A 72089-nucleotide genomic window follows, 5' to 3' on the forward strand; every position below is an offset into this window, starting at 1 on the left:
TTTATCTTTTATACATTCTTATATTATTTTATGAAACTACTACATAGATTAAACTTTCTTTAGCTATAACCGTATGTATGCTCTGAGTTATATCATCTTAGCTTCTGGCTGCTTCTTCCACAAATTCATAATTTGTATGCAAGACTATATAAATGAAATAATAACCAGCTTCGTTACAATTTATTTATACATAAAACGAGAACAAACATATGTTGGCTACATGAATAACATATGTTGCATTTTATACTCACCTCAATAATACTAAAAGAGTTTCACATTCTCTATATATAGTAGCATATAAAACAGTTCAATGTTCAATGCATATATACCTTAATAACTAATAATGATGATTATTACAAATTTCCTATTCTAATAAAAAAAGAAGAACGCAACTAATAAGACTACAAATATTATTGTGAAGAAGAAGAAGGTGTGATCTTGATGACAAGGCCAGGGAAGACATCATCAGCGTCATGGATATGAGGGTTGTTGTCAACGATATAAGGATCACCGCACTTGTCACTTATGGTGTGAAGTGTCTCCCCTTCTCCGACCACATAGATCTCCTCGCAGGGTCGTCGGAGAGTAATAGTAGTGCTGCTATTGTGTTGATGAGTGAAGATGGTTAGCATGATGAGGAGAGTGGAAGAAAGAAGGAGAAGAGCACAGTACCATGAAGCTTCTTCAGCTGTGGCGTTTCCCTTTCTGGAGTTCGAAGACATTGTCTTGGTCACTTTTTCACAAAAGAGAGCAAGCTAAGATCGATGCTTGGAACTTGTAACTTGGAAGTTATTAATATTATATAAATGAAGATATAAGGATGAAATACGAGAAAGAGAGAAAATAGGGGGCACGATGTTTGTGAGGGTCAGTTTTGACGGTTATTCAGGACAATACAAGGGGTTGTGGAACAGAGCAACAACACATGGAAATATATATATATATATATATATATATATATATATATATATATATATATATATATATATATATATATATATATATATGAATTAATTTTGATGCAAGTCTAGTTTTTTGTTTTTTTCCAATATTTTCTAATAGTCTGATACATCAAAAACTGATTTATTGTAGATTAAAACTCCACTTAAAAATTTATCATTGGCCAATAAATTGATATATATATATATATATACAAGACGGGATAAAATATTTTACACTATGACTCTATTTGTCTATCAAAATTAAACTCTTTTTTAATGCATAATTTTATGGAATAAAATGTTCTTTTTATTTTTCTTTTTTATGAATAATTTTAGGCATTCCTAGCTCGCTAATAATTAATTAGTTTAAAAATAATTTTATTCTTGAGAGTAATTTTGTTTAAATATATTTTTTTAGTGTGTATCTTGACATTAATTATCGGTCCGATTGTTCTAATTATTTGACATAACTTAAAAGTGTTAAAGATTTAATATATGCTTGAATTTGAAATGTTTGATGTTGTCAAATTTTCTTCTTTAATTATCTTTACTACTTGACCAGTTGACTAGAGAGTCATTAGTCCCTGTTCTAACTTGTCAATTAAAAAAATTTTAAACTCATTTTGTTTATATTCACCATATTAACTTTAAATTTTAGTGTGACTCTGCACATTCTAATATCTAATTTTTTTGGTTTTTTATTTTATCTCTAGATTGGATTATAGTATGTCAATAAATATTTTAGTTTTAAATGCATAAAGTTAAGAATTGAAACAAGAATCTTTATAATTATGAAAATGTATCATGCTATTAAAATTGAAACAAGAATCTTTGATTGAATGCTAGAAGTACCAGAATAAATTAAAATCGTGTGAATTTGAGAAGACTTTACATGCAGTAATACATAAATTAAAACTTAAGAATAGAAACTCCTCACTTGTGTAAAAAAAAAAAAAAGTGTGGCATTCCCAAGAATCATGACAAAAAGTGGTTCAATTACATTAGGATACACAAATCAAATAAGAGTTTCACAAGATAAGAAAAGTGAATGTAAGTGCATCTGTTTGTACAAACTTTCAAATAGTAGTACAAGGTGGAATTAGAAGCATGATTCTTTTGCTGATGTTGAAAATCAAATGCAGTGGTAGTACTCCCCTTGTTGCCTTTTAAATCCAGATTACTCTGTAAATGAATAAAATAAATGCATTTCAATAACATAAACGTGCACACTCTATAATTATAATCATTTTAGAATGTGCCTGATTAATAATACCTTTGGATCAAGCAGCTAACTTTCTTTCACTATTCTTGGTCATGCAATTTACTTCTTCAGGAGTCAATGTGATTTTCCTTTAATCTTTTGCATCATCTTGCTTTTCAGTGCGTCTATATTCTGCGTTGTGATGGAGTTATGACGATGAGGGTTCAACTGCAACTTGAACTCCAATTCAGGTTTTTGAATGACATCCACGACAGTTGAGGCATATATTGGCAAAATCCCACACCCTTTGATAAAAACCTGTTTTTTCCTTTCTTCTACTCTCTTCTCATATTCAGGTCTATCAACACTGAATCTGAATGACATCTTTTGGTTGCTAGTGCTGTCATCATCATCACACATTTCAATTTCCCTAAACATGTCTTCATCAGGAAATTGATAAGTCCAAATAATAACGTGATCTTCAGAGTTCCGTCGACTTTCAGGAACAAAGTTTGGCCTTGTAATTTGAAATGTGTGCTTTACATCATCTCCGAAGTGGCGGTATTCACACTTGATATTGACCTCAATCCATTTACCTAAAAAAGGAGGAGGTAAGTTTTGAGAAACAACACAAGAGAAGATGAAACCCAACAATTGGTAGTAAGGTTGATCAAGTTCAATTGTTATGGACGCTTCTGTTGTCTGACATCCAAACCACTCTGGAACTTTGTACCCTGGATAACAAATACGACCATCCATTCTACGATAATCATAATAATTTATCATCTCATATTGACCTGTTAAACAAAACAAAACATTTCTGAATATTGCAATATCATTCAGCGACTCCTCTTCCAATTTCACGCAATTTTCAAATGAGATCCGACTCCTGTTCAAACTAAATACTGCCATCAAACTGAATATTCTTTCCAGTGATGTGCACTCATTAGCAAGAAGCACTTCAATAGATGGTGGAAGCTCCGGTATAGATCGAAGACTACAACAACCACTTATGTCAAGAGTCAATAAGCTTGATAGTGTTTTGATGTGGCGTGGAAGCTCAATTAGCTCTGTGCAATCCCAAAGACAAAGATGCACAAGATATATAGAGCAACAGAATTCATATGGTAAACTCTTAATTCTCAACAAAGAGAAATGCGAAGCCGTCAGTTTCTCTGATGACACCGAAAATTCCTCCAGGCTTGAGCACATTTGAACCCCGAGTGTTTTAAGAGATTTCAAATATATGTTGCTTTTGACACTCTTCAATCTTTTTGCAACCATCAAGAAACAATCCCTCAAGTGTTTGGATGGATAAAATAGATGGATGAAGTTGACATAGATTTTCACAACACAAAAGGTTTGACCTTTTAAGCTTTGTTGCTTTACTCAAGTCTGGGAGCTCTACCAACTTTATACATCCACTAAGGTCAAGCTCTGTCAAATTCACAAGATTCTGTAACAATTTAGAGATACATTCATCACATTATGCAAAAATCCTTGATTTTCAATCAAAAGTAAACGGATAAAAAAGAAGTTCATATTGGTATTAGTACCTGTGGTCCATCCCAGAGTTTAGAAGTTTGACTGTTAGTCATCCTAAGCTCAACAAGTTTCTCTGCACAAGACCTTAATGGTAGAGAATTCAGAGGACAACTATTCCACTACAGATAGCTGCGTTTTGCAGGAAACGGGTCCAGGGTTGTGGGAATGTAGACTTTGGACTGTCTTTGATCCGAAGGAGCATAAAGCTTAAGAAATCTTAGACGAGGCATATTTTTAAAGGTGTCCGCATTTAAGTGTAGATCTCCAATTTGGGACAAGTCTATCATAATGCCTTCTACTAAACTTTTTTCCTGAAAAACCAAAAACGAGTATTAACAAAATGCTATTGTAATGGTTTAAGACAAGCAAAAACAATATAGGTGTGCCGTTTTCTTACCTCACTATTTTTCAATAAGTTGCAGAAATCTTCAGGTTTATTTATTCGAGTGAGTTTTCCAGGATCTTTATTTGATTCTTGGCGAACGACTTCCCAACCCATTTGTTGTATCAAGTCATACATTTCTATTCTATCGCTGAAAATAGTTATAAGAGATTTACGCTGAAGAGTGCTTATACCAATGTCGCCAAAGAAACCACAACAGTCTAAAAACCTTATAACATTATCCTTGTATTCTCCTCTTAAAAAGAATGCAATGTCAAGGAATATGTTCTTGTCTGAATCATCTAATCCATCATAACTCAATTTTAAGACATTGTAGATGTCCACATTGGAATGAACCCTGAGTTTTTTCAATGCACTTTCCCATTCTTTTATGCTCCTTGAGTGTAGAAAGGATCCCAATACTTTCAATGCTAATGGAATGCCTTCTGCATAATTAACTGCCATTTCTGAAAGCTCTTCATATCCATGTTTAGGACAGCTTTTGTGAAAGGCTTTTAAGCAAAAAAGCTCAAGGGAACTCTCAAAGCTCAATCCCCAAACCTTGTATCTTTTATCCACTCCTTTAGCAATTAGAATTTGCTCGTCTCTTGTTGTTACAATGACCCTACTACCTGCTCCCAAACAGATTGGTTCTCTTGTTAGATAATCTAACTTGTCTAATGCATCCACATCATCAAGCACTATGAGCACCTTTTTCCGACTCAACCTTCTCTTAACATTCATAGATCTTGCATGGGCTGATCCTTTCACAAGGAGATGTTCTCCCTCAAGTAGTTCAGAAATAAGTTTCTCATATAAGCTGTGTTCACCAGACTTTTGAGATTTTTCTCTTACATTTTCTAGAAAGCAGCAACCTTCATATCGAGAGGCATATCTGTCGAATATTGCTCTAGCAATTGTTGTTTTACCTATGCCTCCCATTCCCCAAATTCCCACAATTCGAACTTCATCAGACTTCATTGCCATTAAAGGTTGAAGAAATTCAAAATGTTCATCAATTCCGACAAGGTCTTGGGGTGCATTTGAAAAAAGATGCGATAATTTTTCCGAAATATTCTTGACAATATCTTTGATGAGTTCTGATTCATTTCTATCGTATATGGAAAAGAAAAAGAAAGTATATCATAATACAAGTAAAATTAGACAAGAATAAGAAGAAGAGGAAGAAGAAAAAACAATAATAATGGAGACGAGAAATAAAAAGAAAATGAGCATGTTTAAGCGGGTGATATGTGGCTAATTTTTTTTATATTGATTAAATATATGTGTAATATATTATTATTGGAAGATTAGGTATTTTTCTTTGATATGGTGTTTTTTTTTGTATTATTCAAATCGGAGGGTCCGAGTTGCTTAAAGAAAAAAATAAACTATAAATCGGAGGATCCGATTTGTATTTTTCATTTTTTTATTTTTAAAAATAAAAATCGGACGGTCCGATTTCGAAAACATAAATTAGACCGTCCGATTAGTGTTGTTTTCTTCTCTTTTTTTTAAATCAAAACGGACATCCGATTAGATTTTTTATTTTTTTTTATTTTTTCCTAAACTCAAAAAGGACCATCCGATTTCCACTAAAACACTACTGACACCACATATATGAAAAGCATTCCTCTTCTCCACAGTGTTGTATCATTCAATCCTTTTCTCCATATCAAAAATAAAAAACGGTGATATATAGTGAGTTTATATTTTAATACTAATTATATCAAACAATTTAGATATTTAGTCAAATATATTAAATTAATTTTTAACTTTTTTTTTTATGAAAGTGATTTTTTTCCCATGTGTAGCTAATTTTTTTAATATCTAAACCAACTAAATATTGTTATTTATTGCTGTTTCTTATTCAACAGCGTATGAAAATCATCCAAATCTTTATTAGTTTGCTTTTCTCAGTTGAAACGGATATGACCAACTTAAGGTGAATGCATAACTCTGTTTATTTGTACGATTTAGTATGAAACTAGATCTATATCCGCGCATATCACGAAATTTAGATAGATATATAAATTAATATAAAATTTAACAATTATGTAATTACAAATTTATAAAGCATGAAAAATTATGAAAATATTTAATTCAAATTTGTTTATGTAATTTTATTCAATTTAGAATTTCAATATAATAATAATTATGATATTAAAATATTTTGATTCTTATACTAATATTTTTAATTTTTTATGTATGTGTGAGATAATATCTTTTTTTTTAATCAAAACCAAATTTCTAGTACAACTAAACAAAGTTAACGTTAAAAGGTAATCTATTTAATTCTTTTTAAAACTAATCCTAAATTTAACCATTTTAAAATTAAAAGAAGTATTCTAGTATTAGTAAATTGATACTTCTAATTTTTAATACAATTAAATAATTTTAACTCAGAAAGGATATTTTAATCTTTTAAAATTAATTATTTTTTTTCAAAGATAGATATTTTATTGATTAATTAAATAAATGGATGGTCTAGAATAGTATTTTTTATTTTAAATATTAGAGAGGAATATATTTTTTGCTGGATTATAAAAGTGAGGAATATATTACGAAATTGTGAAAGATAGTTAAAAAATTCTAAAAATTAAATTTTGATATCAAAATTTGATGGTTAAATTTGTGTTAATGAATTTTTTTATTTTTTTAATAATTAAATATCAGTTTTGTGTTTATAAATTTTTTATTATTTTAAAATCATAAATCTAAATTTTTAATTTGTGTACTTACAAAATTTACATTTTAGCCATCATAAAATTTGACCTTCAAATTTCTTTTAAAATTTTAATATGTTCAAATCTGATGATCTAATTTGATAATTCAATTAACAAAAATGAATTTCTATATTAAAAAAAAAAGCACCAAACTTACCCATAATTATGGATAACACAACAGCATGGTCATCCATTTCTAAAAAAAATTAGCCGAATAGGACAACACAAGAATGGATGTGGATTTCTCCAAAATAACGAACAATAACTAAAAAAAGAAGAAAGTGAGACTATTGGGGATATTTCAGATACTTGTGCACTACTATATAGTTTTAATTAATATAGTGATAGTTTTATTAAATTTATAATTAAGTTTATATATATATATATATATTTTAATTAAGATTTTATAATTATATCAGATTTTGTAATTAAATTTTTATTGTAACAAAAAGAGTTTTTAATTTGAATATGAAACCAAAGGAAGTGTTAGACTCGAGTATGAGGAGGAGGGGTGCTTCACCTCGTTGTGGGATTAGAGGAAGCAGAACTCGAACTCTGCGAGTTGTGTTCCTTCAGATGTAAAGAAAAAATTACCCAGAACAAACAAAACGGAGGGTCCGAATTCCATATTTCAAATTTCAAATTCTATAAGCTGCAAATCGGACCATACGATTTGTAAAGCAGAATTTTATGACCAAAGAACTCGCATGGTCCGAGTTGTGTACTCTGAGTTTTTTCAATTTTTTTAACACAAATCGGACCCTCCGATTTATGTACTCTGAATTTTTTTCAACTTTTTCAACACAAATCGGAGAGTCCGATTTGTGTACTCCCACAATTTTAAAAAACACCAAAAATTACCATGTTAAAATATATCACTTATTTTACTTCCATATCAAAATTTTGTTGCCTAACAAAAATGCTGAAATTAATATAATATTTCGATAAACAAAACGAATATAAAAAATATAGAGACCTAATTGAAAATTCGATGAAAATTACAGGTTTCGACAAAATAATTAAACCATTTATAAAGTCTTCTAAAATTAATTCTAAAAAGGTATTTTGGTTTTTTAAAATTTATAATACAATTAAACAAATTAAATTTTAAAAAGGTAATTAAATCTTTTCAAAATTAACTATAAAGTTATTTTATTTTAAGGCTTTCTAAAATCAAATTCAATTTTCTAATACAATTAAACAACTTTAATTCTAGAAGGTATTATTTTAGTCTTTTTATTATTAAAGTCAAGTTCCTAATTTCTAATAAAACCAAATAATCTTTATTCATCCTATAGTATTTTAGTATTTTCCAAATTAATCCTAAACGAGTATTTAGTCTTTTAAAAAATTAATTATAAAAATATTTTAGTCTTTTAAAATTAATTCTCGAAAGGTATTTTAATTTCTTAAAATGAACTCTTTCCGTGTTTTATCATTTTAAAATTAAATTTAAATGTCTAATTTTTCATACAATCAAACAATATTAATTAGTCATATATAAGGATATTTTAGTGGTTATAAAGCTTAATCCTAAAAAGTTATTTAATTTTTTTAAAAATTAATTATAGGAATATTTTAATATTTTAAATACTCAAATTTATAATTTTAAATATATTTAAATAAAATTAATTCTAAAAAGGTATTTTAGTCTTTTAAAAATGAACTATAAGTGTATTTTAGTCTTTTTAATATAAAATTAAAATTTATATTTTCTAATAAAGTTAAATAATTATTAATCATATAAAGATATTTTAGACTTTTTAAAAACTTTAAAATAATATTTCACTATTTTTAGATTTTTGAAAATAAACTATAAAAATATTTTAGTCTTTTCAAAATTAATGCTAAATGTGCATTTTAATCTTTTATAATAAACTCTGTGAATATTTTAATATTTTTAAAATCCTATTCAAATTTAATTCTAATATCATTTAATAATCTTTAACTTAAAAAGGGTATTTTAGTTTTTTATTAATACTAAAAGGTTGTTTTTGTTATAATGTTAAAAACGATACTCTAAATCTTTTGTAACATTACTCAAAATAATATTTTAGTCTTTTATAAATAATTTAAAGAATATTTTAGGATAAAATAAACTGTGATATATTTTTAAATTTAATTAATATTTTAAATAAAAGTATACAAATATAAATATTGAGGTTTAAAATATAATTTATTAATTATTGATTAATGATATAACATTAAATTAAATTCAAATAAAATAAACTGGAAAGAATAATTTTTATTCTTAATTAAGAGGGATACGATAAAACTCACCTGTGTATAATATACCTTCCTAGCTAGTTGCTATGATTGCTAATTGCTAGATAGTACTAGTAGTATATCTCTTTCTCTTTTAAATTTTAGCCAACACTACTTAAAGAAAGAATATTATTTGTATTTTTGTATACACTTTTTTATACATTTTTTAACTTTAATATTAGAAGTGATTCATATGAAATAAAAAATTAAAAAATCAAAGTTTTTTTGTTAGAAAAATTATTTAATTTCCTAACTTATTTGTGGGCAATACATATATTAATTATAATCATAAATTATGTTATTTCAAATTAAATGACTTATATAATGATGATTTCATTTATTGTTATAAATGCTAATTGAATAAGTCATTATTACTTTTGATTTGGAATTAAATGAGAATAAAACCGGATTTATCTTTTGTTCCTCAGATAATTATCTTTTGGATTTTAGATATATTATCTTTTGGGCTTTAGATATTATATTATTATTTTATTTGGGTTTTAGGGTTTAATGAGTGCCCATGCTCAAATATAAATAGACCTTCAGGGTTTCGGTCCCCAATATACTAAAGCCGCTTTTGTTGCTCCTTCCCAATCAAAAGAGTTACAGTTCAGCCACTTAGGAATACAAAAGACTTTGGTTGAGGAGGATCGAAAGAACCACAAGACCCAAATTCTTCCATTAGTTTCTGACTCTTATGAGTGAAGGTACGCTTCCGCATTATATTATTTTTGGTGATTCAATACGGATGATCTGGATTATTGAAATTGATTTATTCCAACATTTTTTACCTAAAAAATACACCAAAATTATATAGAAAATGGTATAGATATAATCTATTTAAAGTAAACGAATTTGATGTAAGAGCAATGATTAACTCACTGTAGGGGTAATAAATATAAAATTAAATAATAAATAGTAAAAGAGGCTACATAACAAAAATATATATTTTTATGGATGAAAAATTTTACCGATATTTGGATGGATAATGAATTCCAGATAAATTTGCCGTCTTCTTCAAAATAGATTTCCAATTCTGCATAATTTCCTCTTCATATCTCTCTTTGTAGACATCAAAAGCTTCTGCAAAAGTTCCTTTTTGATGCCTTATATGAGAAGGATCAACATTATAAAAAACAGGTATCACAATCCTTTCATATTGTTCCATGCATTCAATAATCTTCACAAGCTCCTCCATACACCATCTTGAAGAAGCATAGTGTTCCGAAAAGATAACCAATGACATGTATGATTGCTCAATTGCTCGAAGGAGGGTGGATGAAATCTGATCTCCAGGATGAAGTTTTTCATCGTCAACAAAGAAATCAATTTGATTACGCTTCAAGTCTGTTGTCAAATGACTAAGAAAAGAAGTGCGAATGTCTATTCCTCGAAAACTGACGAAGACATCATGTTTGATTAGTGGAACATTGAAAGCAGATGAACTAGAGAAAGGAGAATATGTCATCGAATGTTTTGTGTGTGTGTTTCTTAGTGTCGTGTAATTCTTAGCTAAAGATTAAGGTTTTATAAAGAAAGAGCCAAGTGAAGTACTAAAAAATTAAATAATAATAACGAGGTGGCTAGGTTCTTCCTGGCTATTTCTTGGTTGATTCCTCTCCCTTTGTTAAAACTTCAAACTTAAAATCATAATAGAGATAGCTTTGCTTTACTTTTCTTGCCTTCTTGGTTGATTCCTCTCCATCTATGATCCTCATTTTAAGACATACAAGAATAAGAAGTACTAAAAAATTAAATACTTATTTTATATTTTGAGTTTTTTATTTGTACTTTTTTTTTTAAAGTAAGGAAGAAAATTTTTTTCTTTTACAATATTTGAAAAGCACATAACGAATGTATTCCTGAGTTATCTATTTGAACATTTTTTTTAAAAAATATTAATTTACTAATGTATTCCTATATTTTTGCTGAAAGATAAGTTTTTCTATTAAAAGAATTCATACCTCTTAAATGTAATATTATACAAATAATAATACTTTTAATGTGAGATTTTTCTATTATACTCATCTTTAAAAGTAAAAAAAAATGTAATTGGTTATTGCTTGTTAAAACTAAAACATTAATTTTTTTTAAATTGCTTTGGTGTGTGCACGCAGTAATATGTGTATACAAAATTTGTTATATGTATTTCATATTATTATTATTAAAAGAATTTATTTTAAATTAAAGTGTTAATAATATAACATGTTTTTTTATTAATAACTTATGTAATTATTCTATTTTATATAAATAATACAGAACAATACTTTTCAAACATAGCATATAATGTCAAATAGTTTTTTATTCCGTATGACCATAATTGTAATTTTGATAAAAGGTGCTTACATATTTTTTATTAAAGTAATTAAATTACTTCTTATTCTAATAAGATGCACTTTTATAAGTAAATCCAAACATAAAATATTTTTATTTTGCCAATGAATTATAATTCAAATGGCATAGTCTTTCCATACTCAATTAAGAGGTCGCGAGTTCAAGTCCCCTATCTTTGGTAAAAATAAAATAAAATATTTTTATTTTTGGTTTTAAAAATCTCTCAATTGTACAAACAATAAAAAAATAAAAAGTTGGATAATTGGTCCTCTAAGGTTGAATCGACACGGACAGTTATGTATTAGTGTGGTGGAGAGTGACTTGCAAGTCATTAAACTAAAAACAAAAAGATTTTTTAAGAGATTAAAGGCGAGTTTGAATTAGTTTTTTAAAAAAAATATTTATTATTTTTATCTTTTGAAAAGAAAACTTTTACATACAAAAATTATTTTATATTTAAATAAATTTTTTAAAAATAAATTTTAAATATTAAAAATGTATTTTGTTTCTATTTTTTTAAAAATAAGATATTGTTAATTTAAAAAAAATTAAATAATTTACTTTTTTTAATAAAAATATTTTTTTAAAAACGTATCTAAATAAATTTTAATAAATAAAAGTATTTTATTAAAAAAATATAATTTTTTTACTCAAAAAAATCAATCTAAACTAACATTAATTTATTAAAATATTTTAAAAGCAAATAATAATTACATAATTACATAAACATTATCAATGGAGAACCAACTTGTAAGCGAATAAAATAATCCCCCAAAATATGTGCGTGGGGTTCATTTATGTAAAATATATGGTGTGAAAGCACAGAGTCTGTATGTTGTTTTTACGTGTTTAGTGGTGATCTTTTGTATTTCATTTTGCTTAATGTTATTGTTCTCAACTTTTCTTCATTGACGTGATGCAACATGATCAAAATATACCAATCATTCTATCCGTGGTGGAGCTTGAAAAAATTTTTTGGAGGGGTCAAAAATTTTAATAAAAAATTATATAATAATATTTATATTAAAATAAAATTTGTAAATATAATTATTTTATTTTTAAATTTATTATTAATATGTAAAATTACATATGATTAAGATTAACAAAAGAATAATTCTGATTTTGATTAGTAAAAAATTTTGTTTTAGTTAATAAGCCAAATTGATTTTAAATAAAAAATCAATTTTAAAAAAGAATTAGTTTTTACATGAAAAAAAAAATTAGTTTTTGCACATATAAACCTATTTTTATTTAGAAAACTAATTTTTTTTATCTTAAAACTGATTTTTCTTTTCAAAAACTAATTTTTTATTTAAATTATATAAAATCAATTATAATTTATAAATTATTTTTTAATATTTTAAAAAATTAATTTTATCTTTGATAATATTTATCTCTCAAAAATCTTAAGATTAATTATTTTTGTTATTATTTTTATTATAAATCAAATAATATAATATAATAAAACAAAACCTTAAATTTCTAATAAAATAAAAATATTAAAATTTATTAATATAAACAGTGTTGATACTATAATTTTATTAAATTTGTAAAGTTAATTTAAAAATAAAATAATGACTTTTTATTAATAACTGATATTACTACTAATTATATTATAATTTTTATTATTCTAAATATAAAATAATACATGAAAATATATGAGAAGTTAAATATAATTTAGTGTTAATTCTATAATAATATTTAATTTATAACGTTGATTTAAAGATATATTACTTCTTATTGATTTAAAGTATATCAATTTAACCATACAAGTTAACTTTATTTTCTTTAAAATAAAACTACTAATATTTTTTACAAGAATTTTGGGGGCCATGACCCCATTGCCTCACAAAGCTCTGCCACTACATTTTATCTGTATATTAAAAATCACTCACTAATTAATTAATTAATATATATAAAAATATGTATTTATTATTTTAATTTTTTATTATATTATTATAAATATATTTGATTATTCTATTATTATATATTTAATTATTCTAATGATTTATTATTTGATTTAAAATATATATAAATTAATAAGTCAACCCCAAACTAATAAAGTCATGTTAGCTTCTTCCACAATCTGCTTCCTCTTTCATATCTATCGGTTCTATTATTATTTTATTCTTCATTTTCTCTCGGTTATTGTATTTTTCGCAAATGGTTCCAAGAATGTGAGACAGAAATTTCTTTTAGTCTTATGACAGAAATTTCATAAAACCAACACGCTTTTGGTCTTATGGCAATTACCAAGTGGTTACCACCAAGAAGCTTTTGTCATTTGTTATAAATTTCAGGTTTATTACCTCTTATCTCTATCAATGTTCTGAAAATCGGGATCGAATCGTGAACTGGACGCTAAAGCGGTTCGAACAATTAAAAAAACCGTAAAATTAAAAAACCGGCGTTGAACCGACGAATCGGTCGGTTACCGGTCGGTCGAACCGAACCGGGACCTGGCCGGTTTTTTAGCTGTGCAGCAAAACGCTGCCGTTTTGCGTTTTGTTAACCTCAGGGACGCGAACCCTAGCGCAGCCGCGTCCCTCATTCCTCCCCTCCTTCCCCAACGTTCCCTCTCCCTCTCTCCAACCTCCATTGCCACCCTCCTGAACTCTGCAACCGCCGCTTCCACCACCGTCCGGCGCCGACCTTGTCGCCGCAACCCACCTTCTTTTCTCCTCCCTTTCTCCCTTCGCCTCCTCTCTCTTCACTCCCCCCTCAACACCCCTGCCTCCACCGAACCACCGCTGCGACCCCCATTGTCGCCGGCGGCCTACACACATCACCACCAACCCCAGTCTGTTTCCCCCAGTCGCGACCCTTCCTCTCCACCTTGCGCCCCGCTTCCCGCTCGCTCGGCACCACTGCCCCCTGCCTGCGCCACCCTCTGCTCCACCGCGAGGCTCGTCGCCGCCACCGCTACTAGGCGATGTCACTGTCTTCCTCCCTTTCCATTTTCCAACACCAATCTCTTTTGCCCTATTCCAGGTTCCCCTGCCTCCAGTGCTTTGTTTCCTTTCTTTTCAGTTAATTATGTTTGTTGTTCTTAGTCAGTTAGTCGATTAATTTTGGTTGCTAGGATAGTTAGCTTGCATGCTGTTAGGTAGCTAGGTTGTGGTTACAAGATTCTAGGCCTGATAAGTGTTCGGTTCCTGTTTACTTTTTGCTTGCTAGTTATTTGGTTGTTGTGTGGTGATGTCCTGTGTTATTTTTGTTCCTGCTATGCTGCTTTCTCCATGCTGCCTTGCTGCACTTTACTTGTGAAATTGTACTTGCTGCTGCCTGAACTTATGCTTTCATGCCTCATATGTAATTTTTGCTGCTTATTGCTACCCAGAACGTCCGATTTATTGCCAGAATGCTGCCCAAATTTTTAGAAATTGTCTTGGTTTTAAACTTGCTACCTAGAGTTGAACTTGACTCTTTTTGGAATTGCGTTTCACTTGACTTTTACCGAGCTCAATTCTTTGGTTACTTGGGTCAGCATTGCCGTGTTTCTTATGTTTCTCGTGATATGCTTTGCACCTTCCATATGGCTCACTCTTTCACAATGATTGGTGGATTTCATTTGTCTAAACCTTTTCATTCCACTTGGTTCTTAACTTGCTTTTGTTACACTAAGTGCATTTTAACTTTTTGCAACACCACTTATTGCCCATTCAATGATCATGACATTGTCGATGATTTGTTTTCCTAATATATGCTCTTATGCACAATTTCTTATTTCATCATCAATGACTGCATTTTCTTCTTGTTTTCTGCATATGTCACTCCTTGCTTATCATTAGATTTTGTATAGCTAATATACTAGGCTTATCATATATTGTATTTAATTTGTTAGGAAGGAAAGAAAAAAAAAGAAAGCAAAAGTCGCAATATAATCCAATCGATATTGAAACTATTGATAAGGTTAATTTTTGGGTGACGGAAAAGGTTGTTATATAGTACTTTTAATTTGAATGATATTTTAAAGTTTAGATTAGACTATAATTATATTTTCATGTGTTTATTTATATTTTATTTATTATTTTATTATAAAACAGTTTTTTCGGTTTAACCACGGTCGAACCGATTGAACCTATAAACTAATAAACCAGTATCTAGAACGATTCGATGACCGATTCGGTTTTTAAAACCTTGATCTCTATATTATTTACTCAATTTTATATTATATCACTATAACCTTAAAAATTAGAATTGAGTTCATATTTTGAATTCAAATTTATAATAAAGTCCTTTAAATAACTTTATTAGTAATTATTACCAAAAAATGGTTAGGTATGTTATTAGGTAAAAATTTATATATAATTATTTTTTATAAAATTAATAAATAATTTAATATGTTTGAGTAAATTATCAACCATTTATATGGCAATCTCTCAAAGAAGATCATGTGAGTAACTTGTTTATATATGGGCTCCACTCATTCAATTAATACACGCCGTGTCTCTATCTCCCTTTGTGTATTACAATTTCTATGTTCTTTCCCTCTTTATATTCCAGTTTAGAAGTTTTAAGTCACCATACCGTGTGGTTGGTTGATTTTGGCTTTTTTTTTTTTCTAATTAAGTTAGCATATATAGCGTGAGCTTCTTTTTCTCTAATAAACATACTTGTCTATTAAAATAAGTTTGTCTACCACAATTGAATGAACTCCAACTAAAACATGCTTTTATTTTAATAAAGAGTACAAAATTCTTTGAAACATAGTAATCGATAGCTGAGATGAAAGGAGAACATATGTCTTTGAAAGCAAGCAAAATGCATGACATGAATGTTAGTTATTTTAATTGCGGTCTAATCAGTTAGTAAAGCCAGTAAATGAAACAAACAACAAAATCTCAACCCAACAAGTAGAAATCACAAATCAAAGATGAACTGCTAGTCATAATGAATTGCATCCTAAACTAACTGCCAAAATTTTTGTTTTGGTCAGAATTCTTGAAAACAAATAATTTTAAACTGTTTCTGATTTCAATGATTTGATATGAAGATACATCAAAGATTACCATACACAACTGAAAATGTTAAAAATCAAATAGGAATGTTTAATTGAATATTCACTTCCCTTTAAGTTAAATTCTATAGGCACTTAAATAAATTAAAATCATTTACCAAAAATTATCTCACAATTTTGTTTTCAGTTTATCCAATCTCTTCAGTAAAATTATGTGGATTGAAATTTAGTAGGGTTTAAATTGAAATTCTTTGGTTAAATTTATGCAGAATAAATAGTTAACAAATAATATAAGTCTGCTTAAACTTTTTATAGTTGGCAATGATTAGAATGAATTCACATAATTGACGAAATTGAATTTTCTTATTATTAGCATCAATAATTTCATACTGCCTATATTTGGATTTTTTATTTTTATAAATTAAATAAATGTAATTTATGGAATTTTTTTTTTACATTATTTTATAGAATAAGTTGAGCTTTTTTTTTTAACCAAAGATAGAAAGACTCGAACCGATCTCTTAGTTGAGTATCGAAAAATTATGTTATTTAAGTTTTTTTTTAACGAGCTATAACTCAAATGATACAGTCTCTTTATACTTAGTTACTCAGAGACAGATTCAAAGCTTACAGATTTAAAGCCATTGTCTTCGTCACAATTTCACATAAGAGAGAAGTTGGAATTTGTGACTTGGAAGTTAATATTATATAAACCAAGATATAAGAAAGAGAGAGAATGGGGGGGGGGGGTTATTCAGGACAATGCAGGGGGTTGTGGAACAACAACAAAACATCAAGATATGGAAATATATATGAATTTTTTTTAATACGGAATAAAATGTGCTTTTTGTTTTCTTTTCTAAGAATAATTTTACGCATTTTTAGTTAGCTAATAATTAGTTTAAAAATAATTTCATTCTTGATAGTAATTTTGTTTAAATATAATTTTTAGTGTGTATCTTGATATTAATTATCGGTATAATTCTTTTAATTGTTTGACATGACTTAAAAGTGTTAAGATTTGATATATGCTTAAATTTTGAAAGTTTGATGTTGTCAAATTCTTTTTTTAATTATTTTTACTACTTGACTAGAGAGTTATTAGTCCATTGTTCTAACTTGTCATTTAAAAAACTTTAAACTCATATTTTGTTTACATTCACTATATTAACTTTAAATTTTAGTGTGACTCTGCACATTCTAATATCCAGTTTTTTGGATTTTTATTTTATCTCTAGATTGAATTATAGTATGTCAATAAATATTTTATTTTTAAATGCATAAATCATAACTCACTCAAAGTATAAATTAGTTTTATGATGAGTCATGCAATGATGTAGCTAAGTATTGAATAAATTAGGCCTAATTTTGAAATGGTGAGAGACAAATGAAGTTGATTCTATTTACACTGCTGGGATTGCTGCTGAGCAACAATAATAAGAGTAGTTCTATTTCTCTGTCTCTCTCTACCAACAAAGGAACCATGTCTATATTAGGTAGAGAGAGAGAAATAAAACTTGGTAATGATGCATTTCTTGAAAATTCAACGGAGGCAGGCTTGGATTATTGGGCTTAAATGATTACTCAAACCATTTACTCATGTCTACTAAAAGAATCTATATTGATGGTTTCAGTGGCTAAGAGAAGGGGGGTTGAATCTTAGCCCCCTTTTCGTTTGCTGACACTTGCTGGACTTAGAGAAAACTTTTCTGTTTCTAGCTCGTCCCTAGCCACGAGACATTTTCATTTTGTCTCGTCACTTGACACGAGACATTTTTTATTTTTCATCTGAACAGTAAAAACAGAATTGAAGTAGGAAGAGAGAGAAGATTACACCCAGATATATCCTGGTTCAGCTGCTAAGTGCAGTGCAGCCTACATCCAGTCTCCATCACAACAATGATGGAATTTCACTATAATCATCCAAATTACAAATTGTAAAGTGCTAACCCAACTTACAAGGGGATTCCCACATAATCATGAAACACAACACAGATGTACAAAGGAACTCTAAGACATCTATGGCTTTTTCTTTAAATTTTGCACTCTCTGCCTTTTTCCGCTCTATGACTTTTTCTTACAAACCTCACTGTTTGCCTTTTTCCATGAGACTCAAGACATGACAAAATTAAACAGAAAAATACTAAACAGAAAACATTGAAGGAGAAGAAGAACTGCTAGCTTAGGTAGCTCTGAGACTTCTGTGCCTTGCACTCTCAAATCTTACTCCTTGCTCCAAACAGTGGCTGTTCTCTCTTTTTAAAGAAGAGGGAAGCCTCCACACTTGAAGCCAACACCCAAACCAACTTCTTCCTCCTTCAAGAAACAGAACCGGTTCGGCCACATAGAGAGAGAAGAGATAACCATGCAAAACCCAACATGCAATTACCTCTAGTCCTTTCTTGATCATCACTCTTCATCAATCCGAGCGCTCCATCCTTGGCTTCCTCTCCAAGATGGATTTCTGGCCCTTAATGCTTCATGATGATGATGACTTCATCTGCTTCAATCTCTGCCTCTTCCATCACTTCGCCACTCTAGCTACTTCCTGTGGTGGTTGAGCAGAATCAAAGACAAGCCATGCTTCAAGAATCTCCCTTGCTGGCCGAATCTTCTTCCTTCCTTTTGAGTATGAAGGATCCGAGATTACCTCACCAAATCTTACCTCATATGGTGATTATCTCAGCCACAACATAATTTTGGTTTTCATTTTCTTACCATCATTAACTTGATGGCCTTGATGCATGCAACTTCTTCTTTTTCTTTTTGGTAGCTTAGTGTAGCTTCCATGGTTTCCTGTGTAATAACCGAAGAAGAAAAGCAAAGATGAGAGAGAGGAGAGAGAAGTTTGAACACAAGCTAATGGGTAATAACAAAGTGAAATTAAAGTCCAATTTCCCTAACTTAGAGTGGCGTGTAGCATTATGATCACCATCATGTCAATCACACTTTCTCTCTCATGTTCCCCATGCTAGTGAATTAAATTTCAAATCCTTCCAAAGAGTGAAATGGAATCCGTTGGAAGCATTGAGGCTTTTTCTTTGCTTCATGGATTCGGATAAAGCATGGAAACATTCATTAATGTTGGGCTTGGTAGCAAATAGATTTCATTTTGGCCCAACTAGTAATATTTGCTTTTCTGATGGATTTTTGGATCAAGTATTGAACAAATAGGAAAACTTTCATTTGGGCTTGTAGTAACAATAACTCAATCTGGCCCAATAACAAGAATAATAATTCAGCCACAACAAATAAAACATTTTTTTTTCATCAATGCTGAATGTACTTATAGAACGCTTGAGCTTGCAATGATTTTTCTTTTATTTTCGGCCCATATTAAAATCCAGCAAAACAAAATTATTAATTAACATATGTTAAATGAAAATTAAATTAATAATTTTGTAATTAATTATTTTAATAATATTTGCTCATCACAAATACTAATTTGGAGTTTTCCAAACTCATCATATATAATTAATGAAAATGTATCATGCTATTAAAATTGAAACGAGAATCTTTGATTGAATGCTAAAAGTACCAGAGTAAATTAAAATCATGTGAATTTGAGAAGGCTTTACATGCAGTAATACATAAATTAAAACTTAATAATAGAAACTCCTCACTCAGTGTAAAAAAAAGTGTGGCATTCCCAAGAATCCTGACAAAAAGTGGTTCAATTAGATTAGGATACACAAATCAAATAAGAGTTTCACAAGATCACAAAAGTGAATATAAGTGCATCTGTTTCTACAAACTTTCAAATAGTAATACAAGGTGGAATTAGAGGCATGAAGCTTTTGCTAATGTTGAAAATCAAATGCAGTGGTAGTACTCCCCCTTGCTGCCTTTTACATCCAGACTACTCTACAAATGAATAAAATAAGTGCATTTCAATAACATAAACGTGCACACTCTACAATTATAATCATGTTAGAATGTGCCTGATTAATAATACCTTTGATAAAGCAGCTAACTTTCTTTCACTATTCTTAGTCATGCAACTTACTTCTTCAGAAGTCGATGTGATTTTCCTTTAATCTTCCGGATCATCTTGCTTTTCAGTGCGTCTATACTCTGCCTTGTGATGGAGTTATGACGATGAGGGTTCAACTGCAACTTGCACTCCAATTCAAGTTTTTGAATGACATCCACGACAGTTGAGGCATACATTGGCAAAACCCCACACCCTTTGATAAAAACCTGTTTTTTCCTTTCTTCTACTCTCTTCTCATATTCAGGTCTATCAACACTGAATCTGAATGACATCTTTTGGTTGCTAGTGCTGTCATCATCATCACACATTTCAATTTCCCTAAACATGTCTTCATCAGGAAATTGATAAGTCCAAATAATAACGTGATCTTCAGAGTTCCGTCGTCTTTCAGGAACAAAGTTTAGCCTTGTAATTAGAAATGTGTGCTTTACATCATCTCCGACGTGGCCGTATTCACACCTAATATTGAGAGTACCCAATTTATTAAAATAAGGAGGCGGTATGTTTTGAGAAACAACACAAGAGAAGATGAAACCCAACAACTGGTAGTAAGGTTGATCAAGTTCAATTGTTATGGACGCTTCTGTTGTCTGACATCCAAACCACTCTGGAACGTTGTACCCTGGATAACAAATACAACCATCCATGCTACGATAATGATAATAATTTATCATCTGATATTGACCTGTTAAAAAAAAGCAAAACATTTCTGAATATCGTGAGATGGGCATCTTCCGCAATATCATTCAGCGACTCCTCTTCCAATTTCACGCAATTTTCAAATGAGATCTGTCTTCTGTTCAAACTAAATACTGCCTTCAAACTGAATATTCTTTCCAGTGATGTGCACCCATTAGCAAGAAGCACTTCAATAGATGGTGGAAGCTCCGGTATAGATCGAAGACTACAACAACCTCTTACGTCAAGAGTCAGTAACCTTGATAGGGTTTTGATGTTGTGTGGAAGCTCAATTAGCTCTCTGCATTGGAAAAGACAGAGATACCGAAGATATATAGAGCAACAGAATTCATTTGGTAGACTCTTAATTCTTAACAAAGAGAAACACGAAGCCGTCAGTTTCTCTGACGACACCGAAAATTCCTCCAGGCTTGAGCACATTCGAACCCTGAGTGTTTTAAGAGACTTCAAATATATGTTGCCTTTGACACTCTTCAATTTTTTGCAACCATTAAGATACAATACCTCAAGTGTTTGGATGGATAAAATAGATGGATGAAGTTGACATAGATTTTCACAACCCTTTAGGTTTAACCTTTTAAGCTTTGTTGCTTTACTCAAGTATGGGAGCTCTACCAACTTTATACATCCACCAAGGTCAAGGTTTGTCAAACTCACAAGATCCTGTAATAATTTAGAGATACATTCATCACATTATGCAAAAATCCTTGATATCCAATCAAAAGAAAATGAATAAAAAAGAAGTTCATATTGGTATTAGTACCTGTGCTCCATCCCAGATAGGGGCGGAGCTAGGCTAACTATTTAGGGAGGCGGTATTTAATAATTTACTATAAATATTTTATATTACTATTTCTATTGATAAAATTAAAAAAAAATAAATATATAATTTCAATCAAAATAAGACAATAATATATAAAAATTACCACTTACAGTTTATATCATGAAAAGGCTATTCGACGTTTTTTTCTATTTTCAAAATCATCTAGAATTGAATTTGTGTCGAAAATAGCTGCCAATTCTTTCTCTATATAGATGACCAAATTGTCTGCAAGAAATTCATCAGTCATCTTACTTCGGAGTCTTGTCTTAACAATTTTTATTGCTGAAAAATTTCTTTCTGTTGTTGCTGTAGACACTGGTAGAGTCAAAACAAGACGTATTAATCTATCAACCATGTGATAAATTCTTGATTTTCCCGTTTCTTGCAACTTGTTGCACAATTCAGAAAGTGTACCAATGCCTTTCAAATGATTTGCTATATCATGCTGATAATGTTGCAACTGAGATTTCAAAATATTTAGCTCATTAGAAGGAAAGTAAAGGGGATAAAACTTCTCTGCTAACTTGCTAATTTATTCAATATTAAATGATTTGAAATTGTCCTTAGGATCCAAAGCACAACTCAAAGTCAAAAGCTCTATTGTTTGCTCATTAAATCTACTATTCAACTCTTGTATTTGAGAGTCAATTGTTGCCAAAAATATATCTATTCGATAATGATGCTCAACTATCACACTTGGTTGACGAGATCGACCTCTTCCAAAAACATATTGTGCACTCATATTAGGGACTTCAATTTCATGCTTTTCACAAAAATCTTTAACATTTGCAAGAAAATTGCACCATCCACCATCCCTTAATTGTTGAAGAAGTAACTTTGATGTAGAAACAATATGCATTGCATTAAGAATATCTTGAGATTGTTGTTGCAGTGCTTGGCAAAGAACATTAGTGATTCCCATAATCTCTTACATCAAGTGCAAAGTGAAAACAAATTCAAATGACAATAATATTTTACTAACACTATAAGCCTCTTCTCTAATTGAATTTCTCACCTTAGTAGCAAGAATATGTAGAATTTCTTTTTGGACATCATTTGAAGTATATTTAGCATTTTTTGGAGCATTTTTCAAAACATTCTTTTTCACTCTTTCATCGTAAGATCCCAAAAATTTCAACATTTCCAAAAAGTTACCTCTGTTGCTTGAACTTTGGCTTTCATCATGTCCTCTGTATGCACAACCTTGAAATGTCAACCATCTAATGCAATCTATAGATGCTCCTAGTCGAATTCGATTCTTTTCAATCTCTTCTGATGTTTGCTTATGAAGAAGTCTGTCGATATGTTGTGATTGTTTCATCAAATCATCACATGATTTCAGTGCCTTATGATGGAATGAGTTAGGACCTTTGCTAATGTGATTCAAAAGAGCACATTCTTTTCCACTATTTACTTTCTTCCAATTCCTGAAACCATTCTCAATAAAAGCATTTGAACCCGTATTGATTGAAGGTTCCTTAGCAAAAAGAAAGCACGGAAAACAATATATAGCATCATCTTCTATAGAATATTCTAACCAAGATGGGAACAATTTAAACCATGAAACTTGAAAGCGACGATGACTTTTATCACCAGAAAATGGATAATTATCAAGAATTGGTTGATTTGGCCCAACTTTAATATAAGCCCGACGGATTTCATCTCTTTTATTTGGAGGAAACTTCCAAATCATTGGTCGCATTCCAGGATCTCTTTCCAAACGAAAAACATCTAGTTGATTTGGAAGAAGTCGTGGACGCTTTGAGCTATTCAATGGAGAACTTGAAGTAATGAAATTTGATGACCCCTCAAGTATTGGAGTAGTAATAGTAGAAGCATCTTTGTTCTCTTGATATTTTCTTTTAAAAAATGTATCAATGGTTTTGAACTTACTCATGATTCAAATAGCCAAATAAGTTCCTATAATTAAAAATATATTTAGCAAAAAGTGTAAATTACAGTCTAAATCTTTATAAAATATAAAAATTATATTTTAATTTAAAATAAAATATTAAAATTCAGAACAATAATACTAACATCCTAGTATAAATAATATAAAATTGTAATTAAATAGTTAACTAATAAAAAAAACTAAATATACAAGCTAACATATAATAACATAAAATTAATTAACAAATAATAATAAATAAACTAATTAAGTAAATAATTAAATATATAAAAAAGAATAAAAATAGAACATTTTTTGAGAAAAAGAAATGAAAAATCACTTGTTGAACTATTATCTTTTATTTTTAATCTGCAAAAAAAAAAAAAGAGTCAAAGAGGTAAAAGATAAAAAGATTAAAAAAATAAAAAAGAAGAAGAATAGAAAAAGTTGTTACCTGGAATTTTAGAAAGTGAAGATGGGAAGGGAGAGAGGAGGAGACGCTGATAAATAAAAAAAGGGATGGAAAACTGGTTGGAGGCTTGTAGCGCTGGGAATTGGGAAATAAAATAAGGGAATAGGGAATGGGTTATTGGGCTGGGTTTTTTAAAAACTAGAAGGGGTTGAAAAAGTTATAGAATAAAAAAAGAGGGGGGCTGAGAAATAAAAAAAAAGGGAACAGACTTCTATTTTTTTTTTAAAATAAAAATTAAATTTTGGGGGGGGGGATTGCCCCCCTTTTCTTATACTTACCTGCGCCCCTGTTTAAAAATATGCCTCGTCTAAGATTTCTTAAGTTTTATGCTTCTTGGTATCGAAGACAGTGCAAAGTCTATGTTCCCACAACCCTGGACCCGTTTCCTGCAAAACTCAGCTATTTGGAGTGGAATAGTTGTCCTCTGATTTCTCTACCATCAAGGTTTTGTGTAGAGAAACTTGTTGAGTTTAGGATGACTAACAGTAAAATTTCTAAACTCTGGGATCAGGGGCGCAGGTACGTATAAGAAAAGGGGGCAATGGCCCCCCCCAAAAATTTTAATTTTTATTTAAAAAAAAAATAGAAGTCTGTTCCCTTTTTTTTATTTCTCAACCCCCTCTTTTTTTATTCTATAACTTTTTCAACCCCTTCTAGTTTTTAAAAAACCCAGCCCAATAACCTATTCCCTATTCCCTTATTTTATTTCCTAATTCCCAGTGCTACAAGCCTCTAACCAGTTTCCCATCCCTTTTTTTATTTATCAGCGTCTCCTCCTCTCTCCCTTCCCATCTTCACTTTCTAAAATTTCAGGTAACAACTTTTCCTATTCTTCTTCTTCTTTATTTTTTTAATCTTTTTATCTTTTACCTCTTTGACTCTTTTTTTTTTTGTAGATTAAAAATAAAAGATAATAGTTCAACAAGTGATTTTTCACTTCTTTTTCTCAAAAAATGTTCTATTTTTATTCTTTTTTATATATTTAATTATTTACTTAATTAGTTTATTTATTATTATTTGTTAATTAATTTTATGTTATTATATGTTAGCTTGTATATTTAGTTTTTTTTATTAGTTAACTATTTAATTACAATTTTATATTATTTATACTAGGATGTTAGTATTATTGTTCTGAATTTTAATATTTTATTTTAAATTAAAATATAATTTTTATATTTTATAAAGATTTAGACTGTAATTTACACTTTTTGCTAAATATATTTTTAATTATAGGAACTTATTTGGCTATTTGAATCATGAGTAAGTTCATCAAAACCATTGATACATTTTTTAAAAGAAAAGATCAAGAGAACGAAGATGCTTCTACTATTACTACTCCAATACTTGAGGGGTCATCAAATTTCATTACTTCAAGTTCTCCATTGAATAGCTCAAAGCGTCCACGACTTCTTCCAAATCAACTAGATGTTTTTCGTTTGGAAAGAGATCCTGGAATGCGACCAATGATTTGGAAGTTTCCTCCAAATAAAAGAGATGAAATCCGTCGGGCTTATATTAAAGTTGGGCCAAATCAACCAATTCTTGATAATTATCCATTTTCTGGTGATAAAAGTCATCGTCGCTTTCAAGCTTCATGGTTTAAATTGTTCCCATCTTGGTTAGAATATTCTATAGAAGATGATGCTATATATTGTTTTCCGTGCTTTCTTTTTGCTAAGGAACCTTCAATCAATACGGGTTCAAATGCTTTTATTGAGAATGGTTTCAGGAATTGGAAGAAAGTAAATAGTGGAAAAGAATATGCTCTTTTGAATCACATTAGCAAAGGTCCTAACTCATTCCATCATAAGGCGCTGAAATCATGTGATGATTTGATGAAACAATCACAACATATCGACAGACTTCTTCATAAGCAAACATCAGAAGAGATTGAAAAGAATCGAATTCGACTAGGAGCATCTATAGATTGCATTAGATGGTTGACATTTCAAGGTTGTGTATACAGAGGACATGATGAAAGCCAAAGTTCAAGCAACAGAGGTAACTTTTTGGAAATGTTGAAATTTTTGGGATCTTACAATGAAAGAGTGAAAAAGAATGTTTTGGAAAATGCTCCAAAAAATGCTAAATATACTTCAAATGATGTCCAAAAAGAAATTCTACATATTCTTGCTACTAAGGTGAGAAATTCAATTAGAGAAGAGATTGGAGATGCCAAATTTTGTATTATTGTTGATGAAGCTAGAGATGAATCTAAAAAGGAGCAAATGGCCATTGTTTTGAGATTTGTTACTCTAGATGGTTTTGTTAAAGAGAGATTTTTTGATCTTGTGCATGTCACTGATACTTGTGCAACAACTTTAAAGAAAGAATTAATTTCTGTCCTTTCTCATTATAATCTCCAAGATGAAAATATTAGGGGTCAAGGATATGATGGTGCTAGCAACATGTGGGGCGAGTGGAATGGTTTGCAAGCTTTGTTTCTTAAAGATTCTCCACAAGCATATTATGTACATTGTTTTGCTCATAGGTTACAATTAGCATTGATGGCAACTTCAAGAGAGGTACTTCAAATTCATGAATTTTTTACTCAATTAAACTCTATTGTCACTATTGTTAGTGCTTCTTCAAAAAGACATGATCAATTACAAGAAGTTCAAGCAATTGAAAATGCAAACTTGGTTGCTCAAAATGAATTAGAAACAGGCAAAGGTGCGAATCAAATAAGCACTTTACAAAGAGCTGGGGATACTCGATGGAGCTCTCACTTTAATTCTATTTGCAGTTTGGTAAAAATGTTTACTGCTACCAACATTGTTCTCAATAATATCATTGAAGACGGGACAACTTATGCACAAAGAGGTGAGGCTTATAGTGTTAGTAAAATATTATTGTCATTTGAATTTGTTTTCACTTTGCACTTGATGAAAGAGATTATGGGAATCACTAATGTTCTTTGCCAAGCACTGCAACAACAATCTCAAGATATTCTTAATGCAATGCATATTGTTTCTACATCAAAGTTACTTCTTCAACAATTAAGGGATGGTGGATGGTGCAATTTTCTTGCAAATGTTAAAGATTTTTGTGAAAAGCATGAAATTGAAGTCCCTAATATGAGTGCACAATATGTTTTTGGAAGAGGTCGATCTCGTCAACCAAGTGTGATAGTTGAGCATCATTATCGAATAGATATATTCTTGGCAACAATTGACTCTCAAATACAAGAGTTGAATAGTAGATTTAATGAGCAAACAATAGAGCTTTTGACTTTGAGTTGTGCTTTGGATCCTAAGGACAATTTCAAATCATTTAATATTGAAGAAATTAGCAAGTTAGCAGAGAAGTTTTATCCCCTTTACTTTCCTTCTAATGAGCTAAATATTTTGAAATCTCAGTTGTAACATTATCAGCATGATATACCAAATCATTTGAAAGGCATTGGTACACTTTCTGAATTGTGCAACAAGTTGCAAGAAACGGAAAAATCAAGAATTTATCACATGGTTGATAGATTAATACGTCTTGTTTTGACTCTACCAGTGTCTACAGCAACAACAGAAAGAACTTTTTCAGCAATGAAAATTGTTAAGACAAAACTCCGAAGTAAGATGGCTGATGAATTTCTTGCAGACAATTTGGTCATCTATATAGAGAAAGAATTAGTAGCTATTTTCGACACAAATTCAATTATAGATGATTTTGAAAATAGAAAAAAACGTCGAATAGCCTTTTCATGATATAAAACTGTAAGTGGTAATTTTTATATATTATTGTCTTACTTTGATTGAGATTATATATTTATTATTTTTTTTTAATTTTATCAATAGAAATAGTAATATAAAATATTTCTAGTAAATTATTAAATACCGCCCCCTAAATAGTTAGCCTAGCTTCGCCCCTGTTTTTAAATGTGTTCTTATTTAAGTGTAGATCTCCAATTTGGGACAAGTCTATCATAATGCCTTCTACTAAACTTTTTTCCTGAAAACCAAAGACGAGTACTAACAAAATGCTATTGTAATATAGTTTAAAACAAGCAAAAACAAAATAGTTGTACCGTTTTCATACCTCACTATTTTTCAATAAGTTGCAGAAATCTTCAGGTTTATTTATTCGAGTGAGCTTTCTAGAATCTTTATTTGATTCTTGTTGAACAACTTCCCAACCCATTTGTTGTATCAAGTCATGCATTACTATTCTATCACCGAAAATAGTTATAAGAGCTTTACGCTGAAGAGTGCTTATACCAATGTCGCCAAAGAAACCACAACAGTCTAGAAATCTTATGCATTATCCTTGTATTCTCCTCTGAAAAAGAATGCAATATCAAGGAATATGTTCTTATCTGAATCATCTAATCCATCATAACTCAATTTTAAGACATTGTAGATGTCCACATTGGGATGAACCTTGAGTTTTCTCAATGCACTTTCCCATTCTTTTATGCTCCTTGAGTGTAGAAAGGATCCCAATACTTTTAATGCTAATGGATTGCCCTTTGTGTAATTAACTGTCATTTCTGAAAGCTCTTTGTATCCATTTTCAGGATAGCTTTTGTTAAAGGCTTTTAAGCAAAATAGTTCAAGGGAACTCTTAAAACTCAATACTTGGACCTTGTATATTGCATGCACTCTTGCAGCAGTTAGTTGCTCGTCTCTAGTTGTTATAATGACCCTACTTCCTGGTGCCAAACAGATTTGTTTTATAATTAGATAATCTAATATATCTAATGTATCCACATCGTCAAGCACTATGAAGACCTTCTTCCGACTCAACCTTCTCTTAACATACATAGATCTTGCATGGGCTGATCCCTTTACAAGGAGATGTTCTCCCTCAAGTAGTTCAGAAATAAGTTTCTCATATAAGCTGTGTTCACCAGACTTTTGTAATTCTTCTCTTACATTTTGTAGAAAGCAACAACCTTCATATCGAGAGGCACATCTGTCGAATATTGCTCTAGCAATTGTTGTTTTACCTATGCCTCCCATGCCCCAAATTCCCAAAATTCGAACTTCTTCAGGGTCCATTTCCATTAGACGTTCAAGAGAGTTTAATTTTTCATCAATTCCAATAAGGCTTTCGGATGCATTTGACAAAAGATGCGACAATTTCTCCGAAATATTCTTGACAATATCTTCGATTAGTTCTGATTCATTTCTATCGTATATGGAAAAGAAAAGGAGAAAGTATACCATAATACAAGTAAAAATGGACAAGAATAAGAAGAGGAAGGGAAAAAAACAATAATAATGGAGACGAGTAATAAAAAAAAATGAGCATGTTTAAGCTGGTGATTTTGGTGAATTTATATTTTAATACTAATTATATCAAGTAATTTAGATATTTTGTCAAATATATTAAATTAATTTTTAACTTTTTTTTTTTTATAAAAGTGATTTTTTTTCCCATGTGTATCTAACTTTTTTAATATCTAAAGTAACTAATTATTATTATTTATTGCTGTTTCTTATTCTAATGTGCATTTACATGCTCTCATCCAACAGAGTATGAAAATCATGCAAATCTTTATCAGTTTGCTTTTCTCAGTTGAAACGGATATGACAAACTTAGGGTGAATGCATAACTGATAACTGTTTATTTGTACAATTTAGTAGGAAATTAGGGTGCATTTGTTTCCGAGAATAGGATAAGACAAGGGAAAGGATAAGACACTGATAGACAAAGACACAAAATTTTGTGTTTTTGTATTTTTTTTGCGATAAACTAGAACAAATTATGATTCGTTCAAAAACTTTGAGATGAAAAATATAATAATAAAAAATATAATTATAAAAAATTAACAAGAATAATGAAAGAAAAAATATAAAATAAGTTGTGTCACTTGTTAGTGTTTCTGTGTCTTTTCTGGACACAAAATACACTAATTCAGTGTCTCTGGACACATTGTCTCTGTTCATACCTCCTCTGGCAAAAACGATTTTGTGTCTCTGTGTTTCTGTTTCTGTAAACAAACGCAGTCCTAGATCTATATCCGCGCATGTCACAAAATTTAGATAGATATATAAATTAATATAAAATTTCACAATTATGTAATTACAAATTTATAAAGCTATGTGAAAAATTATGAAAATATTTAATTCAAATCTGTTTATGTAATTTTATTCAATTTAGAATTCCAAGATAATAATAATTATGATATTAAAATACTTTGATTCTTATACTAATATTTTTATGTATGTGTGAAATAATATTTTTTTTTAATCAAAACCAAATTTCTAATACAACTAAACAAAGTTAACGTTGAAAAGGTAATTTATTTAATTCCTTTTAAAACTAATCCTAAATTTAACCATTTTAAAATTAAAAAAAATATTATAGTATTAGTAAATTGATACCTCTAATTTTTAATACAATTAAATAATTTTAACTCAGAAAGGATATTTTAATCTTTTAAAATTAATTATTTTTTCTCAAAGATAGATATTTTATTGATTAATAAAATAAATGGATGGTCTAGAATAGTATTTTCTATTTTAAATATTAGAGAGGAATATATTTTATTTTAGTCTTTCTAAAATCAAATTCAATTTTCTAATACAATTAAACAACTTTAATTCTAGAAGGTATTATTTTAGTCTTTTTATTATTAAAGTCAAGTTCCTAATTTCTAATAAAACCAAATAATCTTTATTCATCCTATAGTATTTTAATATTTTCCAAATTAATCCTAAACGATTATTTAATCTTTTAAAAAATTAATTATAAAATTTTTTTAGTCCTTTAAAATTAATTCTCGAAAGGTATTTTAATTTCTTAAAATGAACTCTTTCCGTGTTTTAATCATTTTAAAAATAAATTTAAGTGTCTAATTTTTCATACAATCAAACAATATTAATTAGTCATATATAAGGATATTTTAATGTTTATAAAACTTAATCCTAAAAAGTGATTTAATTTTTTTAAATTAATTATAGGAATATTTTAATATTTTAAATACTCAAATTTATAATTTTAAATATATTTAAATAAAATTAATTCAAAAAAAATATTTTAGTCTTTTAAAAATGAACTATAAGCTAAGTGTATTTTAGTCTTTTTAATATAAAATTTAAATTTATATTTTCTAATAAAATTAAATAATTATTATTAATCACATAAAGATATTTTAGAGTTTTTAAAACTAACTTTAAAATAATATTTCACTATTTTTAGTTTTTTGAAAATAAACTATAAAAATATTTTAGTCTTTTCAAAATTAATGCTAAATGTGCATTTTAATCTTTTATAATAAACTCTGTGAATATTTTAATATTTTTAAAATCCTATTCAAATTTTAATTCTAATATCATTTAATAATCTTTAACTTATTAAAAGGGTATTTTAGTTTTTTATTAATACTAAAAGGTTGTTTTTGTTATAATGTTAAAAACGATACTCTAAATCTTTTGTAACATTACTCAAAATAATATTTTAGTCTTTTATAAATAATTAAAAGGATATTTTAGGATAAGATAAACTGTGATATATTTTTAAATTTAATTAATATTTTCAATAAAAGTATAAAAATATAAATATTGAGATTTAAAATATATAATTTATTAATTATTGATTAATGATATAATATTAAATTAAATTCAAATAAAATCAACTAGAAAGAATAATTTTTATTCTTAAAAAGAGGGATACATAAAACTCACCTATGATTGCTGCTTGCTAGATAGTAGTACATCTCTCTCTCATTTAAATTTTAGCCAACAATACTTAGACGAGTGCTAGAGGCAGCAGTTTTTGTGATTTATAGCAATCAAGTAACTATTAATGATGTGAGATTTTATCTAATAGTGTGAGATTATTCACTTTTTTTTTTGTGGTTACATACTGGCCAAAATTTAATAAAGTTGCTGGCCCTCTAGATTTTTCCTATTTTTTGGTACACTTTTTAATACATTTTTTAACTTCAATATTAGAAGTGATTCATAAGAAATAAAAATTAAAAAATTGATTTTTTTTTTACCTAAAAAAATACACCAAAATTATATATAAAATGATATAGATATGATTTCTCTATTAGTCTATTTAAAGTAAACTAATTTGATGTAAGAGCAAAGATTAACTCACTATATATAGGGGTAATAAATATAAAATTAAATAACAAACAGTAAAAGAGGCTAAATAACAAAAGCATGTATTTTTATAGATGAAAAAATTTACCGATATTTCGATGGATAATGAATTCCAGATAAATTTGCCGTCTTTTTCAAAACAGATTTCCAACTCTGCATAATTTCCTCTTCATATCTCTCTTTGTGGACATCAAAAGCTTCTGCCAAAATTCCTTTTTGATGCCTTACATGAGAAGGATCAACATTATAAAAAACAGGTATCACAATCCTTTTATATTGTTCCATGCATTCAATAATCTTCACAAGCTCTTCCATACACCATCTCGAAGAAGCATAGTGTTTGGAGAAGATGACCAATGAAATGTATGATTGCTCAATTGCTCGAAGGAGGGTGGGTGAAATCTCATCTCCCGGATGAAGCTTTTTATCGTCAACAAAGAAATCAATTTGATTACGATGCAAGTCTTTCGTCAAATGACTAAGAAAAGAAGTGCGAATGTCTATTCCTCGAAAACTGACGAAGACATCATGTTTGATTAGAGGAACATTGAAAGCAGATGAACTAGAGAAAGGAGAATATGCCATCGAATGTTTTGTGTGTTAGTGTGGTGTGATGAATTCTTAGCTAAAGACTAAGCTTATATAATGAACCAAGTGAAGTTAAGTAGTCAAACATAATGATAGCTAGGTGGCTAGGTTCTTCCTGCTTGTTTCTTCGTTGATTTAAAGGTCTCTATAATGATGAGAGTGATCCTTTCCATGGAGAAAAAATTAGATAGTGTCAATTGTTTAATCTTATTTTTTATTTTTTTTATATTTATTTTTTGTTCTACTTATAAAATTAATTAACGATGAGAGATTATATTTTATTCTTTTAAGTATTAAAAAAATTGGAGATGATCCATTCTCCTATAATGATAGCTTTGCTTTACTTAAGTGGGCTCATCCCCCTTCAATTATGCTGAGTATTATTCGGTGTCTCGATCTATGGTCCTCATTTTAAGACATACAGGAAGAAGAAATACTAAAAAATAAAATACTTATTTTATATTTTGAGTTTTTTATTTATACTTTTTTTTTAAAGTAAGGAAGAAAAATTTTTCTTTTACAATTTTTGAAAAGTACATAACAAATGTTCTGAGTTATCTATTTGAACTTTTAAAAAAAAAAAGATTAATTTACAAATGTATTCCTATATTTCTGGTGAAAGATAAGTTTTTCTATTAAAAAATTAATACCTTTTAAATGTAATACTATACAAATATTAATACTCTTAATGTGAGATTTTTTTTATTGCACACATCTTTAAAATTAAAAAAAATTATAATTGGTTATTGCTTGTTAAAACTAAAACATTAATTTTATTTTATTTTTTAAAAAAATTGCTTTGGTGTCTGCACACATTAATGTGTAATTGTGTATACAAAATTTTGTTATATATATTTCTTATTATTATTAAAAGAATTTACTTTAAATTAAAGTGTTAATAATATAACATGTTTTTTTATTAATAACTTATGTAATTATTCTATTTTATATAAATAATACAGAACAATACTTTTCAAACATAGCATATAATGTCAAATAGTTTTTTATTCTGTATGACCATAATTGTAATTTTCATAAAAGGTGCTTACATATTTTTTATTACAGATAATTTAATTTACTTCTTATTCTAATAAAATGTACTTTTATAAGTAAATTCAAACATAAAATATTTTTTATTTTTATTTTTAAAAACCTCTAAATTGTACCAAAAAAGAAGTTGGATAGTTGGTCTAAGGTTGATAGTAATGTATTTGTTGTCAATACGGACAGTAGTTATGTATGTGTGTCCGTGGAGAGTAACTTGCAAGTCATTAAACTAAAAACCAAATGATCTCTCGCGAGATTAACTTATCAAAACCTTTTAAAAGCAAATAATAATTACATACCTAATGAAATAGTTTTTTCATTCTCACTTAAAAAATTTCAAATTCGAGCATCACTCTTAATTTAAAAAAAAAAAAACATAGTTACATAAACATTTTTTTTTGGTAAAGTAATGGGGCCTAAGCCCAAAAAAAAAGAAACTAACTGATTTGACTAATGGGTCTAGAGACCCTCCAATCTTGCTCTATGAGAATCTCTAAATTTAGCTTAGGTTTATCAATAAAGCTATATCCAAATGGTTTGTTTAAACTATGTTTAGCCATCCAGTCAGCATAGGTGTTGCCTCCCCTTAGAATATGCTGAACTCTAACTTCCCAAGGTTTCACCAGCTGGTCTTGAACTTTTCTTAAAAGAGAATTATACTGACTATGAGATTCTCCTTTCATGATCTGTTGGCAAACTTCTAGGGCATCTGTTTCAACAATAATTTTTCTTATTCCCAAGTCCCAAGCTGTTTGTAAACCATAAAAGATCCCCCACATCTCCGCTTGAAAGACTTGACTATTGCCAATCTTTGCCTGGAAACCTGCAACCCACTCTCCATTCCACGTTCTGATTAAACCACCACAACCAGCCACATTTCTCGCTTTTGAAACTGCACCATCAGTGTTCAATTTTACCCACCCAATAGGAGGAGGTGTCCATATGCCTTCCTGGCTTTTGGTTCCATTTATTGTGCATTTCTGACTTCTTCTTTCGTAGGCTTTCTTGTTATTATTGAGGAAATTCCTAATCACTTCAACAGCATTCTTGGGTCTTATAAAAGGAGGAGAGAAAACCTCAAGATTTCTCCACTTCCATATCATCCAACAAGAGACAAAAAACTCATCTACCCACTCATATGGTGACTTACCAATGGAATTTTGCAAGTTTAATTCTATCCATTCATGAAAGTTGATGTTAAAAAACAGGGCTGCAGCAGTGGGGTTGATGAGCTTCACCCATATAGTCGCAGCTCTTGGACAGTCTCTTATCACATGCAAGATAGTTTCAGGTTGATGCTGACAATGATGACAATTGGGATTGGTTCCCATCATAGAGGCTCTTCTGCTGGCTGTTAGAATTCTACCATGTAACAGTTGCCATATAAAAACCTTTATTCTCTCTGGTCCTTTCCATTTCCAAATTCGCATCCATCTGTCTGTATTATCATTCACATCCGACTCAGCAAGCATTTTATAAGCTGAAGCGACTGTAAATTGCCCACTCGAAGATTGGGTCCATCACAACGAGTCCTTCAAATTACTAGAAGGGGGAGGAATAGCTCTGATTTTATCAATAATAGAAGGAGGGATGAGTGTATATAAATCAACCAATTTCCAATCTCCTTGATTGTCCACATAATTTACAACCAAATCTGCCTCTCTTCCAGTTGGAATTGGATTGATGGCAGCTCTCTCAAGACAGTCTTCATTAGGTATCCATTTATCATTCCAGAAAGATATGCTTGTTCCGTCTCCAACAACTCTTCTACAATTATTGTCCACTATATGCCACAATTTAACCAGTTCTTTCCAAGTGGGAGAATCAGAAGCTTTAAAACTGATACCTGAATCCTCTCTGCTATGGATATACTTATGATAAAAAACTTGAGCCCACAAGTTATTAGGTTCAGTCAATAATCTCCAAACCAGTTTCATTAAGAAAGCATCATTAACAAGGTTGAGTCTCCTAAGCCCCATTCCCCCTTGATTTTTGGGAAGGCAGAGAGTTTGCCAGCTAACATGGTGCATTCTTTTCTAATTTGAATTGTCACCCCATATGAATCTCCTTTGCATTTTCTCCATTTCTTGACAAATACCTTTTGGAATCCTCATATGCTGCATATCAAAATTAGCAATGGGATTTAAGATCGACTTGGAGAGGGTTATTCTACCGGCTAGCGACAAACAATGAGACTTCCACCCCTTTAACTTGCTTTGCATTCTTTCCAGAATATTCTTAAACTTGTCCTTCCCTTTCCTGTGATTGGTGATGTCTGCTCCCAAATACCTCCCCAAACAATTATTTTCTTTGTAATGGCATAAGTTAATAATAGCTTTTCTGTCTGTCCCTCTAACATTGCTGGAGAAAGTTATAGAGGTTTTCGTATCACTTACTTTCAGCCCTGAAGCAGCACAGAAGGCTTTCATAGATTCAAGAATCACTTTCATTTGTTCCTCGGTAGCTTCTCCAAAGACTAGCAAATCGTCTACAAAGAGGAGGTGGGATATGGGAGGCCCTTGTCTACCCACAGTGATTGGATTCCAAACTCCTTTCTCCACAAGATCTTCAATGAGATGAGATAATCTATCAATAGCTATGACAAAAAGATAAGGAGATATTGGGTCACCTTGTCTAATACCTCGAGAAGGTTTGAAAATTTCTGTCTTCCCCCCATTCCAAAGAACATTGTACGAGACAGTAGAAACACAACTCATTATAATCTGTAACAGTTGCCCTTCTAATCCGAAGTCTACCAGGCACTCTTTAAGGAAATCCCAACGAAGCCGATCATATGCTTTCTCAAAATCAAATTTGATCGCCATAAATCCTCTGCGCCCTTTCATCTTTTTCATGGCATGAGTTAATTCTTTAGCTATCAAGATGTTGTCATGTATTATTCTGCCAGGCACAAAGCTGGATTGGAAGGGGGAGATTCGATCCTTTAGTGCAGGCTTCATCCTATTCACGATGATCTTTGAAAGACACTTATAACTCACATTACATAATGAAATGGGTCTGAATTGGTTGATGGTCTCTGGTAACTTCACCTTGGGGATGAGGGTAATTAATGTTTGATTGACAGTTTCTACCATACTTGGCATGCTCCAGAGAATGTGGATTAGTTGTCCAATGCTCCCTTTAAATATGTTCCAATTCTCCTTGAAAAAAATGGCTGGATAGCCATCCGGACCCGGTGCCTTGAAGGAGCCTATACCAAAGAGGGCATCTTGAATTTCTTTTTCTGTTGGTTTTAAATTGAGGCTTCTTTTAATGTCCTCTTCCAACATGGGATAGTTTCTTGTGGTAATTAGAGCCGGAGAAAGAGAGCTATCATGTCTGTAAAGGCATTTAAAGAATTCCACTACATGTTGGCGGAGCTCCTCTTGATTTTCAATCCAATCACCTCTTGGGTTCATAAGCTTTAAAATTCTATTTCTTCTTCTTCTAATGATTGTTTTTGTATGGTAATATTTGGTATTTCTATCTCCCTCTACTATCCAAGTTTCTCTCGATTTCTGCAACCACATAATTTCTTCTCTGTCCAAAATTTCTTCCAGCTCGTTCGTCAGATTTCTCTCCAACTCTTCCAAAAAAGGGTTTCTTCCATAAGATGCTGCTTTTTGAATTCCTCCAATTCTCCTCATAAGTGATATTTTTTGTTTGCCAATGTGACCAAAAACCTCTTTGTTCCAAACCATCAAATTTTCAGCAAGAGCCGATAAGGATCTCCCCCACTGTTGAGCTCCACTCCAATGACTTTCTACAAACTGCTTGAAATCAGGGTGTCTACTCCACATTGCTTCAAACCTAAAAGGTTTGTTGTTTGCAAGGTTATCTTTGGGCTTCATAGATATTAAAAGGGGGTGATGATCTGACTTAACACGCGCTAGAACTTCAACTCTCGCCTCATGAAATTTAATTCTCCAGTCTGCATTAGCTAGAGCTCGATCTAGCCTCTTGAAAACTCTTTCAAGATTCTCCCATTGCGGTCCCCTCCAAGTGAACTTTGGCCCCACTGATCCTAGATCAATCAACATACATTCTTCAATCCATCTTTTGAATCTCCTGCAAGCTCCAACATCCGTCCGACCTCCCCCTTTCTTCTCTGAAGGATCTACTATATCATTAAAGTCGCCCACTACTAACCATGGACCTCTGATCCCATTCTTAACCATCTTGATATCATTCCAAAGTTCTCTCCTATTCACCTCTTGAGGACTTGCGTACACAGCAGTTAGGAACCAATCATCATCATAATCCTTCTTAACATTCATGTGAACATATTGTGTTTTGGATTTCAAGGTACTTATAACAATATTTGGATCCTTCCACATCACCCATATACCCCCACTAAAACCAACAGCTTCCTCAATATAATAAAAATCAAATCCAAAATTACTAATGATCTTCCTAGCTTTCTCACCACTGCATCTTGTTTCCAGTAGAATGACTATATCAGGCTTATTAATCCTTATAATTTCCAAAAATGTGCGACTAAATGACTCACTAGCAGCACCCCTACAGTTCCAGCACATAACTATCATTAGAAAATAAAAGAAAGGTAGGAATAACACCAACCTATTCTACCATAGGCATGTCTTCGTCTCCCTCTGGAGCAAACCCATGCTGAATCCCCAGTGATATTTCATTCTCTACATTAAGCTTAATTGGCTCTGATTGCTGGGGTGAGTTGGGCCTTGTTTCCTCATATTTTCTGATAGCCTCCAACATAACATCTGTTCCTATGGAATTCAGATCAGGAGGTGCAGGAGGTGGTCCTTGATGGTCTTCCATGTTCTCATCCTCTTGAATCATCTCAGGGACAAACTCTTCAACCATACTTGTCTGTTGAAGTGAATCCTCAATATTTTGCTTAGTGGGAGACTCTAGAAGAGGAACATCATTAGTGATTGGGACAGAAGAGGTTGTCTGTGCAGGGGTCAAGTTGTTCTGTTGGTTAATCAGGTGGAAAGTAGGTTCTGTGTTTGGATTCTGCTGTGAAAGAGTCCTGTGTTGGGTCAAGGGGTTGTGAGCTTGATTAGTCAAGTATGGACTCATACCAGGCTTAGATGTAGATGGCTCAGAGTTAGGATTCTTTTTTGTGGGCGTTTGTGGGTTCGTTTTTTGTGCTTGTTTTTGGACTTTTTGTTGACTTGGTTATGGGGCACAAAATTTATAGGCTGGGAAGATGGACTCGGGACTTTACTTGGAATTTCTTTAAAATTTGTAGGTTTCAAGCCAACGGCTACCTCAGCATGATTATTCCCTTCATCATTCTCTCTCAGAATGGTAAATCTCGTACCTTCTTTGCTTTGAGGATTCCTAGTACCATCCACATTCATACCTCCACCTTCTGCTCCACTATTCCCTTTTGTTGCTCTCTTTCCACGATTTGTCCTTTTGACTACCATCCAAGGACCATAATCACCTCCTTCCTCTTGAATTACACTTTTACCCTTATTATTGGAATTGTCGTTACTGTCCTCCTTCATTTCACCATTCTGGGCCGGTTGAGTTCTTCCTCCATCTTCCTTCTGAGCAGATTGATCACCTTCTTCATCTCCCTTCTTCTTATCATGTAAATCAATTCCATTGCCAGGCGTCTCTTGCACCTTTGATTTTGGGCAGTTGAATTTATAATGACCAACCATGCCACACCCAAAACAGATGTTGTGCAAGCCCTCATACTCGACAGTGTATCTCACTCCATTAATGGAGTACTGAGAAACTAGAGGTTCTGTTAAATCTAACTCTACACAGAGCCGAGCGAATTTACCACGACATTTATCCGCTGTGTTTGAGTCCACCTTCAAAGTTCTCCCAAGAATGTTTCCAATCTTCTTTAGCATCTCCTCTTCATAATACTCAATGGCTAAACCCGGGAGCCTCACCCACGCTACAATATAATCTATGGTAGCTTCAACCGGATTGAAATTTGGCTTCCATGGTCTCAGGGCTAGATAATGATCAAAAATCCTCCAAGGTCCTCCAGTTAAAGCAAAGTCCAAATCCTCCTGAGAGAAGAATTTTACTATAAAGTAATCATTTCCCAAATCTATTACCTCAATGGATCCCTGTTTGCTCCACATAGATTCAAGCATCCTGCTTAGAACTGGAAGGGAGATCCTCCTTCCCAAAAGCTTTACTATAAGAGTATCCCACCAAGGATGTCTAAACTTTTTTAAACCAGCTTCATTGATGACAAAATTAAACATCCCATTCACCTTCTCTACTCTGATATCTGGCTCTTGCTGTTTATCAATTTTCTGGTTTCTGAGTACTTGTGTTGGAGCGATTTCCATAACTTCATCCTCATCCTCTGAAATTTTCTCAGACTCTGAGAACTCATCATCTTCCATCTCTCCCACTGGAGTTTTTCCTCCTTTCACAGCCTCACTGAAAGTTTTGTGCCCAGTACCTGCCCGTTCGTATTCCTCCTCTGCTCCTATCATCCAATCTTCTTCTCTAGGTACCAGTGTTACTTCTCCCGTGAAAACTTGACCCTCTCCTTCCTTGCGCACTTTTTTCATGAGTCGCTGCATCTGATCTTGCTCCGTTCGGTGCGGTTGTCTCGGTACATGTGCCCGAGAATGTCCCCCACGAACAAATCCCCCTCTCATGGCGGTGAATAATTGTGCCAGCTGCTTCTTTTTCACGCGGAAGTTTCTGTGATTTTTACATAAACATTATTAATGGAGAACCAACTTGTAAGTGAATAGAATAATCGCCCAAAATATGTATGTGGGGTTCATTTATGTAAAATATATGGCATGAAAGCACAGAATCTGTGTGTTGTTTTTACGTGTTTACTGGTGATCTTTTGTATTTCGTTTTGCTTAATGTTGTTGTTCTCAACTTTTCTTCATTGCCGTGATGCAACATGATCAAAATATATCAATCATTCTATCTGTATATTAAACATCAATCATTAATTAATTAATTAATATATATAAAAATATGTATTTATTACTTTAAATTTTATTATATTATTATAAATACATTAGATTATTCTATTATTATATATTTAATTATTCTAATGATTTATTATTTAATTAAAAAATTATATAAATTAATAAACCAACCCCAAACTAATAAGTCATGTTAGCTTCTTTCGCAACTTGCTTCCTCTTTCGTATCTATATGTTCTATTATTATTTTATTCTTCATTGCTCTCAGTTATTGTATCTTTCGCAAATGGTTCCAAGAATGTGAGATAGAAATTAGAAAGTAGAAACAAAACAAAACATAAAAACAACACGCTTTTGGTCTTATGGCAATTACCAAGTGGTTATCACCAAGAAGCTTTTGTCATTTGTTATAAATTTCAGGTTTATTACCTCTTGTCTCTATATTATTTACTCAATTTTATATTATACCACTATAACCTTAAAAATTAGGATTGAGTTCATATTTTGAATTCAAATTTATAATAAAATCCTTTAAATAACTTTATTAGTAGTTATTACCAAAAAATTATTAGATATGTTATTAGGCAAAAATTCGCATGGCAATCTCTAAAAAAGGTCACGTGAGTAACTTGTTTATATATGGGCTCTACTCATTCAATTAATAGTTTAATACACGCCATGTCTCTATATCCCTTTGTGTATTACAATTTCTATGTTCTTTCTCTCTATACGAGTTTTAAGTAACCATACCGTGTGGTTGGTCGTTTTTTTTTTATTTTTTTAATTAGGTTAGCATATATAGCGTGTGCTTCTTCTTCTCTAATAAACATACTTGTATATTAAAATAAGTTTGCCTACTACAATTGAATGAACTCCAACCAGAACATGCTTTTATTTCAATAAGGAGCACAAAATTCTTTGAAACATAGTCACCGATAACTGAGGTGAAAGGGTAACATATCCCAAGCAACCAAAATGCATGACATGAATGTTAGTCTAATCAGTTAGCAAAGCCAATAAATGAAACAAGCAATAGAATCTCAATCCAACAAGTACAAATCACAAATCAAAGATGAATTGCAAGTTATGATGAATTGAATCCTGAACTAACTGCCAAAACTTTCGTTTTGGTCAGAGTTCTTGAAAACAAATAATTTTTAGAAAAAAGGACAAATAGGTCCTTGATCTTTTGTCCCAAGGACATTTTCGATCTTAACTATTGAAAAATACTTTTAAGTTTTTGACATTCACAAAACTTGGACGGATCAATCCCTCCGTTCAAATGCCTCCATCAGACCCAATAGAAAAGACTGACATGGCTCCCGTAATGCTTGTTACGCGTACGCGTGGCAAACATTTCTCTCATGCGTACGCGTGTGCGTCGCCATGAATTCAACAAATGCTTATTTCTTCATCAATTCTCCACTTTGCATACTTTTTTTTTCCATTTCTTTCAAGTCATTTTTGTCTTCAAAACTGTTGTTCAAAGATTGCTGCTCTAGGTAAAAATAGAAAACCTATTTTCTCTCTTGCGAAGCCAATTTCTCCCACTTCGAACTTCCAATCAACATCTCCACGGACCAGAATGAAGAACAAGATGATGAAAACACGCAGTTCAAATTTCAAGCCGATCCAACGATGAATAAATGAGAAACTGCCATTTGAAATTTACTGTTCTGCATAAAAACGGGAATTCTATTTTCCTCTTCTCTCTCACTTGGTGGCTACACTCACATACTCTCAAAAGACTCCAAAATCTTATTAGGGTTGTGACACTAGGGTACAAGAATACAAAAAAAAAAATTAGGCTTGGACCTCACAAAGGAGAGAAAAACCCAACACTGGCCACCTCCATACCCAAAACGAATTTGAAGTTTTCTAAGTCCTTAACCTTGAATTTGTCATCAACTAAAGTTTTAATTGATTCAATTTCATGAATGTCATTACTAGAACCAAATCATCAACATAGATCATTGATGCGCGAGCATCTTTTCTATCTTTTTCTAGTGAATTTACATTCAATTTGTTGAGTTTAATAAATAATTAATTATCTTTTAGCCACTATAGATGCTACTCTGAGTCATGTGCAATTCTGTTTATTTTAGGTAGCATTCAACTGGATTTGATGGCGTTTCCACAGAAAAAAAGAAGAAGGCGAATGACGCTGTTAACCTTGACCTCTCTGCACTCAAACTTGAATATCTCAAGCTACAGAGGTCCAATGAATGTGATCTCAGTGACGTTGGAAAGCTAACTTTCAGAGCTTTCCAACGATGTATAATAATCCATACTTCTTCTCCACCAAACTAGAAAGGATGGCGCCTAACTTGAGATTTCTCAAGTTAGACGCCAAGACAAGCCATCCACATCAATCCAATGCAGCCAAGTGTGCGCTAGGCGCAAGGATGAAACAAAAGGCACCCAAGAACGCTGGCTAGGCTGCGTCTAACTTGAGATTTTTCAAGTTAGGCGCAAGACAGTATCAACAACACGCAACAATTAGCGTGACTCCAAGTAAGGCGCAATGAAACCCCAAGTTAGGCGCAGCACATGAGAGCAAATGTACTCTTTCTCATTGCATGCCTCAAGTAAGGCGTGGCTTGATGCCAAGTTAGGCGTGCCTTCCTATGAATCAAGTGGTCCTCATTCATCAATTGAAGATGCACGAAGATTATATTTTAATTCTAATTAAACTTTATTTTATTTAAAAATAGGAAAAGATATTATTTAGTTTTAGAAATTATAATTTACATTAATTAGGATTAGATAAAAAATGGAAAAGAATCAGCCCTTTGGGCTCCTCTCTTCTCTTCGACCTCATTCCAAAATTTACAGTTTTATGAATCCTAGTTTTCTCTCTGAACCATGAGCAACTAAACCTCCATTGTTAAAGTTAGGAGCTCTGTCTATTGTATGGATTGATACTATTATATTTCTATTTTAATTCATGTACTGATTTATAATTCAAGAATTGTTTTCGTTCTTTATCTTATGAATTTGGGTGGAACAGAAGTATGACCCTTGTTCTAATTGAGTTCTTGTATAACTTGGAAAAGCTCTTTACTTGAACAACAGCTTGAAAATAATTTCTCCTAAATTTCTAATTATCTGGACTTAACGGGATACGTGACATATAATCCTCTTATATTTGGGTAATTAGGATTTCTGTGGCATATAGACTATAATTAAACTTCACCCTCTAATTGGAATTAAGTGACCAAGGAATTGGCGGCTGGTGAATTTTAGAGGAGACTAAAAAGGTCTAAGGAATTAGGGTTTAGTCACATATAGTTTGCCATGAATTAAATCTTGCATGATTAAAATAGTTAGTAAGAAAAGTCAATTCGAAAAATAGATAACTATGAAGCCTTAACTGTTTCTCCATATATATTTCACTACTTGTTTACTGCTTGCTTTCTAATATTTTGAATTACTATTAATGCTTTTAAACCTTCAAACACCATTTTCTGTTTGCCTAACTAAGTAAATCACTTAACCATTGTTGCTTGATCCATCAATCCTCGTGGGATCGACCCTCACTCACCTGAGGTATTACTTGGTACGATCCGGTGCACTTGCCAGTTAGTTTGTGGTTGTAAATTCCGCATCAACAATGATAATGGTCACACCCTGAGCTGTAGCCTTAGTGTAGAGAGAATGATCTGATTCTGATTTTGTTAACCTAGCTAAGGTAAGAGTGTTGGTTAATTTCAAGTTCCATTGCCTGCTGTTAGTCGAAAAATATTTTCGACTAGGATAAGCTAATTCAGAATATTGAAGAAATGATTGGGATAGAAGCAGATGTCGAAAAGGTGCACGTGCAGGCATTAATTGAGGGTTATTCAACACAGACTCGATTTTGGACATCTTGTTAAATCGAGCGGGTTTAGTCAAACATGTATTCGAATGAGAAATCGAATAGTTGCTCAAATAGTGAATTGTACGGTTACATAAGTGGAGAGGTTGAGAGCTTTCACCATGTGAGGAATTTATGGGTAACATTTATTAGCAAAAAAGCGGAAACGGTTACCTGGGAGTGCACGTATAAGACAGCACCATGTAATTAATCATCAGTTACAGAAGTAGATTATAAATATTAGAAAGTTTTAAGGAATAAGGGTTGGAACTTTGCTTCAGAAATTACTCACGCACACTCACATCCCAGAGACTTTCTGAGTCTGCCTCGAGTTAATTATCTGTAGGGTTCCTTCCACATGTCTTTATTTTCCATTTGAACTTCCTGTAAACTTTATCTTTCAAGCAAATTTATGTTTCAAACAATGCTTAATTTTCGAGTTCAATTTACATTTCAGTATCTTTAGTTTTATGCCCAAAGTCCTTTGATCCAGTCGAAGGCACCTTTACTGCTTTCTTTAAATTTTAACGCAACCTTTTCTGATTTCTGTCAATTTACTTATTGAAAACTTTATTTTTCACTTCTTTTATCCTTTTTCAAATTTCAATTTATTTTTCCATTTTGATACTCGCCTAATTTGAGATGCTTTGATGCACTTATAGAAAACTGGTACCTGCAAAAGAGGAGTAGGTTTCGCTCCCAGACTATTAGAATTGAACCACCATCGATTTGCTAAAAATCGACAAAACACCTGCTAACCTAGCGTAGTCCATAGAGGAATTTTTTTAATTTGCATATCAAATTGGAACCAGTTTTAGAGTGTTGCAGCCCTGGAAGAAGGGACATGTAGACTTCTTCGTTTAATTCTTTCTGCCATTTTTTCCTATCTTCCTTTTATCTTTTTTGATTTTTCTGTTTTGTTCTTTCTCTCTAGTTTTGCTCTTCTATGCTCTTTCACTCATTCAATAAAAATTGATGAGAGTTCATATCTCTTCTGCTACAAAATTATATTTGGCAGATGAGACATGAACAGAAATATTGTATTTAAAAATACTAAATTAGTATTTTTCTATCTATTATAATAGAAAAGATACAAAGACACAATTTATTTTTTATTATTTCTGTTAATTTTTTATTATATTTTTTTAAATTTTTTAAATAAAAAAATAAATTGGACTTTTATAATTTTTTCTAATTTATCAGCAAAAAAAATTAAAGACACTAATTTTTATATTTCTGTCTTTTATGTCTTGTTTTTAATGTCTTGTCTTATCCTGTTCTTAAAACTAAATGTGGCCTAAACATACTTGTATATTAAAAGTTTAAAACAAGTTTGCTTACTACAATTGAATGAACTCCAACCAGAACATGCTTTTATTTCAATAAGGAGCACAAAATTCTTTGAAACATAGTCACCGGTAACTGAGGTGAAAGGGGAACATATACATTAGAAAGCAAGCGAAATGCATCACATGAATGTTAGTTATATTAATTGCGGTCTAATCAGTTAGCAAAGCCAGTGAATGAAACAAGCAACAAAATCTCAACCCAATAAGTAGAAATCACAAATCAAAGATGAATTGCTAGTCATGATGAATTGCTTCCTGAACTAATTGCAAAATTTTTGTTTTGGTCAGAGTTCTTGAAAACAAATAATTTTAAACTATTTTCTGATTTCAATGATTTGATATGAGGATGTATCAAAGATTACCATGCACAACTAGAAATATTAAAATTGTAATAGGAATGTTTAATTGAATATTTACTTGCCTTTACATTAAATGCTATAAGCACTTAAATAAATTAAAATCATTTACCAAAAATTATCTGACAATTTTTGTTTTAAATTTATCCAATCTCTTCACAATTATATGAATTGAAATTGAGTGAGTTTAAATGGAATAATACATAAATTGAAAATTCAGAGCAGAAACTCCTCATTTATGTAAAATTATTGATGTCTCTTAATTAGAATAATCAAAATAAAAAGAAGAGAGCATATATATAGTTTGTTTACCTTAGCTTCAGAAAAAAAGGTGACAAAAAAGTGGTTCAATTACAAGTACATTATTCAGATAGCCGTTGAGATACCCAAACTAAAGAGTTTTACAAGAACACAAAAGTGAATGGAACTGCATCTGTTTGTATACAAACGTTCAAATAGTAGTACAAAGTGGGAATTAAGAGGCATGAAGTTTAATAAAGCTATGGTTAGTGATTAACCAACCACAAATTAAATAGATCAAGCTTTTCCAATATTTATATTAGAAATATCTGAAATTCTTTGGTTAAATTTGTGCAGAATACAATAGTTAGCAAATAATATAAGTCTGCTTAAACTTTTTATAGTTGGCAATGATTAGAATGAATTCACATTAACAAACCACACCACAAGGCCAGTACAAGACAAAAAGAAAGAATCACCCAAAACCAACCTACAACTCATCAGCACAATTCCACCCTTATCAGAAACTGTACCACCATAATTCTAGAAACATCTTTTTTGCCTTGCTGTACAGAAAAGATGTTGCCAATCATAGAATTACCCAAGTTTTACCATTCAATAATGAGCTGTAGTTTCAGCCCTATTGTATATATATAGCTACCATTCTCATTTGTAACACAAGAAGAATATAACATTCTTTTCACTCATTGGTCATTGTCTTTTGCTCTCTTTATTTTTCTGCACTTTTAGTGTTCTGTCTTTGATGGTATCAGAGCTCCAATAGGAGCCTGCTGCACATCCACACCATGTCTCAAAGCAACCAAGAAAAAATTGATGTTATCCAATCACCATCCAGTCCATACTATATTCACCCAAGTGAAACACCCTCTACTGTCCTCGTCTCTCCGCCACTCATCGGCGACAACTACCATCAATGGTCTCGTGCTTTCTCCATTGCACTTATCTCAAAGAACAAGATAGGTTTCCTGGATGGAACCATCCCAACTCCAGCCACCGATGACCCGCTCTTCCCTTCCTGGCGTAGATGCAACACATTGGTCTCCTCTTGGATTTTCAATTCCCTCTCAGCGCCCATTGCTCAGAGCGTCATTTATTTCGACTATGCAGAAGCAATTTGAGAAGATCTCCGCAACAGATTCTCACAAGGAGACCTGCTCCGTGTTGCTGAGCTACAAGAACAGATTTATGGCCTCAAGCAAGGATCTCTCTCCGTCACTCAATACCACACCGCCCTCCGAGCACTATGGGAAGAGCACGACACTTACTGCCCCGTCAAACCCTACATATGCCCGGCACGATCTTACCACGACCAAAACTTCATCATTCGGTTCCTTAAAGGCCTAGACGACCGCTTCACTGTCGTCCGATCCCAAATCTTGCTCATTGACCCCCTTCCACCAGAAAGCAAAGTCTTCAACATGGTAATTCAACATGAACGCCAACTCCAAGGAGGCGCTAGTGTTCTCAACAAGCCCATCTCCCTCACCAACGCCGTCATCACGCCACAGTGGCGCCTAAATCCTGGGCGCGGCCGCGGCCGCATCACCAATGATGGACGCAGTGGAGCCGAAAAAGTATGCGTCTACTGTGGGTGAACCGGCCACACCGTCGACGAGTGCTACGGCAAGCACGACTATCCACCTGGCTACCCACGCTACCCCGGCCGTCCTCGGTTCAATGATCGCAGCAACTCCACCGCCTTCTACACCAATGCCGCTACCGCCAACCCTAATTCCTCACATCAACAACTCAGCAGAACCGGATCAAGCAAAGAAGAGACCTACCCAACTTCTGGGCCTAGTTTGTCACAAGCCCAATATCAATCTCTCTTAGCTCTTCTCCACAATGTTCATGGGCAGCAGTTTGCAGACAAACCCACACCACAAGGTCAACATGGGCCATCTGAGGCCAAGTCTGGAATCACTGTTACGCATACAAACACTGCATATTGTTCTTTTCATTTCTCATCCCATTTATCACCTAACACACCTTCTATAAGCTCACACAACAGTGGCAAATGGATACTAGATTCAGGAGCCACTGACCACATCTGTTCTTCATTATCATATTTTTAAATGCACCACAAGATTAACCCGATACATGTTTATCTTCCAAATAATTCCATTATCACTGCACACTATTGTGGATCAATAAATTTCTCACCACACCTAACTTTGCACAACATTTTATATATTCCTGGTTTCACCTTCAATATTCTATCTATCTCTAAACTAATCACAACTCTCTCATGTCAATTGCTCTTTTCTGAATTTTTCTGCCAAATACAGGATGCGAAGTCCTTGAAGATGATTGGTTCGGCTAAATTGAGAGATGGATTGTACTACCTAGCCGACAAGTTGCAACCACAAAAACCTATTAGGACCAACAGTTCCACCAACTTAGCCAATGTTAATAACTTCATCACAACCCCAATCACAGATAGCAATGTATGGCATTGTAGGCTAGGCCACCTCTCGGACCAAAGATTAAGAGAACTCCACCATCAATTTCCTTTTATTAATCCACATGTCAATGAATTTTGTGATGTCTGTCATATGGCAAAACAAAAGCGATTGTCTTTTCCTTTGAGTACAAATAATGCATCCAAACCTTTTGAATTAATACATTTAGACATTTGGGAACCTTTTTCCAAAATATCAATACATGGGCACAAATATTTTTTAACTATTGTTGATAATTTTAATAGATTTACTTGGATAATCTTACTAAAATCAAAAGGAGAAGTTGGCACAAAAATTCAGAACTTCATCGCCTTAGTCAAAAATCAATTTGACACCAATGTCAAAACCATTAGATCCGACAATGGCCCTGAATTCCTTCTTAATGATTTTTATGCCAAAAAAGGCATTCACCACCAAAAGTCTTGTGTGGAAACACCACAACAAAACGGAAGGGTAGAACGCAAACACCAACACGTACTCAATGTCACTAGAGCTTTAATGTTTCAATCAAACCTCCCCCCATCCTTTTGGTCCTATGCTGTAAACCATGCGGTCTTCTTAATAAACAGAGTTCCCTCACCAATCATTCAAAACAAAACTCCATTTCAACTCCTCTTCCACAAATCACCTGATTTTCACTCACTCAAAGTTTTTGGATGCTTATACTATGCCTCCACCCTCACCAACCACCGTTCAAAATTCGATCCCCGTGCTAGAAGAGGTGTTTTCTTAGGTTTCAAAACCGGCACAAAAGGTTTCATCATACTAGACTTAGACACCCGTGAGATTTTCATCTCCAGAAATGTCCAATTCATTGAGTCATGCCTCCCTTTTCACAAACAAACTCAACCTGGCCAAAACCCCTCCAACCCTCCCAACATCCTTCCCCAATCACCCACCATCTTTGAAGAACCCAATCCACAACCACCACACTTAGCAACATCCCAACCTTCATCAAGCACAATTCAAACACCCACAACGGCTCAAACCAACAATGATGGAACTCCCCTCCCCCACACAAACACAAGTCCAATTCCTTCTTCAATCACTTCTCCAGCCCAAACCACCTCGTCCACTCTTCCCACAATCCCAACCACACTGCCCATTCCCGCTGCACCCCGCCGCTCCAACAGACTACTATTGCAATCTCTCTCTCACAATGATGCACCAACCATCTTCAAGATGCCAGCATCCAATCTCACACTCACTCTCGTATACACGAGTCTCACCCCATCACCGACGCTTCCTCTTCTCCGTCTCCACAAAACCCGAGCCATGAACATTCGCAGATGCCAAAACTCAGCCATGTTGGCGTGACGCCATGCGAGCTGAAATTTTGGCCCTAGAACAAAATCAGACTTGGGACATTGTCGACACTCCCGCTGATGTGAAGCCCATAGGTTGTCGATGGGTCTATCGCATCAAACGCCAGCCCGACGGCAGCATTGAGCGCTACAAAGCGCGACTGGTGGCAAAAGGGTATGCACAGATTGAAGGGGCGGATTACCTCGAAACCTTTTCTCCGGTGGTAAAGATCACCACCATTCGAGTCCTCCTTGCTCTCACCTCCATTAATAATTGGACACTGCACCAGTTAGACGTCCACAACGCCTACCTCCATGGTGACCTCCTTGAAACTGTGTACATGAGCTTGCCACCTGGTTTGACACCTTCCAAGCCTGGTCAGTGTTGTCGTTTAAGAAAGTCTTTGTATGACCTTAGACAATCAGGAAGACAATGGTATGAGAAGCTCAGCTCCTTTTTACTCTCGTGTGGATACTAGTAGACCCTGACGGATTACAGCCTGTTCTTCAAAGTATCTGGTAAAGCATTTACTGCCCTCCTTGTCTATGTTGATGATATAGTTGTCACTGGTAGCTCTGTTTCTGAGATTGAATCCATTAAGGCTGCCTTAGATTCTAAGTTCAAAATTAAGGATCTTGGCACACTTAAATATTTTCTTGGCATTGAAGTAGCGCATTCTGCTGCTGGCCTCTACCTTTGCCAACAAAAATACTGTTTAGACATTATCATTGATGCTGGCCTTACTGCTGCCAAACCCTCGTCTACCCCAATGGATGACTCCATTCGCCTCAGCCAAAACATCGGAGAACCCCTTGATGATATCACTGCCTACCAACGGCTCATTGGCCGCCTCATTTACCTCACCACAACTAGGCCTGACATTACTTTTGCTACTCAACAATTGAGCCAATTTGTCCATAACCCAAGCAAAATTCACTTTAATGCAGCCCTCCGCATTCTCAAATACTTAAAAGGATCGCCAGGAAAAGGCATCTTTTTTCCAAGGGACTCCCCCTCCAAATCTCTGATTTTAGTGATGCTGATTGGGGACGCTGCCCCGACACTCGCCGATCTACCACTGGATATTGCTTCTTCCTTGGAAAATCTCTCATATCCTGGAAAACCAAGAAACAGGACACATTATCTTGTTCCTCAACCGAAGCGGAGTATCGAGCTCTCTCTACAACTACCAAAGAATTACTATGGCTACTCAACTTGTTTCAGACTCTTAACATCAACTGCATCCGCCCACCCGTACTATACTATGATAATCAAAGTGCCCTCCACATCGCTGCCAACCTTGTCTTCCATGAGAGAACTAAACATCTCGAAGTGGATTGTCACTTAGTTCGCAAAAAAGTTCAAGCTGGACTTTTACACCTCCATCCAGTTTCCTCCTCCAACCAACTTGCGGATGTCTTCACTAAAGCACTGCCATCCCGCCTTTTCACTGTCAACATATCCAAGCTGGGATTGAAAGACATCTTTCAATCTCCAGCTTGCTGGGGGCTAACAAACCACACCACAAGGCCAGTACAAGACAAAAAGAAAGAATCACCTAAAACCAACCTACAACTCATCAGCACAATTTCACCTTTATCAGAAATTGTACCACCATAATTCTAGAAACATCTTTTTTGCCTTGCTGTACAGAAAAGATGTTGCCAATCATAGAATTACCTAAGTTTTACCATTCAATAATGAGCTGTAGTTTCAGCCCTATTGTATATATATAGCTACCATTCTCATTTGTAACACAAGAAGAATATAACATTCTTTTCACTCATTGCCTCATTGGTCATTGTCTTTTGCTCTCTCTATTTTTCTGCACTTTTAGTGTTCTGTCTTTGACACATAATTGATGAAATTGAATTTTCTTATTATTAGAATAAATAATATGAAATTGAATTTTCTTATTATTAGAATAAATAATTTCATACTTCCTATATTCTATTCGGAATGTAAGAAATATTGCCATATGCATAGCTTAAATGTAAAGAGTGAAATTATAGGGATCTCTTATTGAAAAAGAAAAAAAAAAAGAATCTAGATTGTAATGCTCTTAAAGATTTAGATAGTATACAATAGACTTTTATTTATAGCCTGTTGTCTGTTTCTGTCTATGAGATTTGAGTTGTTGAATCATGCAAAATAATTTCTTAATAGATAAAAATATAAAGGTAAGCAGTTGCAAAAGCAGGGGAAAAAAGATTAATAAAAAATTTACAAGGATGCAAGTTTAAGTAAACTAACAATGGTAATTAATTGAAGCAAAGAGAAAGATCGGTTTAAACAAGAACGCCCTACAATAATTAAAAATATTTGCGAAAGATTGATAAGCATTTTTTCACCCCTAATGATGGAAGTAAGGGGACATTAATTCCATAATTTTATCTTCTTCCCATGGCCACCCAGGTTCTTGCATGACCTCCAATTATCGAGTTGGAGTTTTGAATTTCCTCTAGTCTTCCAGATCATCTCACTTTTCAGTGCCTGTAGATTCATCAGCCTTGTGATGGAGTTACGATGAGCGTTCAACCTCAGATCCAATTCAAATCTTCCTTGACAATCAAAGCTTTAAAAGTTTGTCCTAAAATCTTTGAATCAACAACTACACATACTATTTGCTACAATGTTTGTCAATCGTTGTATATTCAACCATACTAGATATACATTAAAATCAATTATTAAAATTAATTATTAATATAAAATATATATTTAAAATAAATTAAACTACATATGTATGTATTGATATAAAAATACATAATATATAATTAATTTTAGTAAGTAATTTGAATATATAAATAGCATTTTTGTTATAACATTAGGTTACCCATCTTATAGTTCTAGCTATGAAACAAAACATCTTCTACCTCACTCTAATCGACAAGTTCTAGTGTTCCACAATCAAATCTTTATCTTTTATACATTCTTATATTATTTGATGAAACTACTACATAGATTAAACTTTCTTTAGCCATAACCATATGTATGCTCTGGCTGCTGCTTCCACAAATTATTCATAACTTGTATGCAACACTATATAAATGAAATAATAATATGTTGCATTTTATACTCACCTCATCAGTAATAAAAAGAGTTTCACATTATATATAGTAGCATATAAAACAGTTCAATGTTCAAATGCATATATGACGATTATTACAAATTTCCTATTCTAATAACAAAAGAACACAACTAATAAGACTACAAATATTATTGAGAAGAAGAAGTATGACGATTATTACAAATTTCCTATTCTAATAACAAAAGAACACAACTAATAAGACTACAAATATTATTGAGAAGAATCTTGATGACAAGGCCAGGAAAGACATCATCAGGGTCATGGATATGAGGGTTGTTGTGAACGATGTAAGGGTCACCGCACTTGTCACTTATGGTGTGAAGCGTCTCCCCTTCTCCGACCACATAGATCTCCTCGCAGGGTCGTCGGAGAGTAATAATAGTGCTGCTATTGTGTTCATCAGTGAAGATGGTTAGCATGATTAGGACAGTGGAAGAAACAAGGAGAAGAGCACAGTACCATGAAGCTTCTTCAGCTGTGGCGTTTCCCTTTCTGGACTTCAAAGCCATTGATGTCTTGGTCACTTTTTCACAAAAGAGAGCAAGCTAAGATCGATAGTTGGAACTTGGAAGTTATTAATATTATATAAATGAAGATGAAGATATAAGGATGAAATAGGATAAAGAGAGAAAATAGGGGGCACGATGCTTGTGAGGGTCAGTTTTGGCGGTTATTCAGGACAATACAGGGGGTTGTGGAACAGAGCAACAACACATGGAAATATATATATATATATATATATATGAATTAATTTTGATAAAAATAATGTTACATAAATTAGTAAGAATCCTACTAGGGAGTCAATAGAGTTGTTACGGCCTGGCCCAGGATCCCCGCGGGTCAACCCGGCCCGAGCTCCACCCAACCCGGTTACGCGTCCTTCAACCGACCCGGACACGCGTCTCGTACGGCTCACACGTAGCTATAGGACAGCGTCCTTGAGGATATGGGCCTGTCCCCATGAGGGGCCCACTACTGACATGTATATAAGGGGAAGACTGGCTCTTCCCCCGAGGTATGTCACATTCCTACACCACCCTCTTTCCGCCTGCACATAGTCTGACAAGAGCGTCGGAGTGTCTTTGCAGGTAGCATCCCCCTCTCCACACGAAGTGTTCGGGACCTCGCATCCATCTGATCGAAGAACCGTGACCTGACGAGCCCCTTTCCATCACTCAGAATCCTGACCCGAACCGTCCGGTAACCGACCTACCGAACATTGGCGCCGTCTGTGGGGACTCGTCCATGGACTTCGTGCTAGTCCAAACCGGGACAGGCTGCGAGGCCGCGCCCCCCGTGCCTGGGGGAGGCGCCGTTGCGACGGAAACTCGGCAGCAACAGAGGTCGCCCCCAAGGGCGACGCAAACTCACGAGAGACGCCCCTTCGGGGGGACTGGCGACAACCATGCCAGGATAATGCAAGAGCTGCGTCACAGAATGCAAGACTTGGAACGCAGGCTAGCAGACAGAGAACGCGACCAACGCACCCCGGAGCAGAGCCCCACCCGTTCCCGTTCGAGGAGCCGCTCGAGGCGCACACCCAGCCCCCAGTACGAGTCGGAGAGCACTGGAGGACGGGGGCGCGCCAGAAGAAGAAGTCGGGACCCCATCATTTACGCCCGACACGAGAGGCGGCGTGCGTCGAACAGGGGCGACGAGGATGTGCGTCGGGAGAACGACGAGTCGAGAAGAACTACCCGGGGACCCGTGATAATAGGAGCGACCCCTTTCCACCGTTCCGTACTCGAGGTCCAGCTGCCGAAACACTTTGACAAGCCAACGGACATGAAGTATGATGGAACATAAGATCCCCTGGAACACCTAACGGCCTTCGAGGCCAGGATGAACTTAGAAGGAGTGGGAGACGAGGTAAGATGTCGCGCCTTCCCGATCACCTTGGCGGGCCCAGCGATACGGTGGTTCAACAACCTCCCGCAGGGCTCGGTGACCCGATTCTCCGACATCAGCCATGCCTTCTTGGCTCAGTTCACGACCAGGATTGTCAAAGCTAAACACCCAATCAATTTGCTAGGGGTGACACAGAGACCCGGAGAGCCGACCAGGAAGTACCTGGACCACTTCAATGACGAGTGCTTGGAAATTGACGGTCTGACGGACTCGGTGGCGAGTTTGGAAATATTAGAATTACTTATTATAATATTTAAAATAATCAAAATATAATTTCATACACACACAGTATAGTATTCAAAATAACAAAAAAAATAATTTATAATGACTTTTTATTTTTATTTTTAACATGACTAAACATTTTTTTTATATATTTTTTAAATAATTATTTTACTTTTTATTATCTCGTATTTAATCGTCATATTTACTTATTATAATATTTATGGTAAAATAAATGTTTCAACCAAAATAATTACCGTATATTAACATATCAATAATATATTTTTTATCTTAAATAATTTTTAAAAAATTACTAATAATTTAAGTTGTATTTAATTAAAAAACTAAATTTTAATTTAATCATCAATTAATTAACTAATATAATAAAATTAATTATCACTATTTTTTGAGTTTATTTATTTTTTATACTAAATCAAATTTAATAAATTATTTTTTAATATAAAACACCAAAAAATTATTTATATTTTATTTTAGAATAAATATAATATAATAAGTTTTATATATATATATATATAAATAAGTGTAAGTATTAATTTTTTTTGAAAAATTTTTGTGGGGGCAAATGCCCCCTCTTCTTTATGCATGGGTCCGTCCCTGCGCACTCTTAATATACTATATAATATATATGTATTATGTATGTAATAAAGAAAATGGGTATTGAATTCGCAATTTTTTTCTTATAAAAATTTGAAATTACTACTAAACTAATTGATGATTATATTATTTACAATTTTATGTTAAATTTCTTTAAGATTTTATTATTTTTAATTTTAATTTGAACTTAATTTTTATTTTTTTATTTTATTAATATGTATGAAATTTAGAATAGTTGAATTTTATATTTGCTTAAATTTTTTTATTTTCCTGCGGATAGGATCCGGTAGGATAGGATTTAGAACTTTAGGGTGCAAATAGGATTAAAATAGAATTTAAAAAATTTTCAACCTATAGATAGGATTAGAGTAGAATCCAAACCGTATTTTATCGTACCCATTACCAACCCTATATATAGATAGATAGATAGAAAATATAAAACTTGGCAACGATGAATTTCTTGAAAATTCAGTGGAGACAGGTTTGGATTACAATGAATTATATGGTAAAGATATAAGTTTACAGATCTTTCTTTTTATAGGATAAAAGAAAAATTGAAAAAGGTAAGATCTGTACTTTGAATAACAATAAAATAATCAAAAATAACTATAAAAAATGAATTTATTTTTTCTTTCTATACCACTTCAATCTATATAATAGAGTGCGCCTTGAATTATTGGTGGTATTATGTTGGTTTCAAGGCTTGAATGATTACTCAAACCATACACTCATGTCTACTAAATTAAAGATATTAAGATTTTTTTTTAAATGGTAGACATTTTTATTGTATTATTATATGGTCATTATTTTAGTTCTTAGAATACATAGGTGCCTCAGCCACACAAAATAATAAATAAATATGAAAAATTTTGGTTGAAAAATTAAATTTGAGTTGCACACATACATCATTAGCTACAGCATAATTTATCGAAAATTGGTAGAAAAGATGATTTCATTTATTGGAGATTAACCGGCCATAAATTAAACGAAGTTTTTAATATTCATGAAGACGATCAAAAGAATTTATAAAAGATAGCATATTATTTAAAAAATATATTTGAATTGTCTCTGATTTAAGTGATTTGATATGGGAATGTAATTATATATCAAAAATTGCGATACACAACTGAAAATGTTTAAAATGAAATAAGAATCTTTCATTGCATATTCACTTTCTTTTATATTAAACGCTATTAACACTTTATTAGAATCATTTACCATTTGATTAGACACTGTTTATACTTTATAAATGTTATACTTTTTTTTATTTTTGATTTTGAATTAATTTTAATGCAACGCATAATTTTTTATTTTTAAGCAATTTAAAATTTTAAGAGTTACGATTCGTAACAAGTTAATTATTCGATTTAATTCTCCTATTTTACATTCTACAACTTATTTGTATCCTCAAATTACAACGATTAACTTTGTGTTTCTCTATGAGAATGATAAAAACTTTGACCTTTTTTTCATGCGATATATCAATTCTATCGGTTTTCTTTTGAAGTTCTTATTTTAGAATTTCCCTTAAAAATAGTTTTATCTTTATTTTTTTCTGCGTGATCCTAACTGTAACTATTCTTTAAATTTTAGATATAACTGTCTCTGATCTTATATGTATTTTTTTTTTAAGAAATGAATAATTTTTTTATACAGTTAAAACATGCTTCTTTTTAAAAGTATTACTTACTCTTTTATAAATTTTACAAGAACAATTTACATTAGATTTTCTCATTTTAACATAAGTTGATCATTCTCCAACATAACTCAATTTTTTATGTATATATATTTATTTGATTATATACTTAGATATTCTTTAAACTTCCTGAAATAAGATTTTTACCTTTATTTCAGTTAATTTTTATTTGACAAACTTTAAATAATTTATTTTCATTTGAATTTAATTTAGCATAACACATTATTTATGCATTTGTTATTTTTTTTAAAATATTGGACTCATATCTTTACTTATTTTAAACCTACTTGTTTCTAAAGTACCATCTATTTTTTTTATTAATTTTATAGGAACACCTTACGTTAAATTTTCTTCCTTAAACATAATTTGGTTCTCTTTCAGCATTGTTCTAATTTCTATGCATATTTTTACTCCTAATTGATTATTCAAATAGTTTAGAACATTCATCTATGTCATTGTTTACATTTTTTTTATGAATTCTATATTCGATTTAATCTTGAATTGATTTTTGCAACACAAATAATTTTTGAATTTTTGAAAACCTTATCATTGGTTTTAGTTGTCCTCACTTGCGAATTTGTATTTGAAATTTGTTTTGACTTATTATACTATCTTTTCTTTTATTATTCTTACCAAAATTTCTTGATCTAAACATAAAAATATTTAAATTACAAAAAAAAAAGGATTATTTTGAATTTTTATTCTTTGGTCTTGTCCGTATTTTTAACTTTTATCAATTATAGCCGAGAGTAGCTAGGGACTAGGTTTCAGTTTCGTTTTGCTCAGTCTCATGCCGGTATTAAGTATTAATTAGGGGTGTATATTAAAAAATTAAAACGCTATTAATCGGTTAAAAAATGATAACTATATTTTAATTAATTAATTTAATAAAATAATTTTTTAAAAATTATATTTATATTTTTAAAATTGGTTAACTAATACTAAATTTAAAAAATTGATTTTTAATCGATTAACTAAAACTAAAATCAAATTTATAAAACTTTAATTTCAATTTTTTTAAATTAAAAATTCAATTAAAAAAAAAGTTTTTTTGGTAGATATAGATTTTTTGTTCAAAGTCTAATTTTAAATGACATTAGGGAATTTCTTTGGATGGAGTTAAAGGATCCTCCTCTTTTTCCTGTGTCAAAGAGGCCAAAGCTCTTTTTAAGTTTTATTGATATTTTGTTTAAATTTTTCTTGGATGTATTTATGGTTTAAGAATTAAAAAGACATGTTACTTCTAACTGTATTTTGTGGATTTGGAAACTTTACAGAGAAAGAATTGGGTTGAATTTCTGAAAGAATTTTTTTGTAATTCAATTCTCACAACAATTGTTCGATTTGGGATGAATGTGATGTTATTAATCGTATTTATAATTTCTTTTTCATTTAGAATACAAGATGCGGGATTAAGATGGGCACAAATAATATTTTTGTATCTAAGTTAGGCTGTTTCATCAATTGGCAAATCGATATTTAATTAGATTAAGAGAAAGAAAACTACAAAGCATACCATGCATGTGAATAGTGAACAAGACCCTTGTTTTTTCTTCTGATGTTGATAATGTGCAACAAAGCTCGATAACAGGGTTGTTGCATGATTCCATTTTTCGTGTTGCATTGCTGCTGCTGTGTATATACTCAACACTCAATGACGAAGATTCTTCACTACTTGTTCGATTCGTCGCGGGCAAAAAGCGCAACTGGTTAAGTGTAAAGAGTATGGTAACAATAGTGAATTGGTTTCCTCCAAATGCAAAATAGATTGTAAGCTAGCTTAACTCAAAACACAGAGTAGCTCAATTGGAAGACAGAATTGGCTATGCTATGTTTTGTGACTTTGTTTTAATAACTTTTTAGTTATGGTTGTATGACTGATAAATTTGAACATCAATACATGCATAATTTTACGGTCGATTAACATAATTTATTTGTTTGTTCTTGAATTCTTGTTTATGGCAGGGTTCTCAACCACTGTTGCCCTCTGTTGCATCAGAACCAGAGATTGTTAGATATTGGTATCCTTGTCTTAGTCCGATTCTTGGCGAGAATCATGGAAACCACAAAATGAGTGGGTAAATTTGAACCTGCCAATGTTAATAAATTAGATCGAGTGAATTTATATTTAAAATTGTGATGAGAAATTAAACATATATACTCTTTGATTCATTCTAATTGGTATAGTCCTTTTGTGCATTATTATTTTGTTATCAACTCTTTAAGGGTCTAATATTTTGATAAAAGGACATATAAAAGGGAAGATGCATATACAATATTATTGCATTATTATTCACAAAGTGTTGTAAGTCATTCCCTTCACAAGTTTCAATTTGGAGAAAGACCAATAATTATACAGGGTACTTTTTTTCGAAAAAAAATAAACTTCACTCTCCTCTCTTAAAAGATATTAAAATAACATTTTTTTTCTCTATTTATAAAATATACACTCTTTTCTTTTATAACTTTTAAAAAAAAAAATTTAATTTATTTTGAATTTTTTATTGTTAATTATTATCAACTTTATCTATTTTTTTAAAAAATTATCTTTTACAAAAATATCCTTTATTAACAATTTAATTTTTTACAATTAATTTTTTTTTATCAAAATATCCTTTAACAAATTACTTTTCTAGTGACTAAATTATATTTATACTAAAATATCCCAGAAATTAATTTATTTATGGAAGTGAAAAACGTGATGTGCAGCAATATTGTATGATGGTGAGTAATCCACAGATGTGGAACTGGTGAATTCTGTAACCTGCAAACGCAGGTTACGTTTTGACTGAGATGATTTGAAAAAGGCTGCATGCTCTGCAAAACGTAGCCTGCGTTTGGCATGGAAGGAGAACCCAGTTTCGAAACGTGCTCTGTGCTCCTTGCATGCCAACACCTCGAACCTCCAAAATGTAAGATGCGTTTGGCAGGTGCACAGCAAAACGCAACCTGCGTCTCTCCACCTGCATGTGTAACACGTGTGAAGGAGAGTGGTGGAGCCTGCCTATAAAACCAAAACGCAGGCCATGAGAGTTTTAGTTTCCCTTTGGTGTTACATACTTCCCTTTCATGTTACATGATGTGAGTGAGTTTTGAGAGTAAAAGGGTGGGGTTAATGGTGAAAGGGAGTAAGTTTGTGAGGAGGAAGAATTAGTGAAGATTTGAGACTTTATTTAGTGAAGAAAAAAAAATGGTTCATAATTTTACTTTACCAGAAAAACACATTATTGAATATTTGAATCATCATCAATTGGTGAGTAATTTTAATTTTTTTGAGTAATTTTTTTCTATGATATGAATAATAGTTGTGTTTTATCATATCGGCATTATTATTATTATCATGTTTATGATATGAAAAATAGTTGTGTTTTATCATACGGTAGTCATGAAATAGTTATTATTATTATTATTATTATTATTATTATTATTATTATTATTATTATTATTATTACTGTTATTATAATGTTGTTACTGTTATTATAATAATTATTTCTTAAGATAATAATAGTAGTAACAATACTGTTTAATTACCGTATTATTATTATTATTATTATTATTATTATTATTATTATTATTATTATTATTAATGTTAGTCATAATAGAATACTGTATAATAATTATTATTATTTTCTAATAGTAAATAAATATTTATTATTTTTTAATAACGAGGTTAAAGTAAATGACGAAGTTACAAAAAAAAGGTAGCATATAATTGTGAAGTAAGTAATAACAAAGTTATATTGAAAAGCTAAATCACTAATGACCTCTAGCGGAGTTTGGACCTGCGCGCTGAGGACATCGGCTGTGGCTATGTCCCTCGCGTCCACATATAGTGCACCGGCGAGGACTACGTATATCACGCGAGTCCATCTCATTCAAGTAGCGGGTTGACTTCGGTCTTCCTTTCGTTACGCGCCTCAATGTCCAATTGGCGATCACCTTCGCTCCTTCATATCTATCCCATGTAGATGGGTCACCCATCGTAACAAACTCGCTTCTATATACCTTGCAAATTTCAGACATTTTGTACACATTGTGCACATACACTTGCCAATCAAGACGCTGGTTAGTGCAACATGCAAGCACGTGACGACATGGAAGTCGCTCGACCTGAAAATGGCCACAGTCGCAGTGTCGTTGCGCAAGGTTAACAATGTAAATAGTACCATCTTGCATTTCACGAACCTCAAACATCTCGTTGCGCCTTTCAAACCGGTTGACCACAATATTTCCTGCACGTCGGAAGCTTTCTTCAACTCTCTTCGTTGCAAATTCTGAATACGTGAATCCGTTGCGAAGACGCTCATGAGCTTCGGTACTGTTCCGAGTGAACAACCCATTTAATCGATAGAAAGTTGACCGGACAAGGACAGTCACAGGAAGGTTGCGTGCACCCTTCAGGACATAATTTATGCACTCTACCAAGTTTGTCGTCATATGTCCCCAACGATGACCACCATCGAATGCCAACACCCATCTCAACACCGATCTCATCGCACCATTGAGTATATGCCTCACCCCGCTCTTTAAGTCTTTGGTAGTTTTTGTTGTACTCCTACTCCGTCCTAGAGTAGCTTGTTGAACAAACCATTTAATCATAAGTAGATGCCACAAATTTACTATGAATATAACTATAACAGCGAGTTGAAATACATGTGTCACCACGAGTTTATGCAAATATGGAGTCTTGAACCTCCTTAAGAAGTTGGACCTGATGTGCCTGATGCAGTACATGTGTCACGCCCTTGGTGGTGACCATGCACCGTTACTGCGAGCTATTGCAGCTTCGATGGAGGTATGGCGGTCAGAAATAATACCCACACCATCAATGGTAACAACATATCTCTGCAAATTGGTTAGAAAAAACTCTCATGCGTCTGCTGTCTCGCCCTCGACAATCACAAATGCAATAGGCACAATGTTTTGATTCCCATCTTGTGCAACCGTTACTGATAAGTTTGGAAAACTCTAAATTAATATTTGTGATGACTAAACATTATTAATATAATTAATTACAAAATTAATTTTGAATTAAATATTGATTAAAATAATTTTGTAATGCAGGATTATTTTGGGCCGAAAATAAAATTTTGGTGCAAGCCCAATTGTATAAAAAATATTCAGCCTTGAGATATTGTGATTATGGTGGCTGAATACATGGTTATGATATTTGGGCCAGAAACTTTACTTAAGCCCAATTGGTTAAATCCATCAGCTTTGATGCAAGAATATATGATGAGTATGACTGAATTTACTTGGGCCAAATTGATCCATTATTACTATAAGCCCAAGTTAATCATATTTTGCTATAGACTCCAATGCATGATCCGAAAATAATTCATCAGGAAAGCAAATATTATCATTTGCCTTATGCCTTCCAACGGATCTCAACTTTTGCCATATGATGGATTTCAAATTCACTCAATTTTCATTAATTGCATGGGAACTATGAGAGAGAAAATGTCATTGATTAGATGGCTTGTCTTGATGAGGCATGCTACCTAAAAGCTAAGGGAAGTAAAAGCAAATCATTTTTCTTAATTAATGTGTCAATATACATTGTTTGCTTTTCTTTTCTTCTCTCTCTCTCTCTCTCTCTCTCTCTCTCTCTCTCTCTCTCTCTCTCTCTCTCTCTCTCTCTCTCTCTCACTTTCTTCATCTTGTTTCGGTCATTACCCAATAATCATGGAAGCTACACCTACCCACCGAAAAGAAGATGGAGCAAGCAACAAGACCATCTCAATGATGGCAAGAAAAAGAAAACATAAAGTATGCTGTGGCTAAGATTCTCATTCACTTGTGGTAAGATATTGTGAAAAGATCTTGGCTCCTCCATACCAAAAATGGAAGTAAAGATCTCGGCCAGCAAGGAGAAAATCTTGGAGGGATGGCTTGTCTCTGATTCTGCTCAACCACCACAGGAATTAGCTAGGGTGGCTACGTGATGGAAGAGGCAGAGATTGGAGCAGATGAAGCCATCATCATCATGAAGCATCAAGGGCCAGAAATTCATCTTGGAGAGCAAGCCAAGGATGGAGCGCTCGGATTGATGAAGTCTGATGACCAAGAAAGAACTAGAGGTATTTGCATATTGGGTTTTGCATGGGTTACCTCTTCTCTCTCTGGCCGAACCGATTATGTGTGAAGGAAAAGAAGTTAAGCTTGGATTTTGGTTTCAACTGTGGAGGCTTCTCTCTTCTATAAAAATGGTGAACAGCCACGGTTTGATTCAAGGAGTTAGAAGTAAGCAGTGAGAGTGCAAGGCACAGGATTCTCATAGCTACCTAAGCTTACAGATTTTCTTCTCCTTCAATATATTCTGTTTTGTATTTTTCTGTTTAATTTTGTCATGTCTTGAGTCTCATGAAAAAAGACAAATTGTGAGGTTTGTATGAAAAAGCCATGGAGCAGAAAAAGGCAGAGAGTGCAAAATTAAAAGAAAAAGCCATAGATGTCCTTAGAGTTCCTTTGTACATATGTGTCGTGTTTCATGATTCTGTGGGAATCCCCTTGTAAGTTGGGTTAGCACTTTACAGTCTGTAATCAAGAAGATTATTGTGAAATTCCATCATTATTGTGATGGAGACTGGATGTAGGCTGCACTGCACTTAGCAGCTGAACCAGGATATATCTTGGTGTAATTTTCTCTCTCTTCTACTCCATTTCTGTTTCTACTGCACAGGAGTTAAAACTGAAAAAATATCTCGTGCCAAGTGATGAGACAAAAATAAAAGTCTCGTGGCTAGGGACGAGACAAAAATAAAAAAGTCTCCTTAAAGATCAACAAGTGTAATCAAGCAAAAAGGGGGCTAAGATTCAACCTCCCCTTCTCTTAGCCACTGAAAATCATCAATTGATATCAGAGATTGGTCTCAGAGATCAAGCTTTGCAGCTTGGAGAAAAGATCCATATGGCAGAAAGTAGTGGCTCAAGTCTGGTGTCCTACAACCTTACAGAAGGACAGTCAAGCAACAGACCACCTCTTTTCAATGGGAAAAACTATACCTATTGGAAGGAGAGAATGAAAATCTTTGTGCAAGCAGTAGACTACAGGCTTCGAGGAAGATAGAAAGAAGGTAGAGCTAAATGCCAAGGCTGTAAATCTACTCAAATGTGCTATCAGCTTCGAGAAATACCGACGGGTATCACGATGCACAACGGCAAAGGAAATCTGGAACAAATTACAAATCACTCATGAAGGAACCACCATTGTGAAGAAGACTCGGATAGACATGTTAAACAGAGAGTATGAAATGTTTGCAATGAAGGAAGGAGAAACTATTGATGAACTGTTCGAACGGTTCAACACCATCATTGTTGGCTTGGATGCTATGGGAATAACACATTCTGATTCTGTGCTTGTGAGAAGAGTGTTGAGATGTCTCACTAAAGAGTGGGAAACAAAAGTTTTAATTATTTCTGAGAGCAGTAGCCTTGATTCCATGACATGTGATGATTTGAGAGGAAATCTTCTTGCTTTTGAAAACACTTATTTGAAAAAAGAGTCAAAAAGAAAAGGAATTGCCTTTTCTTCTGTAACTAACCCCCTGGATGATGAATCCAGTGATAACTCCTCTAAAAATGAATTTGTGTTATTTGCCAAAAAATTCAGGAAAATGGTGAAACTCAAAGACAAAGGCAGCAGCTCAAGAAAAATGAAGAAAGACCTTAGAAAAGTAACTTGTTACAACTGCAAGGAAATGGGGCACTTCAAATCTGATTGTCCCAAGTTAAAGAAGGAAGAGAAGCTAAAAAAAGGAAAGAAGAAGGGACTGATGGCTTCATGGGAAGATTTGGAAAATGACTCAGAAGATGATGATGAGGAATTCGAGACCAAGTCACAACCATGTGTCATGGCAGATCACATAGATCAGGTAGTCTTTCACAATCCTAACACTGAAGATCTTCATCTTATGATAGACTACTTTTCTGGAAAAATAAGATGTTTTCTACTTGATAACCATGACCTTGAACAACAAATTATCATTCTTAAAACTGAAAATGATTTTCTCAAGGAAAAGCTAAGGGAGGCCGAAACTGCCTGTAATCTTGTTGAAGAAAATAAGCAGTTAAAAGCTCAACTTAGAAGTTGTGAAAGTAACCATTCTGTAGTTGCATATGTAAATTGTTTTAAGGAAAATGAAGAGCTGCTGAAAAAGAAGATTAAAAATCTGGAAAATGACTTAGCCAACTTTACTCAGAGTTCTGAAAATTTAAATCAAATATTGGCTAGTCAAAAACCACTCTTTGATAAGGCTGGTTTGGGGTTTTACAAATCGAATGAGAAACCTTCTTTTGAAAATAAAGCTTCATCTTCTAATGACACAAGGTTTCAAGATCCCACCTACTTTAACAAATCAGTAATTCCAAGGTTTTGTAGACTATGCAACTGAAATGGATACTTTCACATTCAATATTTTTTCGGTGAAAGAATTATTGGTGATAAAGTGTACAAAGTTGTCTTTGATTACAATGGTTTGGGTCATAGGAGATGGTTTAACGTGAAAAGATCCAAGAAAATTTGGATACCTAAAGTCACTTGAGCTTACTTTGTAGGTATGCCTAGCATCCAAATGGAAGGAAAATATGTGGTACATGGACAGCAGGTGCTCTAGGCACATGACCGGAAAGACAACCTTCTTCATAAAAGCTTGATGAATATGATGGAGGACTTGTCACTTTCGGTGATGATGGTAAAGGGAAGATAGTGGCCGTTGGAAAAGTTGGTAAAAGCTTTTTATCTTGTATAAATGATGTTCTTCTTGTAAATGGTTTGAAACATAATTTACTTAGTGTAAGCCAATTGTGTGATTTAGGATTTGAAGTTATTTTTAAAAAGTTTGTGTGCTTAGTTGTTTGTGAAAAAACTTGGGATATTTTGTTTGAAGCTAAAAGATGCAACAATGTGTATGGATTAACTCTTGAGGACTTGAAAGAATAAAATGTAACATGTTTTACTTCTCTTGAATCTGAAAAATGGCTATGGTATAGAAAGTTGGGTCATGCTAGCATGTACCAAATTTCTAAGCTAGTAAAGAAAAATCTGGTTAGAGGAATTCCTAAAATCAAATTTGATAAGGATCTTACTTGTGATGCTTGTCAACTAGGCAAACAAGTTAAATCCTCCTTTAAACCAAAAGATGGAATTTCAACCAAACGGCCATTAGAGATGTTACACGTTGATCTTTTTAGTCCAACAAGAACTCAAAGTCTAGGAGGTAAACACTATTGTTTGGTAGTGGTAGATGATCACTCTAGATTCAGTTGGGTGCTTTTTCTTTCTCATAAAAATGATGCTTTTCATGCTTTCTCAACCCTTTGTAAGAAAATTCAAAATGAAAAAGATTTAAAAGTGGCCCATTTGAGAAGTGATCACGGAAAAGAATTTGAAAACCAACACTTTGAAAAATTCTGTGATGACTTCGGAATTACTCATAATTTCTCATGCCCTAGAACACCTCAACAAAATGGGGTTGTTGAAAGAAGGAATAGAAGCCTTCAAGAAATGACTAGGGCCATGTTATGTGAGAATGAGGTTCCAAAGTTTCTATGGGCTGAAGCTGTAAACACAGCATGTTATATTTTGAATAGGACCATTATTAGAAAAGGATTAAAGAAAACTCCTTATGAGTTATGGAAAGGAACCCCTCCAAATCTTAAGTATTTCCATATTTTTGGATGCAAGTGTTTTGTGCTTAATAACAAAGAAAATCTTGGCAAATTTGATCCAAAATCATATGAGGGCATGTTTGTAGGATACTCCACTACTAGCAAAGCCTATAGAATTTACCTCAAAGATCATAGAACTATAGAGGAATCCATACATGTTACTTTTTGTGATTCTAATTTAATTTCCAGTACTGTGATAGATAATAATTCAGATTGTGAAGAAGCTGGAACAAGCAAAGAAAATTCCAAGTCTGCTCAAAATGAAGAATCTGCCAGTCCAGTTTTGTCTCGTCAGAATGGAGGAGATATTTCCATTTTGTCTCCTGAGCCAACAAGAGAAACTGAAATAGTAAGACCCACAGAAGTTCATCAAAGCTCAACACCACAAAGGAAACATAGAGAATGGAAGTCTATGAGGGGTTACCCTCATGACTTTATCATTGGAGATCCCTCTCAAGGTGTAACAACAAGATCCTCAACCAAAAGGCAATCCGAACCAAGCAATTTCGCACTCTTGTCACAAATGGAGCCCAACAATGTCAAACAAGCTCTTGAAGATCCATCATGGGTGAAAGCCATGCAAGAAGAGCTTGCTCAATTCGACAAGAATGAGGTTTGGACACTAGTACCTCATCTGGATGGTAAGAAAGTTACGGGTACTAAGTGGGTGTTTAAAAATAAACTTGGTGAGGATGGACAAGTTGTTCGTAACAAGGCTAGATTAGTGGCCCAAGGTTACGATCAAGAAGAGGGTATAGATTTTGATGAATCTTTTGCTCCGGTAGCTAGGATGGAAGCAATTAGGTTGCTTCTTGCCTATGCTGTCCATAAGGGTTTTAAAATGTTCCAAATGGATGTTAAATGTGCTTTCCTTAATGGCTTTATTGATAGAGAAGTATATGTGGCTCAATCCCCCGGTTTTGAACATAAGGACTTTCCAAATCATGTTTTCAAAGGCTCTTTATGGTCTTAGACAAGCTCCAAGAGCTTGGTATGAAAGGCTTAGTGCCTTCTTGTTGGAAAATCAATTTCAAAGAGGTACCACGGATACTACTTTATTTATTAAAGCATCTAATGATGACATTCTCCTAGTTCAAGTTTATGTGGATGACATTGTGTTTGGATCGGCCAATGAGTCCTTGTGTGAAGAGTTTGGCAAACTCATGACTAGTGAGTTTGAGATGAGTTTAATGGGAGAGCTTACTTTCTTTCTTGGCCTCCAAATTAAACAAACTCCTAGTGGTACCTTTATTCACCAAGGAAAGTATGCAAAAGAACTTATCAAAAAGTTTGGCCTAGAAAACTCTAAACCAATGGGAACACCAATGCATCCAAACACTAAACTTGAAAAGGATGATGATGGCAAAGATGTGGATGAAACACGGTATAGAGGAATGATTGGTTCACTAATGTACCTTACCTCTTCTAGATCGGATATTGTTCAAAGTGTGGGTGTATGTTCAAGGTTTCAATCTCACCCAAAAGAATCCCACCTTTCGGCCGTTAAGCGCATCATTAGATACATTAAAGGAACTAGTGATTATGGCTTATGGTATCTAAAATCTTATGATTTTTGTGCAGTAGAGTTTTGTGATGCAGATTATACGGGAGATAGAGCGGATAGACGAAGTACATCTGGCATGTGTTGCTTCCTTGGAAGCTCTCTTAACATGTGGTCAAGCAAAAAACAAGCAACCGTAGCCCTATCCACAGCTGAAGCTGAATATATTTCTGCATCTGCATATTGTTCACAATTAATTTGGCTAAAAACACAGTTGGAAGATTACAAATTAAAGATCAATAGTATACCCTTATTTTGTGATAACATGAGTGCTATAAATATTTCAAAAAATCCTGTTTTGCACTCAAAAACTAAGCACATTGAGATCAAATATCATTTTATTAGAGAACATGTGCAAAATGGTACTATTGATATTCAATTTGTAAAATCTGAAGACCAACTTGCTGACATTTTTACAAAACCCCTCTGTGAAGACATATTCTGTTCACTAAGAAAAAGCTTGGGAATGTTTGATTTAAGTTTTGTCGAAGAATTTGTGAAATTTTGATTCTGTTAAGTTTTGTCTCGTAGGAATGGACGAGAATAAAAACGTGTTGGAAGGGCTGTGATCAATGGGGAGACAGCGCCAAAAATCAATTCTCATGGGCCCCACTAAATTTCTTTGACCCCACTCTGACCATTATGTTAGTTCCTCATTTTTGAAAAACCAAAATCTTCTTGTTGTCTCATCAAATCTTGTTGAAAGAAGCATGATGTTAAATCAAATCTTTTCTTTTAACTAATCCCTTGATTCAAGGAAACTACTTTTTCAGTTTATTTCAAATAAAAGGGAAGCTCCTTGGGTATTAACCGCCACTTAATAGTCATTTAATTCCCTCTAAGTCTCTCTCCAATCCACATTTAATGCTCCCCTATCTTCCCTCTTCCCTTACTCCATTCGGTTCCTACTCAACCCCCTCATATTCCATTCTCCATTTTCACTACCATGAAAAAGAAAACTGCTCCTAGAAAAAGCGAACGGATTCTCCTTTCTCAAAAACCGTCCACACCCCAATCTCATACACATATACACATTCATTCTACAACATCATCTTCTCCCTCACCTCCCTCCAAACACACAGACACCATGAGAAGGAAAGTCATAGCCAAGAAACCTCTTCAAGGAAAAAGAAAGGAAAGGATCCTGTGGAAGAAGAAGAATCACAAACATCTTCCATTCCATCACCACCGCACTCATCACCCAAGAAGGCCACTCCCGAAAAGAGTACTTAGAAGACAAAAGGATTTGTACTGCACAACACAACCGAACCCGCAAACTTGGAATCCTTGGACTTCAAGAACAAGTTCAGCAAAACACACTCCCACTATGACCCTGTCAGATTCAACTCCTGTACCTCATATGAATTCCACAAAGATGTTCTAGAAAGGCGTCATCTCTGTCCAACCTATCTTGTCAACCTTGACACTCTCACCAACAAAGGAATAAATATATCTCCTTTGTTTGAACTGCTTCAATGGATTCCATTACTCCACATCCAAAAACCAGTTTACCCTGGTTTAGTCCGAGAATTCTATGCCAACATGAGACTCATTGATGGCACCATCCACTCATATATAAAAAGGGTTCATATCACTCTTGATACTGGAGCCATTGGGATGGCCTTGGGCTACAAAGAGGAAGGGCCGAAAGCATACATAGCCAAAAAATGGGATTCTCAAGTCGGCATTACCTATAGAGTTGTTCTTCAACACATTTGTGAGAATGTCTCTGGTTTGGATGGCACTACTCCTACCCATAAAGCACTCGGTCCCATCAACTCTCTACTACATAGGATTATCACCCACATCTTAACTCCTCAAAGCGGCTCTCACAATAGAGTAACATACTCTGACTCTCTCATCCTTTTTGCACTTATTACATCTACTCCTATCTCTTTTGGTTATCTTATGATCCGCCACATGTGGGACTCGGTAAAGAGCACCAAAAAGGCAAATCTGCCCTATGGTATGTTCTTAACCAGTATCTTCGAATTCTTTAAAGTTGACTTTTTGAATGAGGCAGTAGAAAACAAAGTGTCGATGGTCAAAGGTGGTAGAGCTGTTAAAGAAACCAAGAGCAAAAAATCCATGGCTTCGAAGAGTGACTATGAGAGCAGAGTCATCCAAAACAACCGAGTCCATCAAAGAAATTCTCACAGAATTTTCAACTATGTCAGAACTCATGGTCCAATCTAATAAGACGGCACGCAAACTAGCATATGAAAATGAAAGAGCTTGGATGAGATGCAAGAATAGGGTCAGTTTGACGTTAGAAAATCTGGAGGAGGAACTGGGAGATGCAAGTGAGGACGGGGCTGAGGAATCTTATCTTCATTTATCTGATGATTAATTCTCTATTTAGTACTTGATATTGGCATAAGTAGGCTCAATCTAATACTCTATTTTGTTGGGTTGGATACTGTTAGTACTATAACTCTGTGATACTCTGTTTTGTTTGGTAATATTTTGCATATTTTGTTTGTCAAATTCTTTCTGCAGGTGCCCCTTGATGACAAAAGGGGGAGAAAGTGTTGAAAATTGAAACTAGAAAACAGGGACAGGGGATGAAATTCTCTTTGAGAGTTCATGATCACCCTTGTTAGAATGATACACTTGATGCTTGATAATGCACACTAATAATGCTTAGTTGATTATAATTGTGATGCATTTGTTTTGAGTATATGGCTGCCTGGTTGTTAATTGGTTGTTAACATGTATTCTTGTGATAGTTTTATCTTGATGAATAGGCTTGCTACTAATGGAATAAAAATATTCTGATTCATCTTGGTAAATATGCTTGCTGAATACTTTATTTTTGGCAGTTCTTTTAAGCATTAAGTATGGAAATAAATGTGAAAAATTACTGTGATCATGCTGTGATTAAAAATATTTTCTTATCATAAGTATGTTGCTCTGA

At 32.9% G+C, this 72089-nt stretch overlaps 7 protein-coding genes and 2 long non-coding RNA genes across 10 annotated transcripts; 4 read left to right on the forward strand and 5 right to left on the reverse strand.

Moving 5' to 3' along the window:
* Window positions 1-410: 410 nt before the first annotated feature.
* On the reverse strand, window positions 411-722 carry LOC140177448 (uncharacterized). The gene has a single exon (XM_072210555.1). It carries the CDS (start codon window positions 720-722, stop codon window positions 411-413), a length of 312 nt encoding a protein of 103 aa, XP_072066656.1.
* A 1068-nt stretch (window positions 723-1790) lies between these two features.
* Window positions 1791-10588, reverse strand: LOC112754603 (disease resistance protein RPV1-like). 2 transcript variants are annotated; one of them, XM_072221565.1, is made up of 5 exons: window positions 10032-10588; window positions 4085-5180; window positions 3699-3998; window positions 2215-3579; window positions 1791-2123 (listed from the first exon to the last, which is right to left on the reverse strand). In XM_072221565.1, exons 1-3 carry the CDS (start codon window positions 10526-10528, stop codon window positions 3807-3809), a joined length of 1785 nt encoding a protein of 594 aa, XP_072077666.1. In that variant the 5' UTR covers window positions 10529-10588; the 3' UTR covers window positions 1791-2123; window positions 2215-3579; window positions 3699-3806. The 2 variants fall into 2 exon arrangements, with proteins under 2 accessions (XP_072077666.1, XP_029149037.2); XM_029293204.2 differs by having other exon boundaries at window positions 2215-3598.
* A 2964-nt stretch (window positions 10589-13552) lies between these two features.
* LOC140180435 (uncharacterized) lies at window positions 13553-21801 on the forward strand. Its single transcript, XR_011874677.1, has 2 exons — window positions 13553-14385; window positions 20417-21801. It is a non-coding gene; the product is annotated as an uncharacterized lncRNA (long non-coding RNA).
* LOC114925406 (uncharacterized) lies at window positions 20013-20449 on the reverse strand. The gene is made up of 2 exons (XR_011874678.1): window positions 20310-20449; window positions 20013-20218 (listed from the first exon to the last, which is right to left on the reverse strand). It is a non-coding gene; the product is annotated as an uncharacterized lncRNA (long non-coding RNA).
* A 2650-nt stretch (window positions 21802-24451) lies between the features above and the next one.
* On the forward strand, window positions 24452-27529 carry LOC140173083 (uncharacterized). Its single transcript, XM_072221566.1, has 2 exons — window positions 24452-26903; window positions 26977-27529. The coding sequence occupies exons 1-2, from the start codon at window positions 25487-25489 to the stop codon at window positions 26982-26984; spliced, it is 1425 nt and encodes a 474-aa protein (XP_072077667.1). The 5' UTR covers window positions 24452-25486; the 3' UTR covers window positions 26985-27529.
* Window positions 26987-27595, forward strand: LOC112728950 (uncharacterized). Its single transcript, XM_025779316.2, has one exon. The coding sequence runs from the start codon at window positions 26987-26989 to the stop codon at window positions 27593-27595; it is 609 nt and encodes a 202-aa protein (XP_025635101.2).
* Window positions 27596-28281: 686 nt separating this feature from the next.
* Window positions 28282-32964, reverse strand: LOC112754607 (TMV resistance protein N-like). The gene is made up of 2 exons (XM_025802308.3): window positions 32370-32964; window positions 28282-29354 (listed from the first exon to the last, which is right to left on the reverse strand). The coding sequence occupies exons 1-2, from the start codon at window positions 32864-32866 to the stop codon at window positions 28478-28480; spliced, it is 1374 nt and encodes a 457-aa protein (XP_025658093.1). The 5' UTR covers window positions 32867-32964; the 3' UTR covers window positions 28282-28477.
* A 14470-nt stretch (window positions 32965-47434) lies between these two features.
* LOC140177456 (uncharacterized) lies at window positions 47435-48244 on the forward strand. The gene is made up of 2 exons (XM_072210565.1): window positions 47435-47669; window positions 47772-48244. The coding sequence occupies exons 1-2, from the start codon at window positions 47435-47437 to the stop codon at window positions 48242-48244; spliced, it is 708 nt and encodes a 235-aa protein (XP_072066666.1).
* A 13454-nt stretch (window positions 48245-61698) lies between these two features.
* LOC114924809 (uncharacterized) lies at window positions 61699-62436 on the reverse strand. The gene has a single exon (XM_029290405.1). It carries the CDS (start codon window positions 62434-62436, stop codon window positions 61699-61701), a length of 738 nt encoding a protein of 245 aa, XP_029146238.1.
* Window positions 62437-72089: the final 9653 nt, after the last annotated feature.

This window comes from Arachis hypogaea, chromosome 2 (assembly GCF_003086295.3).
Source record: "Arachis hypogaea cultivar Tifrunner chromosome 2, arahy.Tifrunner.gnm2.J5K5, whole genome shotgun sequence".
NCBI classification, from domain to species: Eukaryota; Viridiplantae; Streptophyta; class Magnoliopsida; order Fabales; family Fabaceae; genus Arachis; species Arachis hypogaea.

What these genes read in the sequence shown, in the direction of transcription:
- LOC140177448 (XM_072210555.1), bottom strand. Translation starts at nt 722, where the DNA reads ATGTCTTCGAACTCCAGAAAGGGAAACGCCACAGCTGAAGAAGCTTCA.
- LOC112754603 (XM_072221565.1), bottom strand. Translation starts at nt 10,528, where the DNA reads ATGACATATTCTCCTTTCTCTAGTTCATCTGCTTTCAATGTTCCACTA. An exon ending in CATTATCCATCCAAATATCG is followed by an intron (nt 5,181 to 10,031) that starts GTAAAATTTTTC and finishes CATATACGATAG; the next exon opens with AAATGAATCAGAACTCATCA. An exon ending in ACTTATTGAAAAATAGTGAG is followed by an intron (nt 3,999 to 4,084) that starts GTAAGAAAACGG and finishes TTGGTTTTTCAG; the next exon opens with GAAAAAAGTTTAGTAGAAGG.
- LOC140173083 (XM_072221566.1), top strand. Translation starts at nt 25,487, where the DNA reads ATGAGTAAGTTCATCAAAACCATTGATACATTTTTTAAAAGAAAAGAT.
- LOC112728950 (XM_025779316.2), top strand. Translation starts at nt 26,987, where the DNA reads ATGTTTACTGCTACCAACATTGTTCTCAATAATATCATTGAAGACGGG.
- LOC112754607 (XM_025802308.3), bottom strand. Translation starts at nt 32,866, where the DNA reads ATGGCATATTCTCCTTTCTCTAGTTCATCTGCTTTCAATGTTCCTCTA. An exon ending in CATTATCCATCGAAATATCG is followed by an intron (nt 29,355 to 32,369) that starts GTAAATTTTTTC and finishes CATATACGATAG; the next exon opens with AAATGAATCAGAACTAATCG.
- LOC140177456 (XM_072210565.1), top strand. Translation starts at nt 47,435, where the DNA reads ATGTCTCAAAGCAACCAAGAAAAAATTGATGTTATCCAATCACCATCC. An exon ending in CCCGCTCTTCCCTTCCTGGC is followed by an intron (nt 47,670 to 47,771) that starts GTAGATGCAACA and finishes CAATTTGAGAAG; the next exon opens with ATCTCCGCAACAGATTCTCA.
- LOC114924809 (XM_029290405.1), bottom strand. Translation starts at nt 62,436, where the DNA reads ATGAGATCGGTGTTGAGATGGGTGTTGGCATTCGATGGTGGTCATCGT.